Genomic DNA, 72,089 nt, shown 5'->3' with positions numbered 1-72,089 from the left:
GCTTTGTGGAAGCTTTAAGAAACAGACATTTTTAGTTTTTCACCTGCATTTTTTTATTATAGGACTTTTACCCAAGGATCAAGATACAAATTTGTAAGGGCTGGATGGAGAACAACTTGAATGACAAGCATGGCGCTGTATTCAAATTTGCCCTCTAGCAGAAATCTACTGCTTTTGAACCAGACTAGTGCACTTTCCCTTTTTCTTCTTGTAGAGTATAAGGTTTCTTGGTTTTCATATAAATAAGGTCGCTGGTTGGCCAACCTACAAGAATGCCAGACATATCCAAGTATTCTTCATTGCTAGGCTGAACACAGAAGAAATTCAAATAGGGATCTTTGATAAATGACACTAAAATAATTGCTACTGTTTACCACATGTCATATCAGACCAGTTTGGGGCAAAGCCTGGAATGATCAACTTTTTTTAGAGTACTTGATATGTGGAATAAAAAAATGAATATATAAACAAATTCAAAGTGTTCCTTATTTAGATTAGTAGCCAAGGTTCTGTTTGTGATTATCTAATATTGGAAAATAAAAAGGAGGGAAATAAGTTATTTTTCTGAGAAATATTGTTTTGATTTTTCTCCCTTTTGTAAAGCAGAACTGACAGTCCCACTAATGTCAGAATTCCAGTAGGATATTTTACCTCAAATATAAATCATGAATTGATGATAAAATTGTACTTGTCAGTATAATCTAGGCCAAAAAAAAAAAAAACACCCACATCTATTTAATAACGACGCTTTGAAAGCACATCAAAATCAGATTTTTTTTTTTCTTCTGCTTGTCTGCCCGGGTCTTAGGAGGAAAACACCCAATGGGAAACAATCCTCCCACAAGTAAAGGGACAGCCTTGGGAAATAGGAACTAAGAAGACTCTGGATCTGTGATTAACAGAAAAGGACTTGGGTGGGGATGGGATAGTACTGCCAGATTAGAGACTTGGAAACAGACAAGGACTGCTACGTTTGATCGTTTAGCCATCATGAAAAAATAACTGACCAGTTCCTGCTCTAGCAGCCTCCCCTTTTAGGCAAGAGCTAGCCACAAAAATTGAGTGGTATTCTAGGAAGAGGCATTATTAGCACAATGCTCGCCAAAGGCTACATACCTCTTTATGCTAAAAATATCTACAAATTAAAAGTGTCTGTTTCCCATGACATAAGTGGGAGAATGAGCAGAAAGGATAGTAGGTGTGGCATTCCTTCTGTCTTTGGCTATAGTAATAATAATAATTAATAATAATAAAAACAGACCTCATTTTTTGTGTTTGCCGTTGTTTGTTTAAGACACCAGATAAGGGGCGCCTGGGTGGCACAGTCGGTTAAGCGTCCGACTTCAGCCAGGTCACGATCTCGCGGTCGGTGAGTTTGAGCCCCGCGTCGGGCTCTGGGCTGATGGCTCAGAGACTGGAGCCTGTTTCCGATTCTGTGTTTCCCTCTCTCTCTGCCCCTCCCCCATTCATGCTCTGTCTCTCTCTGTCCCAAAAATAAATCAACGTTGAAAAAAAAAATAAAAACTTTACACCAGATAAGGTATGAATTAGCAGAAATGGAAAGTCTTTCCATGAAATTTCAAGGTAGTCCAGAACACAATCAGCAAAACCACCTCTTTCCAAGTCTTCCCAAAGTCCTAACGATTCCCTCAAACATTCCATAGCTAGTAACCATGTTTGTAAAGAAATATTAACAGTAATAGTTTTTTAATGTTTCTCTCCTTTAAGAACATTTGTCTACAAATACAAAGGGTATTGATTTAAATTTCCCAAAAGAGATTTTTTAGATATATATATTTTTAATGTTTATTTATTTTTTGAAAGAGAGGGGAAGAGAGAGAACACACACATGAGTGAGGGGAGGGGCAGAGAGAGGGAGACCCAGAATCCAAAGCAGGCTCCAGGCTCTGAGCTGTCAGCACAGAGCCCAACACAGGGCTCGAACCCATGAACTGCAAGATCATGACCTGAGCTGAAATCGGACACTAACGGACTGACTGAGCCACCCAGGCGCCCCCAACAGAGCTTTTATAAATGACCCAAATCATCTATAGCATCCCCAAGAGCTACAGTATTCTAAAGTAAGTGGTGTTTTTAGTTAAATGTTTAATGTTTGTTGTAATTAGCATATCAGTTAATGGTATTAATTTATGATACAGTACAGTAGATGTTTATATGCCATGTGCACATTTCATAGCATGTTGGGGCCTACTGTACGAATCAATAAGTATAAAATATTTCATTTCAGAGGTTTTTTAATGAGATGTTTGTGCCATTGTTTTAAGGTCTAAAGGTTAGAGTTCTGGTCCCAAATTTGCTCCCTCAACATGACCTACCCTTAGCAACTCACTTAACCTTTGGAGCCTCAGATTTGCCATCTATAAAGTAAGGAGTTACATGAGAGAGTCACTTCGAATTTGAAATTTTTGTCTGGGTTAGATCATAATTTTTATTTAAAAATTTACATTACAACTAGGGGCACCTGGGTGGCTCTGTCAGTTAAGCCTCCAACTTCGGCTCAGGTCATGATCTCATGGTTTGTTCAAGCCCCGCTTTGGGCTCTGTGCTGACAGCTCAGAGCCTGGAGCCTGCTTCGGATTCCGTGTCTCCCTCTCTCTCTGCCCCTCCCCTACTTACGTTCTCTCTCTCTCTCTCTCAAAAATAAATAAACATTAAAAAAAATTAAAAAAAATAAAAATTTACATTATAAATTGAAATCTTATAGTCATTTTCTGCTTCTTTGTGCCTATTAGAGAAGTAAATTGACAACCATTGTGCCAGGAAGTGTCCTGGGGGGTCTCTCTTTATAAAAAGGTACCTTGGCCTCACAACCTCCCCAAGCGTTGTAAGCATCTCCCATCCTAAATGATTCGCAAACAGGCTCTCAGGGAGCCATAGACTTCCTCAACTTTATATTGCAGAGCCCAGATTTGAAAACAGCACCACTTACCTTCTAAATCCTTGCTGCTTCTACTAAAACGGTCTTTCATTAATCATATCTCTGCTGTATTTGTGTCCAAATACTAAACCTGAATGCAATCCTCAATTGCATCATTGTTACTATGTAAAGATAGTAAAACTTTATGAGCATACACTTCACAATGCAGCCCCAGAGAAAGCACTGGAAAGAAAGCCGCAAGTATGTATTAGAGCAAACATCCAGGGTGATCTGTCAATTCAACAAAATAATGTAAACAGAAAGCCAATGCTGTGCACAGTAATAGAAGACATATATTTTTATAGCTAACTGGCAATCTACATTGAGAGAAAATTTTGAAATATTAATCTGTATGTTTTCTTTCTGTCTTCTTTATATATCTTGAGCCTGCCTTGAAGCAGTGAGCAGCATTTACACAGAATTGAGGAGAAAGAGAATTATTAGACGAAGAGAGAGAACTCATTGGTACTCAGCGTTTTAATGTATAAACTAAGCTTTTTAGAATCAGAAAGGAATGTCTTGTAGATAACAGAACATAGGGACTCTGGGAAGCATCTCTGTTGACTATCCTTACCCTGCAGAGACTTGGTATCCTTTTCCCTTTCAGCTAGTGTGCAAGGGGGGATTACAGAAAGGAGAGATCTAGAGAAAGGAATCCTTCAAAATCTGTCTGTGAAGCTTAGACTCATCCTCAGGTGGCCCATCAGAAAACCAACCAAAGTCAAAACAGCTAAAGCTCTGAAAGCAGAGCTGTGGCATAGAATACCACCCAGGCTTCACACCGGTCTCTCTACAGTACACAAGCAGGTCAAACCAAAACAGTGCTACAAAACCTTTGTAATCTAAATTGCCATTTGAAGCACAATTCACAAAAGAGGGATGGGATATACGTTCTGAGCCTAAATACTATCAGCTCCAGTGGGAGATTTAAACGGGCAAGCAGAGGCATCCAGTATAATATTCAAAATACTCAGTCCCACATTACTCAGCATCCCAAGAACCAAGAAAAATCTCAAGTCAAATGAGAAAAGACTAGAGATACAAATGCTAAGACAAGACAGGTATTAGAAATATCTGCCAAGAATTTTAAAGCAGACATAAAAATGCTCTAGTAAGCCATTATTAATACTCTTGAAATCATTGGAAAAAAATAGTCTCAGCCAAAAAAAAAAAATAGGAGAAGGTAAACCAAATGGAGATTTTAGAAGTGAAAATTATAATAACTGAAAATTTAAAAACTCATTAGATGGGCTACAGTAGCCCATATATCCAGGATATATAACAGATTCTCAAAACTGAAGAGTAAGGATACAACCTAGTTAAAAAACTGGGAAAGGGGCGCCTGGGTGGCGCAGTCGGTTAAGCGTCCGACTTCAGCCAGGTCACGATCTCGCGGTCCGTGAGTTCGAGCCCCGCGTCAGGCTCTGGGCTGATGGCTCGGAGCCTGGAGCCTGTTTCCGATTCTGTGTCTCCCTCTCTCTCTGCCCCTCCCCCGTTCATGCTCTGTCTCTCTCTGTCCCAAAAATAAATAAACGTTGAAAAAAAAATTGAAAAAAAAAAAACAGGGAAACGTTAAGAAATAAAAATAAATGGGCAAAGAAAAGAGTGAGAGTGAGAGTGAAACAAAAAACCAAGAAACAGACTCTTAACTATAGAGAACAAATGAATGGTTCCCAGAAGGGAGGTAAGTGGGAAGACAAGTGATATAGGTGAAGGGGATTCAGAGCACACTTATCATGATAAGCACTTAGTAATGTACAGAATTATTGAGTCACTATATTATATATCTGAAGCTAATATAGCACTGTATGTTAACCATACTGGAATTAAAATTTAAAAGCTTAAATTAAACAAAATCAGACACTTCCCCAAACAGCATATACAGATAGGATAAGAACATGAAAAGATGTATAATATCAGTAACCATTAATTAGACACAACTGAAAACCATAACTTGATGTCACTTTATAGCTATTAGAATTGTTAAAGACATAAAATGTTGACTCTCACAAGTGCTGTTGAGGATGCAGAACAATCAGATCTCTCAAACAATACTTCAAAATGTAAGATGGTACATTCTGGAAAACATTTTGGCAATCTCTTAAAAAGTTAAACAAACACTTATCATATGACCCAGTAATCCCACTCCTGAGTTTTTAACCTGGAGAAATAAGAACTTCTATTTGCAAAAATATGTGTACGTGAATACATGGGTATTGATGACAGCTTTCTGGAAACAATCCAAATATCCTTTAGTGGATAAATGGATAAACAGGCCATGCTACATTCTTTGAATTCAATATTCTGAACATTAAAATGAAGCATTCTAATTTTCACTCATATGTGGAACTTGAGAAACTTAACAGAAGACCACGGGGGAAGGAAAGGGGAAAAAATAGCTTCAAACAGAGAGGGAGGCAAACCATAAGAGACTCTTAAATACAGAAAACAAACTGAGGGTTGATGGAGGGGCACAGGGGGAGGAGGGAAATGGGTGATGGGCATTAAGGAAGAAAAGAAAAGAAATATACTACTGAGGTCTGCTACAACTTGGATGAATTCCAAGGGAATTATGCTAAATGAAAAGAGCCAAACTTGAAATAATACACATGGAATAATCCCATTTATTATAATATTCTTAAAAGAACTAAATTGTAGTGATGGACAACAGATTAGTGGTTGTTGGACATTAGGTTTCTGTGGAGAGCATGAATACAAAGGGATAGCATGAGGGAGCTCCTCTTGGGTGATGGAACATTTTTTTGAAAATTTTTTTAATGTTTATTTAATTTTGAGAGAGAGAGAGATAGCGTGCAAGCAGGGGAGGGACAGAGAGAGAGGGAGACACAGAATCCGAAGCAGGCTCCGGGCTCTGAGCTGGCAGCACAGAGCCCGACGTGAGGCCCGAACTCAGAAACTGTGAGCTCATGACCTGAGCCGAAGTCGGACACTTAACCGACCAAGCCACCCAGGTGCTCCTGATGGAATATTTTTTATTCTAATTATGGGAGTGGCTCCTTAAATATGTATGTATGATAAAATTCATAGAACTATACACACAGAAAAGACCGCATAGAAAAAAGCTGATGAAATCTGAATAAGGTCTGTAGTTTAGGTAATACTATTTTTATGCTAATATTAACTACCTGGGCCCAACTATTGAACTACTGTTTTTAAAGATATCATCAGGGGGATACAGGTGAAGAGTAAATGGGAACTTGGGAGTTTTCACAATTCCGTCTGAGCCTACAATTACTTCAAAATAAAAATTTTAAAAACATCTGATGCTTATATAAATATACAGTGAACTTGTGTCAGAATTATTTAGCTTATTAGTGGTGGAACTGGCAAAATGACAAAGCTGGTTCAAGAGGCTATCAGAGGCAGATGTTCATAAGTTGACTAAATAATGGAGGCTGAAATGGAGATTACTAAGTTACATACAAAACTGTTTGAAAGGCAATGAAGCTATAACATCTGGATATACACATATTTTTATATTAAATCTCTACTGGGCAAAAATCAATTGCAAGCTCTTGTTTTTCCAAGATAACATCTAGTTTTACAGGTCCTGGGCCCTCATCAAGATACACTAGTAAGCCAGAGCCCAAAGTCCCTAAAGAGTGAGATGGATTCTAGGTACACTTGTATATGTTGGTCTTATTTCAAACTTAAAAAAAAATTCCTTAATGCCTTCAGTCTTTTTACCTTCTGGGGGAGATATGTCAGGTGGTCTCTATTACTGTTTATAGAAGGCCTTCCAGAAATTGTTGTTTGCTTTTTACCCTTGGCTCTTTTGGAGAAAGGTGATCATCCTTGCCCTAAGAATAGCAAGTGACCATGCAAATTGGCCCCACAGTTACAACCATGTCACCTGAAAGAAGGACACTCATTAACATCCTCCCCTGAGCAGGGGTGTGTTATCGCATTCCTAAGGGAAAGGTGCTAGTGTGAAAGGAAAAGCCCCAGAGTCGGCTTTGGGAGGAAGCTGATTTTGGGAAAAGCCACTTACATTAACCGATATGGAAAATCCCAATGGCCATGAATTAATACAGTCCAATAAATGATAAAAATAGCATTTCTGAAATCAGGTTTTGTGATTAAAAAAAATGACTCTATCCAAGGGTCAATTGCATTAATAGAAAGAAGGTATAGAAATGCATAATGAGCGTCAGATTCTAAAGAGAAAATAAAAACAACCTCACAATTTTGCAACAGTGAGTGAATTTGCTTTACTGCTCTAACTTTTCCAATAAAGAACATGCAGGGCTGTTGATAGACGATTGTTGCCTACCGTTTGTTATTGATCTGGGTAAAGGTACACCTATGCAAGTGAAAGTATGCTGCAAAATCTACTTGGCTGAAAGATAACTCTGAGATAACAGGAGAATTAGGCAGCGCAAGAAGCCAGCAGTGGGTACTTCAGATGTGGTGCCTTTCTAATTAAACCAGAGAATGAACATTTCATTTTTTCCCTGCTAATTGTACAAGGTTTGATTTCTCTAGAGAAATTTAGGTCTGGTAAACAGTTTCCCCGAATGCTTTGCACGCAGGTTCTAATGTATTGACATTGAAGGAATGATCCAATTATTATGTGATTAACTGTGGACTGCTGTTGGTCTTAGACTGATTACATTGATGGTTTATGAAGCAGAATCTGTATTTGGCTCAAATGGCTTCGCCTAACCTGGCAACTTCTACCCAGGGATCAGAACTACATTGAAAAAATATTGCAAGGAGAAGCACATGTAATAATTATTCAGCTAATTCCCATTGTCACTCAGAGACATGCTGTTACTAAGCAATAGTAATTACAATTGCAGCATGTGCAGTGCTGTTGCCATGTTCAAAATTAATGAATATTTTATTGTCAACACACACAAATACAGAAATATCCTGCATTTGTTGTGCAGACAAATCTTCAGTGTTTCAGCAACAGAGACAAATAAAATTTACTCCCATGCAAATTTAATTACAATATGATACATGAGAAAATGAGTGACATTTCATAAATTAGAAAGAATGGGAAATTCAAAAATGCTAATTTTTAATAAAGCCAATTAACACACTAGAATTAAATGCAATCTTTGGCTTCGTCGAAATGATTTTTCCATTATTCTTCAGTGCAGCATTAAAATTCAAGACGCGAGGAAAGAAAACATTCTGGTAATACTAATTATGACAAGGAAAGAGGATGAATTCAGGTTTCCCTTCAGCGGTTATTTTTAAATAGGTGATTGATAACTAGAAAAAAATTTCTTCATCTGCTACTTCCGAATTGTCGTTCCACGTTTTGTCAATGTTCTCTACTAGTTTATTTGTAGTATCTTAGCTTGTCTGGATCTTCTAAATCCATCCTCTAATCCCTGTCTCATATGTTTCATTTAATCATGGTAGATATGGGGACTAATTAAAGAAAATAAATGGTCTAATACTAAGGCCACAGAATGAAGAATGCTTCTATTGCTACTTAACAAATGGCATTTTTGGTGAATCCTTCAAAAGAAATTATTGTTGAACTTTATCCACTGTTCAGGGTATAAAATAAACAGTTACCCTTTTCTAAATTTGAGGTAGAGTCTTTTGCTACCCTATTTAAGGTACTGAGATATTTGTTTGTTTTTACTTTTGAAGGTGAGTTATAAACAAATTATCAAATTTACCAAATGTATAGAATGTATAATGACTCACTTTGACCTGCAAGGAACACCTCATAAAGAGGATTTATTATTTTACAAATAGGAGGGAAAATGAGGTATCCTGCTGTGTTGAAACAAATTAAATGTTACGTTATATTTTGTTGTTGTTTTTAGTAATTTTAATCATATTTTTCACCCTCTGGAACACCGGAAACACTGGAAACAATTACTATCTGATATTTGATATTTATCAGTACCATGCATGTTTTCTATTTTAAACTGATATACATGTATGTATATAAATTGTTTTATGTGGATAACCACATGCTATACATATTTTTTTCTGCAAATTGCCTTTTTTTGACCAACCTTACCTTTGTGAGATTTATCCATAGATTGGAATACATAACTCTGATTAATTCATTTTCATTGTTGAATAGTATTTAACTACATGTGTATACCTCAACATATGCATTTTCCTATTGATGAATGTTTAGTCATTTCCATGGCTTTTTATTACAAAGAATGCGGCTACAATAATTGTGGTATAAGTATTCCTTTGTATATATACACAAGGATTTTTTTAAGGCAGTTGTCTTGAAACAGGAGTATATTTATCCTTGGTGGCATCCAAAATCCTCCCAATGATATACCCATATGGGCCATTTTAAGGTATGAAGTTCCATAGCATAAGCTTCCCTAGGAACACATTCATAGTCGTCCTCATAATTTACAAAATAATTGACATTTTTAATAATTTTTTTTCCATGTTTTTATTTATTTTTGGGACAGAGAGAGACAGAGCATGAACGGGGGAGGGGCAGAGAGAGAGGGAGACACAGAATCGGAAGCAGGCTCCAGGCTCTGAGCCATCAGCCCAGAGCCCGACGCGGGGCTCGAACTCACGGACCGCGAGATCGTGACCTGGCTGAAGTCGGACGCTTAACCGACTGCGCCACCCAGGTGCCCCAATAATTGACATTTTTATAACAGCAATTCTTCTGATCCATGAATCTGATGTATCTCTCCAATTATTTAGGTCCTCTTTAGTATGCTTCAACAGAAGTCTGTAAAATTCTTCATAAACTTCTGTCATATTTTTTGGCACATTTGGCCTCTTAAATTATAGTTTTAACTCTTTGTGCTAATATATAGGAATGTGATTCATTTCTGAATGTTCCTAGACTAATAAATGCTAAGCGTTTTTCTACGCGTCCTCTGGAGTTTCCCATGTAGGACAAACTGTCCTCAAATAATGATCACTTTGTTTTTTTCTTTTGAATCTTCAAAAGTTTTCTTTTTCTTATCTTACTTCAGTTGTTAGAATCTCCATTAAAATGTTCACATAGTGTGGGGTGCCTGGGTGGCTCAATCAGTTAAGTGTCCGACTTTGGCTTGGGTCGCAATTTCGTAGTTCCTGAGTTCGGGCCCTAGGCTGACAGCTTGGAGCCTGGAGCCTGTTTTGGATTCTCTGTCCCCCCCCCCCCCCACTCTGACCCTCCCCTGCTCTGTCTCTGTCTCTCTCTCTCTCAAATATAAAATAAAACATATATTTTTTTAAGTGTTCACATAGTGAAATATAGGCATACCTTCACTTGGTTTTTTGTATCTTTGTTTTGCTTTGGATGTGTATCTGTTCAGTTTCTTTGATGATTAGGTTATTCAGCCTTTCTACTTTCTTCCTGAGTTTTCTTTAGTAAGTTATAGTTTTCTAAAGAAAATTCCATTTTGGGGGGTGAAGGGGACCAGGAGGCACAGGCTTCCAGTTATAGAATGAATAAGTCACAGGGATGAAAAGTAGAGCATAGAGAATATAGCCAAATATTACATATATTGCAATAGCATTGTATAGTGACAGATGGTAGGTACCTACACTTGGGGTGAACATAGCATAACGCATAGACTTGTTGAATCACTATGTTGTATGCCTGAAAGTAATGTAACATTGCATGTTAACTATTGCTTCAATAAAAAAATAAAAAATAAAGACTCTTTTTTCCCGTTAACTTCTCAAAATAACTGGCATACAATTTCTTGTGACATAAGAGGTTGCCATAATAAGAGTCCTTCTGTCTCAGCTTTAGCTGAAAGCTCAAGACAAATAAAAGAGCTACTAAGTACTTCACGTCTTAGAGTGAGTTACCCTTACGAGACTGCCAGCATTTTTTCATCTCCCACTGTTATGGCGTAAAGAGTAATGGTTAACAGTGCTTGGAGGGAGCATGCCAATGTGCTTTTCATGCCCTCCTCCCTCTGTGTGAGACAGAATCAATTTCCTTCTCCCTACCCCGTGCCTTAGGAAGTTGAGTGAAGAAGACTTAAGGAGAACCATGCCGAGAAGTTTATACGTGCCTCCTGGAGCCAAGAATATGTATGGAATGGTGTTTAATTTTCATAGGGACAAACTAAACACAAGAGAGGGTCTGGAGCTGACACCCCAATGACAGATAAGGCTGCCTTTGAACCAAAGACTCTTCCTCCAAGGGAAGGGCAAAGGTGCATGTGTCCCCAGAAGGGAGTAAGCCAAGAGTCATCTTAAAAGGGATTCAGTCCAAGAGGATCATCTGGGGGAACAATGTGACCCAACTAGACACTCAGGTGCAGAGGGTGAGTTATAATTGGCCAGACAGAAGGGATATATATCCTCTATAAGGAGATCCCCAGTGGGGATGTCTGAAAAACAAACAAAAGTGTTCGTGAAATAAATACTACATAAGAGTGCATTTGCCATACCTGGAGGCAAAATGTGTTAGGCACAAATGCATTGGTCCATTTCTTTTAGTCCCCTTTACCCTTAATGTCTTCCCTGAAGGAGTAAAACTCTGCAACTAGTCAGTTGGGAAAGGTAGAGAGAGGAAAGGGAGAAGGCAACCATCCTCCCCATTCCCACCACTTACTAAAGACTGAACCAGCCCTCGCTGGAAGAGGAAGAGAATCTTTTAAGTTCAGAGCATTGACATTAAACTGGACTGGGACTCTTATTACTAAAAGTAAAGGCTATTTTATTTTCTAAGAGACCAGAAAAATTATGGGACTTGCTAGAGATTTCTTTTAATGGCAAGACAGAATATGTTTCATCATATCTTTGCAAGGCAAGTGTAAGAAAACTGAAGTTTGTTTCTGCTTGCATCCAAAGAGGTCTAGTCCGTTAAATAAACTGGTACATTCTCCAGTATTGTTTTTATTTATTTATTTATTTATTTATTTATTTATTTATTATTTTTTTTTAAAGTTTTTTTTCAACGTTTATTTATTTTTGGGACAGAGAGAGACAGAGCATGAACGGGGGAGGGGCAGAGAGAGAGGGAGACACAGAATCAGAAGCAGGCTCCAGGCTCTGAGCCATCAGCCCAGAGCCTGACGCGGGGCTCGAACTCACGGAGCGCGAGATCGTGACCTGGCTGAAGTCAGACGCTTAACCGACTGTGCCACCCAGGCGCCCCTCCAGTATTGTTTTTAAAATCTCTGCTCTGTCTGTACTTATGTCCCACTTTGCCATTCATTTCATTATTTGTGTATTCCCTTCTGATCAATATATTGTCCATTAATGTCAAAAATATATTTTTGGCTTTGTTGACCCTCTTTATCTTTGTTCCCTACTCCATTACCTGAGATGCTTTATATTGCCATTGGTTGAATTTCTTTGGATTTATTCTGTCCTCATTCTAACTTTAGTAAACTGAACTTTAAGTTCACTGACTTTCAGTATTTCTTTTCTTCTTCCTTATGGTAAGCTTACGATATTATACACTTCTGTCTCATGCTCATTCACAGTCACAGCAACAACTATTCTCTAGTTTGCAATACAATTCTAGGGGTGTCTGGGAGGTTCAGGCAATTGAGCCTCAGACTCTTGATTTTGGTTCGGGTCATAATCCCAGGAACCTGGGATAAATCCCCACATGGGGCTCTGTGCTCTCAGGATGGAGACTGCTTCAGATTCTGTCTCTTCTTCTGCCTCTCCCCCACTTTCAGCTTCCCCGTGTGCCCCCTGTGTGCGCACACTCCCTCTCAAAATAAATAAACTGAAAAAAATCTACTTGGCATATCTAATTATCTAGAAGTTCCATTTTTTAAAATCTAAATTGTTTCTTTTCCTCTTTAGTTATTTTTTAAAAATTGATTTCTAACCTAATGACACTGTGGTTAAAGAAGGTTAAGGAAGGTGGTTATGATACCAATCCTTTAAACTTGGCTGAGACTTGTTTGCTGCCTTATTATACAGTTAGTTTGCAGAAATATTCTCCATGTTCTTAGGAAAAATATGTTCTCTAACTGTTGGGCAAAGGATATTTTTTATGTCCTTCTCATTAATCATATCATTCAACGTTTTTTTTTTTTTTTTCCAGTCTAATCTCAAGTATGGGAGAACTGTAGAAGGATACATTTGTCCTTATACTTCTGTTGATTCTGTTTTCTTTTTATTCCAGTCCTTTTTTGGGGGGCTTACCTTAATAACTAACCAGCTCAAGAATCATTATAGTATCATGGGAATAGAAATTTTCACTATTAAGATTAAAGTATCAAAAACTGGAAATATAGAGTGTACTCTGTGCTCTCTGAATAATATTAACCCTGTCCAGGGAAGGCACAAAGTGAGAGAAGGGAAGAACTCTTCTTGCCCTGAGGCAACTGGGTGGCTCAGTTGGTTAAGTGTCCAACTTTGGCTCAGGTCACGATCTTGCAGTTCACAGGTTCGAACCATGCACTGGGCTCTGTGCTGACAGCTCAGAACCTGAAGCCTGCTTCAGATTTGCCCTCTCTCTCTGCCCCTCCCCACTTGTACTTGCTCTCTCTTTCTCTCTCTCTCTCGAAAATAAATAAGCTTTTTAAAAAAATAAAAACAATTAAAAAAAAGAACTCTTCTTTCCAGACATCCAAGAGGTCATGAGGAAGTCCCAAGAAATCGTACTAGAAATACTTTTCCCCAGCCCTTGACCTTTCTAAGTGCAAGATTTCAGACAGAATTCAGACTGCTCAAAAGAAGACTATCATGACTCTGAGCTTCCCACTTACAAGCTCTCTCAGACATCCTTTCATTTGCATTTTTATTTTTATTTTTTTAAATATGAAATTTATTGTCAAATTGGTTTCCATAAAACACCCAGTGCTCATGCCAACAGGTGTCCTCCTCAATGGCCATCTACCAATTTCCCCTCCCTCCCACCCCCCATCAACCCTCAGTTTATTCTCAGTTTTTAAGAGTCTCTTATTGTTTGGCTCTCTCCCTCTCTAACTTTTTACTCCCTCCACTTCCCCATGGTCTTCTGTTAAGTTTCTCAGGATCCACATAAAAGTGAAAATATATGATATCTGTCTTTCTCCGTACGACTTATTTCACTTAGCATAACACTCTCCAGTTCCATCCACGTTGCTACAAACGGCCAGATTTCATTCTTTCTCTGCCAAGTAGTATTCTTTTGTGTATATAAACAACAATTTTTTTATCCATTGATCAGTTGGTGGACATTTAGGCTCTTTGATAATTTGGCTATTGTTGAAAGTGCTGCTATAGGGTAGATCTATTTTAATTTAGTGCTGCTATAGCTGTTATAGGGTAGATCTATTTTTAATTTTTTGAGGAACTTCCACACTGTTTTCCAGAATGACTGCACCAGCTTGTATTCCCACAAACAGTGCAAGAGGGTTCCCGTTTCTCCACATCCTCGCCAACAACTATAGTCTGATTTGTTCATTTTAGCCACTCTGACTGGTGTGAGGTCATATCTGAGTGTGGTTTTGATTTTTATTTCCCTGACGGGGAGCAATGTTGAGCATCTTTTCATGTGCCTGTTGACCATCTGGATGTCTTCTTTAGAGAAGTGTCTATTCATGTGTTCTGCCCATTTCTTCATTGGATTATTTGTTTTTCGGATGTGGACTTTGATAAGCTCTTTATAGATTTTTGATACTAGCCCTTTGTCCAATATGTCATTTGCAAATATCTTTTCATATTTTGTAGGTTGCCTTTTAGTTTTGTTGATTGTTTCCTTGGCAGTGAAGAAGCTTTTTTATCTTCATGAGGTCCCAATAGTTCATTTTTGCTTTTAATTCCCTTGCCTTTGGGGATGTGTCAAATAAAATTGCTGCGGCTGAGGTCAGAGAGGTTTTTTCCTGCTTTTTTCCTGCTTTCTCTTCTGGGTTTTGATGGTTTCCTGTCTCACGTTCAGGTCCTATATCCGTTTTGAGTTTGTTTTTGTGAACGGTGTAAGAAAGTGGTCTAGTTTAATCCTTCTGCATGTTGCTGTCCAGTTCTCCCAGCACCATTTATTAAGAGACTGTTTTTTTCCATTGGCTATTCTTTCCTGCCTTGTCAAAGATGAGTTTACCATACTTTTGTGGGTCTAATTCTGGGGTTTCTATTCTATTCCATTGGTCTGTGTGTCTGTTTTTGTGCCAATACCATGCTGTCTTCATGATTACAGCTTTGTAGTAGAGGGTAAAGTCGGGGATTGTGATGCCTCCCACTTTGGTTTTCTTCTTCAAAATTACTTTTGCTGTTCAGGGTTTTTTGTGGTTCCATACAAATTTTAGGATTGCTTGTTTTGGCTTCGAAAAGAATGCTGGTGCAATTTTGATTGGGATTGCATTGAATGTGTAGATAGCTTTGGGTAGCATTGACACTTTAACAATATTTATTCTTCCAATCCATGAGCACGGAATGTTTTTCCATTTCTTTCTATCTTCTTCAATTTCTTTCATAAGCTTTCTATAGCTTTCAGCATACAGATCTTTTACATCTTTGGTTAGGTTTATTCCTAGGTATTTTATGATTCTTGGTGCAATTGTCAATGGGATCAGTTTCGTTATTTGTCTTTCTGTTGCTTCATTATGTTGTATAAGAATGCAACTGATTTCTGTACATTGATTTTGTATCCTGCGACTTTGCTGAATTCATGTATCAGTTGTAGCAGACGTTTGGTGGAGTCTATTGGGTTTTCCATGTATAATATCACGTCATCCACAAAAAGTGAAAGCTTAACTTCATCTTTGCCAATTTTGATGCTTTTGATTTCCTTTTGTTGTCTGATTGCTATGCTACGACTTCCAACACTATGTTAAACAACAGCGGTGAGAGTGGACATCCCTGTCATGCTCCTGATCTCAGGGGGAAAGCTCTCAGTTTTTCCCCATTGAGGATGATATTAGCTGCGGGATTTTCATAAATGGTTTTTATGATGTTTAAGTATGTGCCTTCTATCCGACTTTCTCGAGGGTTTTTATTAAGAAAGGATGCTGAATTTTGTCAAATGCTTTTTCTGCATCGATTGACAGGATCATATGGTTCTTATCTTTTCTTTTATTAATGTGATGTATCACATTGATTGATTTGAGAATGTTGAATCAGCCCTGCAGCCCAGGAATGAATCCCAATTGATCATGGTGAATAATTCCTTTTATATGCTGTTGAATTCGATTTGCTAGTATCTTTTTGGGAATTTTTGCATCCATATTCATCAGGGATATTGGCCTGTAGTTCTCTTTTTTTACTGGGTCTCTGTCTGGTTTAGGAATCAAAGTAATGCTGGCTTCATAGAATGAGTCTGGAAGTTTTCCTTCCCTTTCTATTTTTTGGAACAGCTTGAGAAGGATAGGTATTATCTCTGCTTTAACTGTCTGGTAGAATTCCCCTGGGAAGCCATCTGGTCCTGGACTCTTATTTGTTGGGAAATTTTTGATAACTGATTCAATTTCTTTGCTGGTTATGGGTCTTCTCAAGTTTTCTATTTCTTCCTGTTTGAGTTTTGGAAGTGTGTGGGTGCTTAGGAATTTGTCAGTTTCTTCCAGGTTGTCCAGTTTGTTGGCATAAAATTTTTCTTAGTATTCCCTGATAATTGCTTGTATTTCTGAGGGATTGGTTGTAATAATTCCATTTTCATTCATGATTTTATCTATTTGGGTCCTCTCCCTTTTCTTGTTGAGAAGCCTGGCTATAGGTTTATCAATTTTGTTTATTTTTTCAAAAAACCAACTCTTGGTTTCATTGATCTGCTCTACAGTTTTTTTTAGATTCTATATTGTTTATTTCTGCTCTGATCTTTATTCTTTCTCTTCTTCTTCTGCGTTTGGGGTGACTTTGCTGTTCTGTTTCTATTTCCTTTAGGTGTGCCATTAGATTTTGTATTTGGGATTTTTCTGGTTTCTTGAGATAGGCCTGGATTGCAATGTATTTTCCTCTCAGGACTGCCTTCGCTGCATCCCAAAGCATTTGGATTGTTGTATTTTCATTTTCATTTTCATTTGTTTCCATATATTTTTAAATTTCTTCTCTAATTGCCTGGTTGACCCATTCATTGTTTAGTAGGGTGTTCTTTAAACTCCATGCTTTTGGAGGTTTTCCAGACTTCTTCCTGTGGTTGATATCAAGTTTCATAGCATTGTGGTCTGAAAGTGTGCATGGTATGATCTAATTCTTTTATACTTATGAAGGGCTGACCCAGTATGTGATCTATCTTGGAGAATGGTCCATGTGCACTCGAGAAGAAAGTATATTCTGTTGCTTTGGGATGCAGAGTTCTAAATATACCTGTCAAGTCCATCTAATCCAATGTATCATTCAGGGCCCTTGTTTCTTTACTGATCCTGTGTTTAGATGATCTATCCTTTGTTGTAAGTGGGGTATTAAAGTCCCATGCAATTACCACATTCTTATGAATAAGGTTGCTTATGTTGATTAATTGTTTTATATATTTGGGGGCTTCTGTATTCGGTGCATAGACATTTATAATTGTTAGCTTCCTGATGGATAGACCACATAATTATTATATAATGCCCTTCTTCATCTCTTGTTACAGCCTTTAATTTAAAGTCTAGTTTGTCTGATATAAGTCTGGCTACTCCAGATTTCTTTTGAGGTCCAGGAGCATGATAGACAGTTTTCCATCCCCTCACTTTCAATCTGAATGTGTCCTCGGGTCTAAAATGAGTCTCTTGTAGACAGCAAATATATGGGTCTTATTTTTTTTATCCATTCTGATACCCTATGTCTTTTGGTTGGAGCATTTAGTCCATTTACATTCAGTGTTATTATAGAAAGATATGGGTTTAGAGTCATTGTGATGTCTGTAGGTTTCATACTTGTAGTGATGTCTCTGGTACTTTGTGGTCCTTGCAACATTTCACTCACAGAGTCCCCCTTAGGATCTCTTGTAAGGCTGGTTTAGTGGTGATGAATTCCTTCAGCTTTTGTTTGTTTGGGAAAACCTTTATCTCTCCTTCTACCCTGAATGGCAGACTTGCTGGATAAAGGATTCTCGGCTGCATACTTTTTCTGTTCATCACATTGAAGATTTCCTGCCATCGCTTTCTGGCCTGCCAAGTTTCAGTAGATAGGTCTGCTACTACCCTTATATGTTTACCTTTGTATGTTAGGGCCTGTTTATCCCTAGCTGCTTTCAGAAGTCTCTCTTTACCCTTGTATTTTGCCAGTTTCACTATGATATGTCATGCAGAAGATTGATTCAAGTTACTTCTGAAGGGAGGTCTCTGTGCCTCTTGGATTTCAATGCTTTTTTCCTTCCCCAGATCAGGGAAATTCTCAGCTATGATTTGTTCAAGTACACCTTCTGCCCTTTTCTCTCACTCTTCTTCTCGAATTCCTATGATACGGATATTGTTCTGTTTGATTGCATCACTTAGTTCTCTAATTCTCCCCTCATATTCCTGGATTTTTTTTAATCTTTTTCTCAGCTTCCTCTTTTTCCATAATTTTTATCTTCTAATTCACCTACTCTCTCCTCTGCCTCTTCAATCCGAGCTGTGGTCACCTCCATTTTATTTATAGCATTTTTTAGCTCCTCATGACTATTTCTTAGTCCCTTGATCTCTGTAGCAAGAGATTCTCTGCTGTCCTGTATGCTGTTTTCAAGCCCAGCAATTAATTTTATGACTATTATTCTAAATTCTTGTTCTGTTATATTGCTTAAATTGCTTTTGATCAATTCGTTAGCTGTTGCTACTTCCTGGAGTTTCTTTTGAAGAGAATTCTTCCATTTCATCATTTTGGTTAGTCCCTGAGGTGGCGCAGAACTGCAGGGCACTTCCCCTGTGCTGTCTGGAGTAACTTGTGTTGGTGGGCGGGGCCACAGTCAGACCTGATGTCTGTCCCCAGCCCACTGCTGGGGCCACAGTCAGACTGGAGTGTACCTTATCTTCCCCTCTCCCAGGGACAGGACTCACTGTGGAGTGGTGTGGCCATTGTCTGGGCTACTTGCACGCTGCCAGGCTTGTGATGCTGCTTCTATGGGATCTTGCATATTAGCAGGGGTTGATCCTCAAGGTGCACAGGGGTGGGAGGGGGAGGCTTAGCTCACTTTGCCCTATGAGAGGGGCCCTGCAGCACCAGGAGGGAGGCAGACCCGCTGGAGGGATGGATCCACAGAAGCACAGCATTGGGTGTTGCGCGGTGTAAGCAAGTTCGGGAACAGGAACTGGTTCCCTTTGGAATTTCGGCTGGGGGATGGGAGAGGGAGATAGCGCTGGCCAGAGCCTTTGTTCTCCCATTGAGCTGAGCTCTGTCTTCTGGGGCTCAGCAACTCTCCCTTCTGATGTCCTCTCACCCTCCCCGCTCTCTGAGAGCAGAGCTGTTGACTTTTAACATTCCAGATGTTAAGTCCTGCTGGCTGTCAGAACTCATGCAGTCCGGCCCCTCTGCTTTTGCAAGCCAGATTTGGGGATTCTGCCTTGCCAGGCGGGCTGCCCCTCCACCACCCTGGCTCCCTCCCGCCAGTCTGTGTAGTGTGCACCGCCTCTCTGCCCTTCCTACCCTCTTCTGTGGGCTCCTTGTGTATGCTTGCCTCCAGAGAGTCCATTCTGCTAATCTTCTGCTGGTTTTCTGGGTTATTTGGGCAGATGTGGGTAGAATCTAAGTGATCAGCAGGACGAGGTGAGCCCAGCATCCTCCTATGCCGCCATCTTCTCCCATTGGTTCATTTTTATTTCCTAGAACTCACAGCATAGACTCCATGACCTCTCTTGAGACTACTAGGTATAGTCTCATTGGGTACATGAGTGTACCCATATGGTAATGCTGTGTTTAACATTTTGGGAAACTGAAGACTGATTTCAATATTCCACTGTAGTATGATATCTTATTTGTTTTCTTACTTGGAATGTTCTCACTCTACATTTTATTCAAGATGTGTTAGTAATCAGATGAAGTATATAGTCAAGGTACAAACAGTATTCGTAAAAAGTGTTTTATTTTCTATTTTGCCTTATATTAACTATATTACTATTGGAAATGATGACTGTTAACATTAGAAAAAAATAGAAATTTGGGAACTGAGAGTATGGAACAGAGGGATTATTCAGAAATAAATATGATCCAAAACAGGAAAACAAAGTAAAAACAAACAAATCACCAGGATCTTAAAATACAGATAATCAAAATAAAGAGGCAAAAAAAAAAAAAAAAAAACCCTGAAAAAATCCTCATATATTGAACAATGGGTTAATTTTCTTAATATAAATATTTTGCAACTCACTGAAAAAATAGATACACATCCCATAAATATTAAGATTGGAGATTGGCAAGGATTTCATTGTAAGATATACATATAGGTAAAAAAAAATTTTTTCAACATTCAAATTTACTTCAAATTATTAAAATGCAAATTAAAGCAGCAACCAAATGAAGTTTTTAGTCAATAACTGGAAAAATTTGATCATACCCAGTTCTGGTGTGGAAAGAAAGCCAGCTCTCACTGCTCACTGGTAATGCCTACTGCACAGGGTACAGTTCCAAATTAAAAAATTATATACCTTGTCAATCTGTTTATCTGTGTAAACACATACATACCTGTCTTGGAATACATATACATACTGATTTTTACTAACCCTGGGAATATAAAGTCTTTATAATCAGAACACTAAAATGAGCTCCCTTATAAGCTATTCATAGATACTAATGTCATAAAATTTAATTATAATATTTCAACATAGTCAGGAACTTGTCAATCCAATCCAATAATTTAGGAAGGGTGTGAGAATGCTAATGGAGCCTAATTGGTGGCCTGCTGGGTTCAGCTTCGCTTTGGTAGGTGGCACTAAAGCATTGGTATCTATTTTGGTTGTATTGCATTTTTTTAAATAGAATTTATTGTCAAGTCAGCTAACATACAGTGTATACAATGTGCTCCTGGCTTCAGGAGTAGATTCCCGAGGTTCATCGCTCACATACAACACCCAGTGCTCATCCCAACAAGTGCCCTCTTCAATGCCCATCACCCATTTCCCCCCCTCCTCCCTCCCATCAACCCTGTTTGTCAGTTCTCTGTATTTAAGAGTCTCTTATGGTATTGCATTTTTGGAGGAACCTTGTGAGTGCATCTTTCTGCACTCAGTGATTTTAGTTAGCATACCAATGGAGTCAGAAGCTTTTGTTTACCAAAAACATCTAAGTTTCTCTTTTTTTCCTGGTCTGGCTACTCTCTGAGCTGGAATTACAATTGTATATATAGTTTATAGTTTTCATAGCTCTTTCAATGCATTATCTCATTTAATCCTCCTAACAACTTTGGGAGGCAGTTCTCACACTCTGTTACTATCTAGGGAATGAAATTTAATTAGTTTTAGAAAGCACAATTGGTTCGTCAAGGCTAATTTGTCCAATGTCACAATTACTAAAGGGCAGTATTAAATTCAAATTAGTTTCTCCTGACTCCACCTTCATGCCTCCTTTCCACTATCCATTTCATCTTGTTCAGCTTTTTGAGGCCGTGAGTACAGGAATGTCTCCATTTTATGGAAGAGAGGTGTTTTTAGGTGTTTTTTTTTTTTTTGGTTTTGGTTTTTGTTTTTTGTAATTAAATGATTTACAAATGAGCCATTATAAGAGTGAGTGGAGATTGCACTATTCCTAACAACACCTAGAAACCAGGATTCCTAACTCTACTCTGCTTTGTCCTCATGCTGCCTCTGGGGATAAACTGACAGCCCCTAGAGATACCACTCAAGTTTTTGAGGTTCTTTGGGACACTCCCACCCCTTCCAAAAGGCTTAATAAAACACGTGCTGCCAGCACAATCCTCAGTACTCAGGCAAAGCCAACACCCTTAATTTAAAAAAAAAAAAAAACAAAAAACTATAATGATAAATATGTGTAGCAGTCGACTTGGACTTCTTGCCTAACCAGGTAGGGATTAAAAAAATAATAATTTCAGCAAAAAGTGAGAAAGCATTTTCCTTGTTCACTTCATAAGAGTTTAATCTGAAATGATCTCTAAAAAACCCCAAAAATTGCTTAAAATAAAATCCCATTTTCAAGTAAACAAAAGATGTTTGTGTTTGTACATAAACTACTTTTGTACAGAAAGAATACAAGGTATCTTACAATGATATATAAATTAAATAAGAGAACACAGATTAATTTAGAAGGAAAATAATAAGGTGTAAAATTAGCCAGAGAATAGGGAGTGAATATTTTTTTGACGCATACACTGCAAATTTGGTCAAAGTTTTTAAAAAATTTTTTTAACGTTTGTTTATTTTTGAGAGAGAGATTGAGAATGCACAAGTGGGTGAGAGGAAGAGAGAGAAGAAGACACAGAATCTGAAGCAGTCTCCAGGCTCTGAGCTCAGCACCGAACCCAATGTGGGGCTTGAATGCACAAACTGTGAGATCATGACCTGAGCTGAAGTTGGTCGTTTAACTGACTGAGCCACCCAGGCGCCCCTAGGTCAAAGTTTTAATTGGAGAGATGGTTATCAAAAACCTTTTTTTTTTTTTTTTTAATGTGTGGTCCAACTTTGTCTAGTGTGATAAATCAGCAAAGGAAATTGCACTTTGGGGGATACACAATAAAACCTACAGTGAGGAGATGCCTTTTATTCATGACTAAAAATATTATTCTGCAACTTTGATTTTGTTTAGTATAGCTGCTGAAGTTGGAAAGGGTTAAACTGTTAAGGATAAGCCCCGACTCTGAACTGCACACAAGAGATTTGCTCAAGCACCAGCCAGAATACAAAATATAAAAACAACAAAAAATATAGAAGTAATTACATCATTCTGGGCACCTCGGTGGCTTAGTTAAGTGCCTGACTTTGGCCGAGATCATGATCTCATGGTTGGGGAGGTCACACCCTGCATCAGGCTTGGTGCTGACAGCTTCAGTCTTCCATCCCTTCTCTCTGCCTCTCCCCCACTCACACCCTCTCTCAAAAATAAACATTAAGTTTCTTTTTAAAAGAAGTACTTATGTCATCCAAATATGCTGACAGCCTGTTCCTCTAAGTAGGGTTAAGTCCTCTGCAGCTCCCAGGAGAATAATTGTGGTAAATAATCGAATCTCAAAGGAAGGTGGGCAGACATTGGGGACAGTGAGTTCTTTTTTTTTTTTTTTTTTAAATTTTTTTTTTTCAACGTTTATTTATTTTTGGGACAGAGAGAGACAGAGCATGAACGGGGGAGGGGCAGAGAGAGAGGGAGACACAGAATCTGAAACAGGCTCCAGGCTCCGAGCCATCAGCCCAGAGCCTGACGCGGGGCTCGAACTCACGGACCGCGAGATCGTGACCTGGCTGAAGTCGGACGCTTAACCGACTGCGCCACCCAGGCGCCCCCTTTTTTTTTTTTTAATGTTTATTTATTTTTGAGAGAGACAGAGACAGAATGCAGGTGGGTTAGGGGCAGAGAGAGAGGGAGACATGGAATCCGAAGCAGGTTCCAGGCTCTGAGCCACCAGCAAAGAGCCTTACGTGGGGCTTGAACCCACCAGCCATGAGATCACAACCTGAGCTGAAGTTGGATGCTCAACTGACTGAGCCACCCAGACGCCCCCAGGACAATGAGTTCTTAACAGCTGACTTGGATGATCCTTCTAGTGGCATTTTCTTGCTGAGTGTGTTTTCATAAACCACTGAATTTCTAAGTAATCTAGAGCATCAGGTGTTCTCCGTTTGTTGTCCACTGGGCCCCACCACTACGGCATTCACTACTGTAAGGGTTCTGCTTATATGAAATTTGGAAAGGAGAAGAGAAAGGAGACCCTGTTAATATCCTCTGGAGGCAACTGCAGGTAGATACCTGGGCAGAAGATAAGGTTTTGAGAATCATCTATATCTGCTTTGGGTGTCAGCAAAGACTGGAAACTGCAGAGATGATGGAGGCTTACCAAGCCTTCCAGGTGAGTACCTGCATGTTACCGGCCTCTAACAGCTTTGTGCCCATGCCTGCCAGCAGCCTTGCAAGCCATTAATTCTCTGTATTAAAATCCTTACTGTTCGGAATATCTGGAACAGTTTTTGTTTCCTGGGTCAATCTAACATTCACCATATGTGCTTATGAGAATACTTCCTAGAAAACTACTACATAATTCTCAGTGTCCATGAAATAAAAGAGAACGATGGACTCAAGAGACAAACAACTATTTGTCGTGCAAGACACTTTTCCCTCAACAGTGTTCTTCAAACAAACAAAAGTTTCAGAGTGCTACTTTTCTAAACGTCTTACAATAGAGGCTTGGGTTCATGGGAAGGTGGCATGGAAGGAAACAGGCATCATAATGCTATCATGACACTCTGCTCTGTTGACACAGCCTGTCCCAAGAACACATTTTGGGATATCTAACTGAATGGAATAGTCTAGTCTTCAAGAGGGGCTTTGCTTGGCTCAGCCTTGATAAATATCTGTTGATATTTACAGATTAGATTATACTGGAGAGCATGTTAACCTAGAATGCATTTTGAATTACCAGTTAAATATAGGTTCATGGGCTTTAAAGACAACCAACCTAGATGTAATCCTACCTATATCTGAAGAAGACTGAAGAGCCTGACAGGATTGAACTCATGGTTAGAAATTCTCTCCCTTTTCTTGGAAGTTGCAAAAGTAAGACCTGCATGAAAAATCATGACTCTCCTGAGAAACTTGTTTTACACCCTTTCCAGCACAAGAATACTTGGGCAATCAAGGCCTATTGACAACACTGCTTTAAATGAAAGTTCTAATGAATTTACTTATGCAGCTTTCTTTGGAAGACATGAATACTCTTTTTTTTTTTTAATTTTTTTTTTCAACGTTTATTTATTTTTGGGACAGAGAGAGACAGAGCATGAACGGGGGAGGGGCAGAGAGAGAGGGAGACACAGAATCGGAAACAGGCTCCAGGCTCCGAGCCATCAGCCCAGAGCCTGACGCGGGGCTCGAACTCACGGACCGCGAGATCGTGACCTGGCCGAAGTCGGACGCTTAACCGACTGCGCCACCCAGGCGCCCCTGGAAGATATGAATACTCTTAAGAAGCATGGCTCATATTACAGTATTTTGTATCAAAAATTATTTATTACCTAAATTTTAAAAGTAGACATTCGTCGTGGATTGCCTCCATAAATAATATAAAAAAGACACCTCTATAGAAATTAGAACACTATCAACCAGTGTTCTTCCTGCATATAGACACAATCTCATTGGTGGGAATTTAGATTGTTGCCATTTAAAGCTTCTAGGGGCACCTGGGTGGCTCAATCAGTTAAGCCTCTGACTAGAGATTTCAGCTCAGGTCATGATCTTACAGTTCATGAGATGGAGCCCGCATTGGGCTCTGTGCTGACAGCGTGGAGCCTGGTTGGGATTCTCACTCTCCCCCTCTCTCTGCCCCTCCCCTCTCAGACTCTCTCCTTCTCTCTCTCAAAATAAATAAACATCAAAAAAAAATTTTTTTTAATGCTTCTAAAGACAAAAGAGGCTTGGTTTCATTTCTCAAAGTAACAGGGTCAATTTACTCAATCATTCAGAAATATTTCTTGCATACCTACTATGTGTCAGACATTGTATTTACATTCCAGGACACAGCAATGAGCAAAACAGACAAAACTATCTGCTCTCCCATTCTAGTGGCAGAGGTACAAAATAAGTTGAAGTAAGTTACATGTTAGAGGATAGTGGGAGGCACTGAAAAAACTTGGGAGGAAAATGGAATGGGGAATGGCAGGGACAGGAGCGGCAACTTTAAACAGGATTATGAATGGAAGCCTCAATGATATGAGCTTTTAAAAAGCCATGTGGATCTATGTGGAAGGAACATGTCACAAAGAGGAAACAGCTGGTGCAAGAGCCCAGCAGTGGGAACGTACATGTATGTTTGACAAGCAACAAGGTCAGTGACTATGGTATGGGATATGATGGTCAAGTATGAAGAGGTGGGATCTGAGAGGTTATCAGAAGCCAGATGATGATGGGTCTTATAGACCCCCAATTTTAAGGATGTTGGAATTTATTCTCAACTTACTCTGACTTGGGTGGCCACTGGAAAACTTAGAGCAGCCAAGTGATACTATCTGATTCACATTTTAACTAGATCTCTCTGATTGCTGGGTTGAGAACTGGAAGCAAGCATTTCTAGGCACATCACTTCACATTTGTCTCATCGAAATTCTCTCACTTTTTCTTCCTGGCATCTGTTTGACGCCCGCTACTATATAATGTCTGCTTGAAAAAAGAGCTCTATCAACTAGCTTTATATTTCACATTGTATTCCTTCCTCCAGCTTCATTATGAAGTGTTAAATACGATTGGACTCAGCAACCAGAAGCCCCCACTATTAACACGTTTACATACTAGTGTGTAACAAATGTGTTAAACATTTATGCTATGATTTTAGGTGATAAATGAGGATAGCCGATCATATAGACATGCACATATCCACTCTAATCTCAAATATATGAACATAATGTACAAAGGAAGAAAGATCAAATAGGAATATCCCAAATGTCCAAAAAGGTATTTTCTTTTTCCCCCTCCAACTTTCAGTATATTGGAATTCATGTGAGGAAACAAAAATTGTTAGAGGGTGCAAGAAGTCATACTCTACACATATACTATTATATGTTGAGTTCTCTGAAAGCAGACACTGAGAAGTTTGGGGTACAAGACATTTATCAGGGATCAACACCTATGAAAGGAAAGTGGGGGGTGGAGAAGCAAGACTGAGAAGAGGGGTAAGTCACACCACAATGCAGGTCTGACAATCTCAGCCAAGCTGGTAAGAAATTCTGAACCAAAAATTACCTGTAAGACTTGTCCTACTGCTTATCCACCAAAATGGGCTGGTCTTTCCGTCCTCACCTCAGTCAGCCACTGGCTGAAGGTATGGCCTCAGATGAGACCGTTTTCTGGAGTAAGGTATACCCTGAGCAGCTAAGAGTGCTGACTGAGTCCTTTCTTGAAGGGTGGCACATTTTTGTGTTTCCCATGCACAGATGTCTTGTGACAAAACATGCTTTACACAAGCCAGGTGACAGCACTGTCTCCCTAGCCTCTCATTTCACAGCCATTCTCTGAGTAGAAAAAAATAATTAAAACTGAGCAAAAAGATTCCTGCATCAAAAGCAAATAGAAGAAAAGGACTCTAATCTCTTAGGCATCTCTAGGTGGAGAGGGGAGGGAGAGAAGGGATCTTTTCACATATTGTAATGACTCATGCAGGAAGCAAGAGTGGTGTGAGGAACTAAGGTACTGGGAAGTTATTAGAAGCAGAAGAGGTAAGTAGTCTGACACCCGCTTTCTTCATTTATCTTCTATAATGGCTTGTGACCCTATAAATCTCTTGTAACAGATCTGGCCAAAGACAAAGACAATCCCTGCAAACCTAAAACCACATTTTCAGGGCTTAGTTTTGCTAAGTCTCTCTTTAGCATTTGATACATTTTATTACACATTTTCTTTTCTTAGTTACACGCCAACACACTCTCCTACTTTGCTGCTCTCTCTTTGTGAGCTCCTTCTCAGCTTTTTTGTTCATTCCTCATTCTCCTTCTAAGACCAAAGTTTACTCAGAGCTATTTCCTACATCTCTTCCCTTCTCTCTCTGTATTAAACCCCACAGGATACCATTATTTTGTATTGAGTTGCACGGCACCTCCATAAAATGACTCCAGCCAGTCTTTTGAGTCCCAAACTTGTATATGAAAGTTGTCTTTGAAATTTTCACATACTTAACATGTGCAAAACTGAACATTTACTCCTTAATCCCCACTTCAATACACAATAGGTCTTCTCACATCTTCCCCAATATTCTTGTAACCAGAACACCCAATTCTTAAAGCCAGAAATCCAATAGTTGGCGTATGAATTCCTTTTCCCTCTATGGTCACGACAACCACTGTAGGACACATCATCATCAGATCTTATCCAGACTCCTATAATCTTCCTACTCTTTTCCGACCAAAACCCATTCTCTAAAGAGTAGCCGGAATCATATTTTTAATTTGCAAATACGATCAAATTCAAAACCTTCTAAGGAGTCCCCATTGCATTTTATATAAAAATTCAAATTTTTTACCATGACTTACAAGTACCTGCATAATCTGGCTCTAGTTTGATGCTTCATCTTTATTTCTTACTCTTCTTCCTTGAATTCACTCTGTCCACACACACTGACTTTCTCTTTCTCTAACACACTGAGTTCTTTCCCATTTTTTAACTTTGGCAAATTCTATTTCTTTTATAGACTGCTCCTTCTCACTTTACATGTTTACAGCCATATTATTTCTTTAAATAGGCCTCTGTTGAGAATTTATTCTTAAATAGGCTCCTTATGTTACCTTATCTGTTCCCTTCCTGTAGATCACTTACAAAAATTACAGATTTTACATTTATTAGTTTGTTTAATCACCTAATATCTGTCTCCCCTAGTAGAGTGTAAGCCCCATGAGGCCCAGGAAAGTATCTTTCTATTTTCCCTACCTGTATTCTCCACAATTAGCACCATTAACTCACACCCGGTAAGTCCCCAGTAAGTATCTGTTAGATGAATTAATAAAGTCTTTAAACTATATAAACATGAAGAAATAACATCTTAATCCTTTCAATTTAGAAAGATAAAATGTTTTGCAAATTTTTGTAAGTGGTGACAATGCAATACAGAAAGTTTGAGGACCTCTTTGGGCCAGGACAAGTCTCTATCATATCTCATCCAGATGACTTCAAAAGCCTCCTTAGCGATCTCTTCACTTTCTCCCCGTCCTTACTAAAATTCACTCTCCACAGAATAGCCACATCTGAGACTCATACGTAATTTGAATCTAGTCTTTTGCCATGTTCAAAGGAAAGGGAAAAAGGCAATGCAAAAATAAAGTATAACTTAAAAGAAAGTCTTCAGTGACTACTTATACCCATTTAGTTGTTTCCCTTCAAACCCCTTGAGTTTCTTAGTCCCTGAGAGAAAGATTACTGTGGACAGACTTTCTAAAGTCAGTACTGGTGGCTTCCTTGAAAATCAGTTAAAGTCAATACTGAAATGGCAGTGAGAAGCAGCACAGATACAGTCTCCGAAGGGAACTCATCAGTGTATTTCCCTTAGTGTCAAAGACACGCAGACAAGCTCAATTGACTTTAATTAAGGTCTCCCTAGGCTCCCCAACAGGTAAAGCCTTCCCAGCATCCGTAGCACCATAGCACCATAGGTAAGTAATTTGCCAACCAGGGTAAGTGTTAAGACACTGCAGCCCCAGGGTAGCTATATAATCCTTAGAAGTAATTAGTAAGAGATTATAACCTATTATTCTGCATTCACAGCAAAAACATCTTGTTATCATAGCAATGGCCTAGATATGTGTTAATTTGACATCTACTGAACAAAAATCAACACATCAAAAAACATAGAACCAGACTTGTGTTTTAATGTCATAGTGTCTCCTATGATGGATAATGATATTTAAATGTAGCACTCCTTAATGTATTGTTCGATCATCATGTGCCATAATTAGTAAAAAGCAAGCAGCACTTTCTTTGAAAAGAAACAAAGATTAAAAAAAAAAAGCCAAAACCATATGGACTACAGCAATACTAGGCAAAGAACAAGAAAGTTTATTAAGAGTCTGGAGTTTTAATTTTTTTTAATATTTATTTTGGAGAGAAAGAGAGAGACAGAGTGTGAGAGGGCAAGGGGCAGAGAGAGGAGACACAGAATCCAAAGCAGGCTCCAGGCTCTGAGCTATCAACACAGAGCAAGACACGGTGCTCAAACCCATGAACTGCGAGATCATGACCTGAGCCGAAATTGGAGGCTTAACTGACTGAGCCACCCAGGCGCCCCAAGAGTCTGGAGTTTTAAATTTATGTTGGATGCCAAATTTGCAAATATCTTTCAAGAATTGTCATCCATTACCCTTTATAACAATCCTGTAAGGAAGTTTGGTGCTTATTAACATCACAATTTTACAGACGAAGAAGAAAATAGAGATTCAGAGAGGGTAAGTGAGCTGCGTAGGGTCTCTTAGGATGTCAGTATTGGCAGGGAATGGATTAAAGCCCAGAACCCTTCTCCTTTTCAGAATAGCAAGGCTTACTGGCTCTCTGGGGTTCCTTTCTTAAGCAGAATATGCATGGCAAGCATCTATGAACATTTACAATGTATAAGAACTTTTAGAAAGTAGTTTTCTCAGTGCAAAAAGTTCTTCAAAAAGAATGATTTTCTAGATAGGTATAACAGAAGTCTCAGGGAATTTCGGCATAAAAATTTCTCATTAATTCTATAATCTGCCACTTATTAAATTATTTGTCCTTGGGCAAAACAACTTCTCTGTGACTTCGTTTCTTCACTTCTAAAATTGATACAGCAACAGAAGCTACTTTCCAGGATTGTGGGAAAACAAAAGAAATAATTCACTGAAAGGTCAACAAATAACTCTTTGAGACACGCTTTGAGTGTCTGTTACGCGGCAAGCACTCCAAATACTAAGATTCAGGGACCTGGTCTCCATCCAAGAATGTAGCACTACTGAAAAGTTTAAGTTTCTGACTTTGACATTTTTTTATTTTTAAAAGTTTTTTTTAACGTTTATTTGTTTTTGAGACAGAGAGAGAGACAGAGCATGAACGGGGGAGGAGCAGAGAGAGAGAGAGACACAGAATCGGAAACAGGCTCCAGGCTCTGAGCCATCAGCCCAGAGCCCGACGCGGGGCTCGAACTCACGGACCGCGAGATCGCGAGATGGTGACCTGAGCTGAAGTCGGACGCTTAACCGACTGAGCCACCCAGGCGCCCCTGACTTTGACATTTGAGCAACCACTTGTCCTAAGGAAATGTACAAATGGAGCGGCCTAAATTGTCTCATCTCAAGCACATATTTCCTCAGTAAATCAACCCTTAGTTCTGAATGAGGGGTTAAGACAAATATAGAGTACAAGGCAGCTTTGAAGGTAATTCAAAGTTTGAAAACTATTTAATTTTCTAAGAAAAGAGACATGTAAATAACAGTAAGCAAGCAGCTCCAAATAGAATATTCCAGGAAAACCCATGCAGGTGAGTATAAAGGCTAAAAATAACAAATCAAGCTAGACAACTTCTATTTAGATTACTATGAATGAATGCACAAAATCTTTATCTAGAAATGTGTGACTGATAAAATAGAAAACATCAACTCATTCTTTTTAACAACAACAAAAAAATGCAAAACCCTCACAGAAACAAAAGCATACTAGAATTTGCTTCAAAATTCCTTTCCTCTATAAGTAATTTTTGAAAGAAACTTTTTTGATCAAGTAAGATTTATTATTCCTCTTTCTGCAAAATATACTCCTGAATTTTAGCATCTAATTTATCCATCTAATTTATTCATTTAGCATCTAACTTATTCATTATAAATTTTGTACCTCAAAAATGCCAAGTGATTTTAAAAATACTTTTTTCATAAGTACTGTACTAGTTATCTTTGCAGCAATTGATTCCAAAACTTAGTGGCTGAAAACCATAAACATTCAGTAGTTCAGAGTTTCAGGTATTCAAGAACAGATTAGCAGGGCATGTGCCATTAAACTGCAGTCAGGATGTTGGTAGGGGCTTCAGTCACCCGAAAGATTTATGTGTGCTATAGAAATTGCATGCAAGATGATGTATTCACATGTCTGCTGGCAGGAGGTCCCAGGTGGCCCCACACACGAGCCTCACCAGAGCCTGCCTGAATGTCCTCAAAGCATGTCATCTGGCTCTGTGATCCAAGAGTGATCTAAGGGAAAGGAAGGCAGAAGCTACAATGTCTCTAATGGCCAGTCTCTGAAGTCTCACGTGGTCCCCTCCTCTTTTTGTATCTATTCATAAGTGAATCACTAAACCCAGCCCACACCCTGGAGGATGTGATTTGGTGCCACTTCGAAAAAAGGAGGAGCATCAAAAAATTTGTGGACATATTTTAAACTATCAGGTTTTTAAAAATTATTTTAGAGCTATTTCTAGCATTTGACCATTAGAAGGAGTCGAGTAGATGTTGATAACACCCAATTCTCTCTTATCAGTTATCTATTAGACCATGCAGGGGATTGGGGCGCCTCCATGGCTCAGTCGGTTAAGTGTCCGACTTTGGCTCAGGTCATGATCTCACAGTCCGTGAGTTTGAGCCCTGCGTCGGGCTCTGTGCTGACAGCTCAGAGCCTGGAGCCTGTTTCGGATTCTGTGTCTCCCTTTCTCTCTGACCCTCCCCCGTTCATGCTCTGTCTCTCTCTGTCTCAAAAATAAATAAATGTTAAAAACAAATTAAAAAAAAAAAAAAAGGCCATGCAGGGGATTGACTCGGAGCCCCAATTCTGGAGCCTGACTGCCCTGGTCAAAACCTTGGCTCTACTACATATGTACTAGCTGTATAATCCTGGGTAAACCACTTAACTAACCAGTGCCTCAGTGTTTTCTCTTCAACCAGGAGCTAATTATAGGTCTTACCTTTTAGTCTTTTTGGGAGGACACAATGAGTGAATGGGAATAAAGCACTTAGAATACTGCTGGCCACATTGTGAACACTCAATAAGTTTTAAGGAGTGTTCTTGAGTTAGTTGGTGTTAATAATAATAGCTCAACTTGTGTAGTAATAAGTTTACTTCCAGAGTCAGAAATATATTTTTCTTTATCAAAAATAGAAGATTTTGAATTGAACTATTAGGCAACAAACAAGGGTTACCCAAACAGCACAACTGATTACTCAGTGTTTAAAAAATCACCTTGGGGGCCCTTGGGTGGCTTAGTGCTTTAAGTGTCTGACTCTTGATCTTAGCTCAGGTCATGATCTCACAAGCTTGGGTTTTCTCTGAGTATGGCGCCTGCTTGGGATTCACTATTTCCCTATCCTTCTGCCCCTCCCCTGCTCATGCGTTTGTGTGCACACATACACACTCTCCTAAACAAATAAACAAACAAACAAACATCATTTTGAGAATATTTCATCACTTACTATTCCACCAGGATTTGCTGTCTTTGCTGGGACTGATTTTCTTTAGGGTATTTTGTTTCCTATAAGTGGTTTTATATTTACCCCTCCAGGATAAGGATATTTATTCATCTCAAATAGTTGAATCAAGTGAAAACAATGCTGTCTGAAATTAGTTTGGTTAATTTGTTTTTCTCTTTCCAAAAGCTTGTATCTCAGCTCTACCTGAATGTACTTGGTTTTTATTCTTTTGACAAGCTTATCCCCTACTAAGCTGTGTTTCTTTACAGCTTGATTGCAGTGTGTCAAAACTGCTGGGCTCTAATCATGAACCTCTTTTCAAAGATTCAGTTCCTTCCCAGTAGCTGAATACTTACATCCATCCACTGACTGTTACTGTCAGCCTCCTGCTGCCTCCTCATGTGAGGGGTTCCCAAACTCTTTTTACTTTAGCAGCTTAATGAGCACTTTGAGTTGTGAAGAGTATTTTCTCTTGTGAAGTCAGGGCCATAAATCCCTCCAAGTCTCCCCTCCACCCATATTAGGGCAGAGGAAGCTTCCTTTCACCCCCGCCCTCCCACCATTCTTTCCCCTGGCAGATCAACCAAATTCTCTCAGCTCTTCTGAACTAGCCATTACCAATCCTGCAATCTCAATCTCTCTCTCTGCTTCCTGTTCAGAACCAAATGTAATTTTTCTAGGAGCAATTTCTGACAGCAGATCTGTCATACACCAAGATGATCAGATTGGGGAAGCCCTTCCAAGACTGTAGAGTAGAAAAATATGCTGTGCAAAAGAAAGGGTTTACCTGAAAACTTCTATCTTTGAGCTCTCCGTTCACTTCTTCCTGAGAGTATCTGGGGGTTTTTCCTAAGGCAAAAGAAGATATGAAATCATATTTCTATCCTACAATTTGCAAAGCTTTTGGTATTGCTAGGTATGTACTACTTAGTAACTTTAGTTTTCATCTCCATTTCTGCCTCCTGTGCTATATCTACTTCCGCCTTTTAAACATACACACACTTTTTCCCAAAGTGGCATCACAATACAGAATATTCCTTAATTTGCTGCTTTCTAAAACTAATATGTGGTGCTATATCTATCCCATTAGTACCAGCAACGCACATGGGATTTGTAATTGTGCTGGTATGCATACAGATCATCTCCTCTATGCAGCACAGTGTTAAATTGAGCAAATTACTTCATCTTTTTAACCCTTGCCTAACTGTAAGATGGGGATAGCATCTACCTCATAGGGTGGGATTAAATATAATAAAGTAAGCACTTATCACACTGCCTAGCAATTGGAAAGAGATCAGTGTATTTCAGCTATTAATTTAATTGTCACTGTTATATCACTATTATTAAACAAATTTGTGTCATTTTTTCAAAACGAATAAAAATAGTATTCTATATTATAAACTGAAGAATCTTAGGGTATCCAACCAATTTCCATTTTTTTAAAAATTTTATTTAAATCCAAGTTAGTGAACATATAGCGTAATAATGGTTTCGGGAGTAGAATTTAGTGATTCATCACTTATATACAACACCCAGTGCTCATCCCAACAAGTGCCTTCCTTAATGCCCATCACCCCACCCAACACCCATCCAGCAATTCTCAGGTTGTTCTCTGTACTTAAGAGTCTCTTGTGGTTGGCCTCCCTCTCTGTTTTTATCTGATGTTTTCTTCCCCTCCACTATGTTCATCTGTTTTGTTTCTTAAATTCCACATATGAGTGAGATCATATGGTATTTATCTTTCTCTGACATTTCTTATTTCTCATAGCATAATACACTCTAGTTCCATCCACGTTGTTGCAAATGGCAAAATTTCATTCTTTATGATTGTTGAGTAATAATCCATTGTGTGTGTGTGGTGTGTATATATATATACATCTTCTTTATAGATTTTGGTTACTAACCCTTTATCTGATATGCCATTTGCAAATATCTTCTCCCATTCCATCAGTTGCCTTTGGTTTTGTTGATCATTTCCTTAACTGTGCAGAAGCTTTTTATCTTGATGAGGTCCCAATAGTTAATTTTTGCTTTTGTTTCCCTTGCCTCTGTAGACATGTCTAGTAAGAAGTTGCTGTGGCTGAGGTCAAAGAGGTTACTGCCTGTTTTTTCCTGTAGGATTTTGGTAGTTTTCTGTCCTACACTTGAGGTCTTTCATCCATTTTGAGTTTATTCCTGTGTATGGTATCAGAAAGTGGTCCAGGTTTCTTCTTCTGCATGTTGCTGTCCGGTTTTCCCAACACCATTTTTTAAGAGACTGTCTTTTTTCCATTGGATATTCTTTCCTGCTTTGTTGAAGATTAGTTGGCCATACGTTTGTGGGTCCATTTCTGGGTTCTCTATTCTGTTCCATTGATCTGAGTGTCTTTTTTTTGTGCCAGTACCATACTGTTTTGGTGATTACAGCTTTGTAATAAACTTGAAGTCTGGAATTGTGATGCATTCAGCTTTGATTTTCTTATTTTCAAGATTACTTTAGCATTTGGGATCTTTTCTTGTTCCATACAAATTTTAGTATTGTTTGTTCTAGCTCTGTGAAGGATGCTGGTGTTATTTTGATAAGGATCACAAGGAATACATAGATTTCTTTGGGTAGTATCAACATTTTAACGATATTTGTTCTTGTGATCCATGAGAATGGAATGTTTTCCCATTTATTTGTGTCTTCTTCAATTTATTTCATAAAATTTCTATAGTTTTCAGCATACAGATCTTCAATCAATTTCCCATTTATGGCTCTTTAGATGGTTTCTAATTTTTCAATATTAGAAAATGTGATGATGGACAGTCTCACATGGTCCTCTCTGTACACTTATGGCTATTTTTCTGTTTTCAATATCACTCCAAATTCTCTGTAACCCTGGAGACTGTGCACAGAGATTAAGAATTTTTTTTCTTCTTACTAAAATGTTCCTCTTGCATACCCTATGGCTGGCCTGGGCATGAGAGTAAAGTTGTAACCACACCCAACTATTGAACATTGCTCCCAGCTCTGCCCCAACAAGAAGACTGGCCAGAGAACCCAGAGAGCCATGAAGCCCATTCTACAGCACTGCTCATGCAAGGAGCCAAGCCAGCAGCCCTGCCAAACTGTTGAGCAGTGTTCTGTCCCCACATAACCAGAGAGTCTGAAGAGAGACCTTGGGCAGCCTCTAAGCCTGACCAATGGAACTGCCCACCATAGAGGCCAGCCTACAACCCTGCCCAGTGGTGGAACCCAGCCAGTGATTCCACCCAATGGTGAAACATAGCCTGCAGTCCCGCTTATACAGAGAGCTCAGATGGAAACCCCAAAGGACCACAGAGCACAGTCTTCAACCTCACTCAACTCTACAGCTAGAGGCCTAGCTTGACCAGAGAGCCCAGCCAGCAGCCTAATCCAAATGAAGCACAGCCAATGGCCTAACCTGATGGTGAATCCCAGTCTGAGGCCCCATTCAACTTTGGCACATAGCCTCAGGCCCCATATGATGGCAAAGCCCTGCCTGTGGCTCTGCCTGAACAGGGAGTCAGCCTGGGGCTGTGCCTGAGTGGAAAGAGAATCAGTGGTGCCATCAGGGTCACAGAGCACAGCCTGAGGTCACACCTGACCAGAAGGGATTGAAGAGGCCAGCTAACAGCCCCACCTGATGATGGAGGATAGCCAGCAGCCCTGCCTGATCAGTGGCCCAAAGATACTTGAGTGTGTATCTTTTCCAGCAGGCCCACCCAACCACAGAGCCCAGCCAGCAACATCCCATTCCCATCTCAGAACACTGGCAATGGACTTGCCCAAGATTCTGATAGAAAATCCAGCCTTCCCATGGACACTATTAACTAACCCAACCAACTCAAGCTGAGCTGATTGTACCCCTCTGCCAAAGTGAACCTATAAAGTCTGGAAGAGGAGACTACTTATCCAAATGTGTAGATACCAACACAAAGACATAAGGATCACAAAAAGGTAAACATGACACTACCCAAGGGAACTAATAAAGTTCCAATAAGTGACCCTAAAGAAATGGTGATTTATGAACTCCCTGAGAAAGAATTCAGAATAATCTTCTTAAAGAAGTTCAGTGGACTGTAAGAACACACCGACAACTAAACAAAATTAGGAAAAAAAATGGATAAGAAAGCTGAGGAGATCAACAAATTAAGAAAAACCACACAACAAAAACAGAAGCCATAGAACTGAAGAATACAGTGAGTGAAATTAAAAATTCAATGGAGAGCTTCAATAGCAGCTTTGACCAAGCAAAAAGAAGAATCAATATTCAGGTATTAGAAGAATTAATACTGTTAAAATGTCCATATTGCCCAAAGCCATCTACATATTCAGTGCAATCCTTATCAAAAATCCAATGATATTTTTTTACAGATATAGAAAACAAAACCCTATAATTCATGTGGAACTACAAAAATCCCAAATAGCGAAAGAAGTCTTCAGAAAAAACAAAACTGGACATGCATTTGACCCTTGAACAACACAGGTTTGAATTGTGTGGGTCTACTTACAAATAGATTTTTTACAGCACAGTACTGCAAATTTAATTTCTCTTCATTATTTTTTAATAGCATTGCATTTTATCCAGCTTACTTTATTGTGAGAATACAGTATATAATACATATAACATACAAATACATGTTAACATAAACATGACTGTTTATGTAAGACTTCTGTCAATAGTCAACTCTTAAGTTTTGGGGGAGTCAAAAATTATACATAGATTTTTGACTGCATGGGGGGTCAGTGCCCCTATCCTCCACATTGTTCCAAGGATCAATTGTGTATGTCTTAGCTATATATAAAAAGGGTAATGATTACCTAATTTTCCCATTTGGGGCAACAAAAACATAATTTTTAAAAAGTATTGGGTAGCACAAAATATTGAACAATACAATGAAAATATAAAATGAGAAAAAATAATAAGTCTAATCATTAAAAAAATAGCTGATGTTAATATTTTTATGTATTTATTTTAATGTACTTTTTTTTCCTTTTAGTATTACAAAAGAACTTAGAATTCGGCACAGAATTAATGGTCAATAAATATTACGTGTACTGTTCATAGCTGTGGACATCTGAGTTCTGAATCGCACAATGAAAGGGTGTATCTAAACCAGGGACTTGTCCAGAGCATTATTTGATACATACATACATACATACATTATTTATTTATTACAGCAGTTTTAGGTTGAGAGGAAAGTACAGAGATTTCCTATAGCCTCCTGCTGCCAGATATGAACGGCCCCCCTCACTATAAAAAACCGGCACCGATGTGGTACATGTTACAATTTTGATATTTATTTTTTATTTTATTTTTATTTTAAATTTAATATTATTTTTTATGGTTACATCATAATCGCCCAAAGTCTAGAGTTTATGTTAGCATTCACTCTTGGCGTATATCTGAGTTTTGGCAAATGTATAATGACATTATAGTACCATAGAGAATAACTTCACTGCCCCCCAAATCCTCTGTGGTCTACTTATCACCTTATCCCCTACTCCTACCCCCTGACAATAAATTACTCTTTTACTGGCTGTATAGTTTTACCTTTTTCAGAATGTCATAATAGTTGGAATCATAAAGCATGTAGCCTTTTCAGATTGGTTTCTTTCACATTGTAATATGTATTTAAGTATATGCATAAGTAATATACATGTATTTTTTATGGCTTGCTAGCTTACTTCTTTTTAATAGTGAACAATAATCCATTGTCTGGATGAACCATAGTTTGTATATCTATTAACCTACTGGAGAACATCGTATTTTATTGCAAGACTGGGCAATTGTGAATAAAGTTGCTGTAAACATTCATGTGCAGGTTTTTGTGTGGACATGTTTTCAACTTTTCTGAGTAAATTCTGAGGAGGGCAATGGCTGGATTGTATGGGAAGAGTATATTTAATCTTGTAAAAAACTACCTAACTGTTTTCCAGAGTGATTATACTTTTGCATTTCTCCAAGTGAAGAATAAAAGTTGCCGTTGCTCCACATCCTTGCCAGTATTTTGTGGTGTTTTCGATTTTGGCCAATAGAAGTGTGTAGGGGCATCTCACTGTTGTTTTAATTTGCAATTCCTTAATGACGTATGAAGTTGAACATAATTTCATATGCTTATTTGCCACTTGCACAGCTTCTTTGGTGAAGTGTCTGTTCAAGACATTTTCCCTTTTTTTAGTTGGGTAGTTAATTTTCTTATTGTTGAATTTCAGAAGTTTTTGTATATTTTATATAACATTTCCCTCAGTCTATAGCTTGTATTATATTTATCTTGCAAGTGTCTTTTGTAGGAAAAATGTGTTTAATTTTAATGAAATTCAGCTTATCAATTATTTTTCATATTGTGGCTTTGATGTTGTATCTAAACAAGCATCCCCATATCCAAGGTCATCTAGATTTTCTTCTATGTTATTTTCTAAAAGTTTTGCAGTTTTATCATTAACATTCAGATGTATGATCAATTTTGAGTTAAATTTTGTTAAGGATGTAATGTCTGTGTCTAGATTCATTTTTTGCAAGTGGATGTCCAGTTGTTCCAGAACCATTTGTTGAACAGACTATCTTTACTCCACTGTATCTAGATGCTGCTCTTTTGTCAAAGATTAGTTAACTATATTTATGGGGGTCTGTTTCTGGGCTCTCTGTACTGTCCCATTGACTTGTTTGTCTATTCTTTCACTAATCCAACACTATCTTGATTACATTAGCTTTATAATGTATCTTGAGGTCGAGTCCTGTCAGCTCTCCAGCTTTGTTTTTCTCCTTTGATACTGTGTTGATTATTCTGGGTCGTTGCCTCTCCATATAAACTTTAGAATCTGTCAATATCCACAAAATAATTTGGGGAGATTTATATTGAGATTATATTAAACCTATAGACCAATTTGGGAAGAATGGACATCTTGACAATATCAAGTCCACGAATTTCATGAGCATGAAATACATCTCCATTTATTTAGTTCTTTGATTTTGTTTATTGGAGTTTTGTGGCCTTTATATATATATAGATGTATATATATATATATATATATATATACACACACACAATGTATATATATACAATGTATATATCCTATATATGTCCTATATATATCCTGTGTGTGTGTGTGTGTGTGTGTGTATATATATATATATATATATATATATATATATATATATATATACTTTTTAGATTTATATCTAAATATTTGGAGGGTCTAATGTAAATGGAATTTTGTTTTCAATTTCAAATTCTACCTGTTCATTGTTGGGATATAGGAAAGCTATGACTACTTTTGTATATTAACTTTGTATCCTGCAACCTTGTTAAAATTGCTTATTAGTTCCAAGAGTATTTTTGTCAATTGTCTCAGGTTTTCTATGTAAACAGTCATGTCATCTGTAAACAAAGATGGTTTTATTTATTCCTTTTCAATTAGTAAGACATTTATTTCTTTTTCTTGTCTTAATGCATTATCCAGGACTTTCCAGTACAATGTTGAAAAAGAGTTGTCAGAGGGGACATCCATACCTTGTTCCTGATATTAGTGGGAATGCTTCTAGTTCCTCCCATTAAGTATAATGTTCACAGGTTTTTAGTGGATGTTTTTTCAAGTGAAGAAGTTCCTCTCTATTCCTAATGTACTGACAGCTTTTAAGAATGGGTGTTGGGTTTTGTCAAATGCTTTTTCTTCATCTACTGATATGATCAAATATTTTTTTTCTTTTTTTAGCCGGATGTGGTGGATTATATGAATTGATTTTCAAATGTTAATGTTGAACCAGACTTGCAAACTTGGGATAAATTACACTTGGGTGTGATGTACAGTTATTTTTTTATATTGTGTTGAATTCAATTTGCTAATATTTTCTTGTGGGTTTTGCACCTACATTCATGAGAAATACTGATTTGCAAGGTTTTTTTTTTTCTGGTAATGTCTTTAGTTTTGCCATTAGGGTAATGCTGGCCTCATAGAATGATTTAGAAAGTATTCCCTCTGCTTTTATCTTCTGGAAGAGATTATGGAGGATTGGTATAATTTTTTTGTTAAATGTTTGATAGAATTACCCACTGAACCATCTGGGTCTGGTGCTTTCTGTTTTGGAAAATTATTGTTTATTGATTCAATTTCTTTAGTTGATATGTACCTATTCAAATAGCCTATTTCTTTCATGTGTGTGTTTGGCAGATTGTGTCTTTCAAAGAATTGTTCCATTTCATCTTTTTGTTTAATGTATGGGCATGGAATTGTTAATAATATTCCTTTTTTATCCTTTAATGGCCATGGGATCAGTAATGATGTTCCCCTTTTTATTTCTGGTATTAGTGATTTGTGTCTTCTTTCTTAGGTAGTCTGACTAGAGGCTTATTCATTTCATTGATGCTTTCAAATAACCAGCTTTTGGTTTTACTGATTTTCTGTATTGTTTTTTTCGATTTCACTGAATTCTGTTCTAATATATATAATTTCTTTCTTGTTTACTTTGCAATTAATTTTTCCTTTTTCAAGTTTTATACATGAAAGTTTAGATTATTGACTTTAGGTCTGTCTTCTTTCCAATATATCATTCCATGCTATAAATTTCCCTCTAAGTACTACTTTTACTACATCTCCCCAATTTTGATAAGTTGATTTTCATTTTTACTAAGTTCAAAATATTTTAAAATTATCTTTAGATTTATTCTTTGACATATGTGTTATTTATAAGTGTTTTGTTTAATCTGCAATTTTGGATTTTTCTAGCTATCTCTCTACTATTGATTTCTAGTTTAATTCCATTGTGGTCTAAGATCCGACATTATATCACTTCTATTCTTTTAAATTTGTTAAGGTATGGGAGTTCCTGACTAGCTCAGTTAAGCATCTGACTCTTGACTTTAGCTTTTGTCATGATCTTGTGATTCATGGGTTCCAGCTCCACATCAGGCTCTGCACTGACAGCATGGAGACTGCTTGGGATTCTCTTTCTCCCTCTCTGCCTCTCCCCTGCTCTCGCTGTCTCAAAATAAATTTAAAAATTTTAAAAGATTAAAAAATTAAATTTGTCAAGGAATGTTTTGTGGCCCAGAGTATCTCTTATCTCAGTGACTGGTCCATGTGAGCTTCAGAAGAATGTGAATCCTGCTGTTGTTAGACAAAGTAGCCAATAAATGTAAATTATATCCAGTTGATTGATGGCACTGTTGAGTTCAATTATGTCCTTACTGGTTTTTTTATTATTATATCTGCCAATTTACAAAAGAGAAATGTTGAAATCTCCAACTATAGTAGTGGATTCATCTATTTCTACTTCCAGTTTTATCAGTTTTTGCTTCACATATTTTGACACTCTTTTTTAAGAGTATACACATTAGGTATTATTATACCTTTTGGAGAACTGAACCCCTTATCATTATGTAATGTCTCCTTTTACCCCTAATAACTTTCCTTGCTTTGAGGTCTATTTTCTCTGAAATTAATATAGTCACTCCTGCTTTCTTTTAATTATTATTAGCATGGTATATTTTTCTCTACCCATTTACTTTTAATCAACAAGTATCTTTATATTTAAAATGGGTTTCTTGAACATAACATACAGTTGCATCTTGTTTTCTTAATCCACTCTCTCAAGTCATGTTTTTTACTTGGTGCACTTACACTACTGATGTTTAAAGTTATTGACATATTTGAATTAATATCTAACACACTTGTTATTCCTTTCTAACCATTGCATTTGTTCTTGGTACATATTTTTTTCTTCCACTTGTTTTCCCTTTGTGGTGTTAACTGAACATTGTATATAATTCCATTTTTTTCACTCCTTTCTTAGCATATCATTTATTTATTATTTACTGTACTTTTTTAGTAGTTACCTTAGAGTTTGCAACATACATAATGGAAGGACTTTATAATACCAAAATAATCATAATACTCCCTTCTGTCTCTTATATTATTGCTATCATTCACTACACTTATATATGAGCATATATATATATATATATACACACACACACACACACACACACACACATACGTACCCAAATACATACATCTATATACACACATAATAAACATATTGTTGCTATTATTATTTTAAGCTAATTGTTATCTTACATGTTAATTAAGAATAAGAAAAATAAAAGTTTTGTTTTACTTTCTCTTATTCCTTCTCCAGTATTCTTCCTTCCTTTAGGTAGATCCAAGTTTCTGACCTATATCTTTTCCTTCTCTCAGAAGAACTTCTTTAAATATTTCTTGGAAAGCAGGTCCACTGTCAATAAATTCCCTCGATATTGTTTGAGAAAGTTTTTATGTCTTCTTTGCTTTTGAAGGATAGTTTTGCAGGGTACATAATCCTGGGTTGGTGGTCTTTTTCCTCTCAATACTTTAAATACTTCACTGTGTTCTCTTCTTGCTTTTATAGTTTCTGAAGAGAATTTGGATGTAATTCTTTTTTTTTTTAATTTTTTTTTAATTTTTTTTAACGTTTATTTATTTTTGAGACAGAGAGAGACAGAGCATGAACAGGGGAGGGTCAGAGAGAGGGAGACACAGAATCTGAAACAGGCTCCAGGCTCTGAGCTGTCAGCACAGAGCCCGACGCGGGGCTCGAACTCACAGACTGCGAGATCATGACCTGAGCCGAAGTCGGCCGCTTAACCGACTGAGCCACCCAGGCACCCCTGGATGTAATTCTTATCCTTGCTCCTTTACAGATAAGGTATTTTTTTTCTTTTTGGCTTCTTTCAAGACTTTTTCTTTATCTTTAATTTTTTGTAGCTTGAAAATGATATGCCTAGATGTAGTTTTTTTGTTTTGTTTTTTGCATATGTCCTGCTTGTTGCTCTATGAGCTTCCCGAATCTGTGGTTTGGTGTTTGGCATCAATTTAATAAAATTATAAGTCAGTAATGCTTCAAATATTTTGTCTGTTACCTTTTCCCTTTCTTTTCTTTCTGGCATTCTCATTGTTTATGAATTATGCACTTTAAAGTTGTCTCACAGTTCTTGGACATTCTGTTTTGTCCATGTTCTCTTTCTGCTTTACTATTTTAAAAGTTTCTGTTGACGTGTCTTCAAGCTCAGAAATTCTTTCCTTTGTACCCAGTCTACCAATAAGCCAATCAAGGGCATTCTTCATTTGTTTCAGTGTACACCAGTATGAAGAAAAGCTTTGCAACAGGCACAGGTTTCAAGTTCTGCCATCTCTGTCTGAACTTGCATAGGTTACTTACTCGCTGTGAGCATCAAATGTTTCCTTTAAAAACTGGATGAAGGATTTTAAATAATGTTTACAAACTATCCAGTAAGGGGTCTTAAATATAATGAGTGCTAGGTAAATGGTAAATGTGTCATTACTATCATATTTTGTAGTAGTAGCACCATATTGTAACCTCTCTTTGGTAGTCAATACTGACAGAGGAACTGCCAATGCTAAAATTGGAGAAGTATTCAGGCTTTCTTACCACTCTAATTACAAGCACAATTAGACCATCCATAGGTAATTATTATGCACCTGCCATATGCTGAATCTTGAGGAAAACAAGAAGTAAGAGACATATAAGCCCTTCCAACGTGGCCTGAACTCAACATTTTCAAACTTGAATTTGTATTTTTTTACTCCAAGGTTCTTTATCTCAGTGAATCACACCACTACACAAGCCAGAAATCTAAAGTCATCCATGATTCTATCCTCTTTCTCACCCCCAATATCTAATCCATCAACAAGTCTTGCTGATTGAATTCTAAATATCTCTCTAGTGTCCCCCCAAAATTCATATTCACCCAGAACCTGTAAATATAACTTTATTTGGAAATAGGTATTTACAAATATAATAAAACTAAGATGAGTTCATATTAAATTAAGATTGTCCATAATGCAATGATTCACATTCTTATAAGAGGGAAATTTGGATACAGATGCATGAGGAAGAAAGCCATATGGAGACAGAGGAAGAGATTGGAGGGATACATCTACAAACCAAGAAATTAAGGATTTTATGTAACCACCAGAAGCAAATAGAGACAAGGTACGATTCTTTCCTCAAGAGCATGACACTACCAACACTTTTATTTCAGACTTCCAGAATCTAAAACTGTTTTAAGCCACTCAATCTGTGGCATTTTGTTATAGCAGACCTAAGAAACTAATACACTATCCATCACGTACTTCAAACTACTATCATCTCACATGTACTGCTGCAGAAGCTCTCTGCCTTAACCTATCAAAATCTGAGGCAAACATTAAGTAATGATGTTTGATTTTTGAGGTGACATCCCAGGGCAGGGAGATTGAGGATATAGCAAAGTGAGAGTGAGAAGGATAGGAAGTAATGTAAGGTGATGCATTATCATGTTGTCTTCATCATGGTAAGTCACAAAGCAGACATACCTAGTTGCTCAACCACATGAATTATCTCTAGGCATAATATTCAAAGAAAATGTGTCAAGGTATAGTCCATAAGAAAGAGGAAAGAGAGACAATTCATTTGGCTTCTTCCTATCTTCTGTTTGCCAATGATCAAAGTGACATCACAAAGAGCTAACTCTCAAACACTTTGGAGTACCATTATCTGTCCTCTGTGGTTCACATACTCTGAAGTAGACCTCCTACAAATACAGACTTAGCTGGAAAAGCTGGAAACTCAGAGCATGAGGCTAACTGATTTGGTTTTTCAGCAGTTACCAAAAGGAAAGACTGGGCCTTCTACTTAGCAGACCCCAGGGATTACAACCACAAAGGGCCCAAGACACTGAAGTTAGAGTGAAGCAACTAGCTGAAGGTGTGAGAGAGGATGGTACAGAGGGAGGTGTATAAGAGGTATCTGATATACATCCTAACAGTACTTTCTACAACTACTGATATCCAACAATTCCATTATCTACACTGTGGCCATTATAACCTTTACAGGATATAATATGCTTTACTTAGAATCCTTCAATGATTTTCCATTGCTCTTAGGATGATCTCTTAGTCTGTTGGGCTGCCATAATGGATATCATAGACTATGTGACTTAACAGAAATTTATTTTTTTGTAGTTCTGGAGGCTGGAAGTACAGTGGGCTTTGGTGAGGACTCTTCCTGGTTTGCAGATGACCATCCTTTGGGTGTGTCCTCACATGGCAGAGAGGGAGGGGCAAAGAAGAGAAAGGGGAGGGTGGTGGGAAGGAAGGACAGAAAGAGATCGAAAACAAGCTTCTGGTATCTCTTAAAGAGCACTAAACCCATCAAGAGGATCCTCTCTTATGATGTCATCCAAACCTGCTTTCCTCCTATGGTTCCACCTCCCAACATCATTACATTAGGGTTTAGGGCTTTAACATATGGATTTTGGAGGACATAGCATTCAGTCTATCACAGACAAAGACCGAAGTCTTTTCTATGACCTACATGGTTTGGATTCTATTGCCTCAAGTCACCGTGGCCCTCTGCTCTCTGCACTACAGCCATGATGCTACGCTTTCATTTCCCTGCACTTGCCACTCTATCTTCCACCATAGGAGCTTTGCATATACTGCCTGGGTCTGGAATGTTCTTTCCCATCTTCCAACCTCACTTTTCCTAGTTAACTCCTACTATTCCTTCAGATTCATAGCCAATCTTAATTTCTTTAGGGAAAACTTTTCTTACCCACCTGGTCTCCTAAGTTTTCCCTATCACATGGTCTCATATCCACGTACCTCATCTTTCTTGTACTTACCACGGATAGGTTTTAATGTATTCGTGCACTCTGTGATTAACTTCTGAATCTCCCAATATAATATGAGCTCCACAAGGACATAAAACTGTTTTCTTGTGGAGCTGTTTTACCATCACCATCATAAACCTAGAATGTAGCACTGACGGTGTCTGCTGCATGGTAGACTAGACATTCAAAAAATGTTCATTGAATAAATTCCTTCAAGGGTTTAAGAACTAGTTTTTCAGACAAGTGATATCCATAAAAGATAATATATACAAATTTGATTTGATATTTAAGTGTTAAAATAAAAACTCATGCCAAGATCTACAATAGTGTAGAAGAAAGCATACTCCTGAAGGATAAGGCAACTTGAAGCTACCAAAGAGGATCTGAGAGTGGAACTAGGAAGTGAAGAAACAATGTTTAGATAATCAGAAAGGAGGGAGTAGGGCCTTCTCTGATGAAATATGCTAGTGTTAGTTATTATTTTTTTTTAATTTTTTTCTCTTTGGCCATGAACCATAAACCTGTGCTTTTCCTATGAGTGATGTTATTTTAGTATAATATTTCTTTCTGGTAATTCTCAACCTACCACTGTGATATAATTTATTTACTTGGTTAGAGTGGAAAAAATTAGGCATTTGTAATAAATATGCCATAAACCCATTGTAAATAATAACTTTATGTACCACTACTACCTCATATTTCACATAATTCCATTTGCATAGCAGTCTTTATGTTAGTTATATAATCATAGAAATACCAGACAGTAAGAATACAATTCAAAAATCATGCTATTAAAAGAAACTTATACTGAAGGATACAGCTAAAACACTATTATACTTAGACGATCATATGTGTCTGTTATTTTTATGATTGTTGGTATTTTAAGAAGTGATATATTTCAAATAAAATTTGGGAAGAATCATTTTGTTATGATACAATCAATTATTCAGACTAAAATTCACCAATACACCATGACACATATTTGAAAGATATATTTCAAATTGAATTTTGGTATTTCAAATTGTAATTTCCTAGAAAATTAAAATGTAGCACATGTTTTATAACAAGGGCCTATCAAGCATGTTGACACCATGAATTCCTCTGCTTGTTCTGCACCACATTCTCTCTCTTCAATGCTAAACATCTGAGCTTTCCCACAGTCTTAGTTTTCCCAATTTACCCCTTCTCCAATCTCACCTTCACCTTATTCTTTTGAGTGAACATAAATCTTCATGTTCCCAAATATAAGAGTGATTCCTCTGTCAGTGATTCTTTTCTGATCTGGTATTGAACCAGTGACTTGAGAAGTCCCAAAGACCCTCCTACCAGGATATTATTTTCACAGGTGTCACACACACCTGCAGAAACCTAAGATATGGGATTGCCTTTGGAACTGGGTGACAGGCAAAGGTTATAAAAGAGCTGAGGAAATTGTTATCAAAATCTATGTTGAAAAAAACACACACAAAAAGCAACTGTTTGTAGAGTCCAGAAGTTGAAATGAATCTAGAAAAATGGTAAGCCATGCCTATAGTAATGAAAAAATTAACAAAAAGGTTATCTATGATATAGATAATATACGTAATTGTGAATCTGCTAAGGTTATGACTAGGCAAAATGTTTGAAATTTCAGTTGTCTTCTTTTAATGGTATGTAATGAAATGCAGGAAAAAAGAGATGAGCTAAGAAGAGAACTGCTAAGTTTTCAAGCAAAAATAGAAGAAATACAGAGAAGCCAAGATCTCTGAGTTGGAAAATAAAAACTATTTCACATCTCCATTGCTTATAGACAAAAAAAAAAAAAGATTCTCAGAGAAAGAAATTGTTCCAGAGTAAACATCCCATCAAGGTTATATGACCTTTGAAATAATCAAGACAATGTCTATTAGACCCTCTCATTTTGACAGAAGACCTCTTAGAATCGTAAAGTTGTAATTTCAGGAAAGCCTAATTCCAAAATACTTCCTTTTTTAAAAAATATTTTTTTAATGTTTATTTATTTTTGAGACAGAGAGAGACAGAGCATGAACAGGGGAGGGTCAGAGAGAGGGAGACACAGAATCCAAAGCAGGCTCCAGGCTCTGAGCTGTCAGCACAGAGCCCAATGCGGGGCTTGAACTCATGGACCATGAGATCTTGACCTGAGCCAAAGTCGGATGTTTAACCAACTGAGCCACCTAGGCGCCCCTCCAAAATACTTCTAAAGATGACTAGGAAAGGAGATCTCAAAAAGAAAAGAATTGTGTATGTGGCTTTTGTCTAATGGAGTAGAATATAATCTAATTCATAGAAAACCTATGGCATGTTAAAAAAAAGAATATATCAGGAACAGAGACAGCTCACAAGCAGAATTAGATTCTGGGCTCTACCTCTATAGGCAGGAAGCTAGATGAGAAACCTACTCAGCTATTTTTTATGAGAGAGAAAAGATTTCTCAGAGGGCGGAGTCAAGAGTTGTGAAGCACAGTGGACTAGAGAACCACTCAGGAAGCAAAGTTGAATCTAATAAAGGAACAGTCCTTGAGATAGCTATAGGCATAGGGAGATCTGGCTATATTTCAGAATTGCTATGATCCAGTGACTCTATGCCTCCTGCTCTCTGAATGGGACTGTCTATTGCCGATGTAGAGAGGTGCCAGTCCTTTCCAACACAAATTAAGCCCAATGTATACATGAACACAGCTGACACCACCTAAAGTAGCATCGAGTCATCCCAGATGAGCTCAGCTCCTCTTACAAGCAAATAGATGATCATGTGTTAAGCAACTGAGTTTTAGGGGCAGTCTGTTATGGAGCAACAGATAATAGAAATACCTGCTATCTCAAACTCCTAGGCATACCCTATTGTGTATTGTTTTCTGTGTCTTTCAAAAATGAAGATTTCTCAGCCATTTTGCAGTTTAACCTATAATGCCAATGATAACTCTATTGTATCTCTCCATAAAAGATGGTAAGCACTTGGGGCGCCTGGGTGACTCAGTCCTTTGTCTCCAACTTCAGCTCACATCGTGATCTCACGGTTAGTGAGTTTGAGCCCCGCATCGGACTCTGTGATGACAGCTCAGAACCTGGAGCCTGCTTCAGATTCTGTACCAACCTCTCTCTTTGCCCCTCCCTCACTTGCCCTCTCCCCACTCTCTCTGCAAAATAAATATAAATTTTTAAAAAGATGGTAAGCACTTAATGCAAAACTTAGATCTTATTTTATTTTCTATTCTTAGCACCCAATATAGTATTGGCATAGAGTAGGAATGTTATGAATTTGAATGTGAATGAATGGCAGTAACTTTTTCATATGCCCAATACTAGATTTTGATTTGTTATTAAGCATTAATGATAATAATTAAAATAATTTATCTCAGGAGGACAACCAGTTTTTTCATTACATTAATACAATTTATATTAAAAGATTTAATTATGCATAGGATCTTACTAATATTTTAATATTTGAATGCAGTCTGTGGAAAATTCAGGTCTAGAGATATTTTGTTCTAAATCCCAGATCTTATCTAGTGATATCCTTGTTTTAGAACAAGGGTATCTTTGGTTCTAAAACCCAAGATAAAAGTTGTGTCTAAGGGATACTTCACAATTAAAAATATTTTGTAATAAGCAAAAAGTGCCCTTATTAAAGCCCTCCACAATAAAGGACACATGTAACAGTAAGAAATTCACTCGTGTTAGGTTCCCAGAACCTAAGAGTCTTTCCAGATCCCATGTCTTTAATTCCCCACCCCTGGCTCCAAATCCTCCCAGTTTCCATCATGAGGTTCATTACTGAAAGTTAAATAGTGCAGTAGTTAAGCCCCTTGCCTCTCAAATCCAAATGTGCAAGTTTAACACATGGCTCTGACACTTTCTAGCTGCAGTGTCAACATTTCACTTCTCTCCTCCGCTAAATGGGTACAGAAATTGCACTTACCTAAGTATTTGAAGATTATATTTACAAATGGTGAAAAGCACTTAGCAGAGAAACTGGCACTTGGCCAACATTCCACAAATGTTACCTCTTACTATTGCAAAGAGTAGGCTTTTTGAGTCCACTTTCCAGTAAGTACTTTGGTTGACCATTTGTTCCTCATTGATTTTGGATTCAGTCTCATAATTCCATGGAAGATTTAATATTTGGAAAGGAAGTTTGGATAACATATATCTTATTTTAATCCCTTCAAATACCAGGAAAAATTATGTTGATTTTTTATTTTATTTTTTTAGAAGGGAGACAGTATGTTGGCAATGGCTGCCAGGCTATTATTGGCCATTTGTTATGGTTGAGAGTCTTTCCACCACATATCAGTGAAGAGAGAATCTAGAACAGAAAGCTGCCTCTCTTCTGGCATTATTTTATTTCATTTCTGGCATTATGTTTGTGGCATATCAATGTGGATATATTTGTCTGTGCTCCAAACAGAGATGCCTGAGAGATGGTTTCCAAGATAGTGTCATGATTATTTGAAACTAACATGTGCTCATTATAATCAGTCATACCAACCTAGTCTTCCCAGTCTTATTTTGATTTTTGCATTATTTTTCTTTTGTTTTTAATTTTTATGTCATAGTAGCACTGTTAGTTGTCTACTGAACATTTACTCTTATCTTCCTAATAGAGTCTTGATTTTGTTCATAGGACTGTGCTTAATGTACGTTGAAACTGTGTCTAAACATAGAAACAACTATATTCAACTGTGATTTGTTGAAGCCAATCATGGGGTGCCACTTCTCTTCTTAGTGATTGGTTTTGGCATGGATGCAATATAATTCCAGCCAATAAAATATGAGGGAATTCTATTCAGGTTCTTTTGTGAAAGACAATGCTAGAAATAAAAAAGTGAAACATAGGAGGAAGTACCCCTTCCACTGAATGTTGCATTATCTGATTATTGTGACCAAAACTGGGATAATTGTATTGAGTTCTTGAAAGATCAATGACACAGTGAGTGTGGCAGGGTAGGAAGTTAACAAACTGGGACCTTGATGACATTATTCAGGAGATGAATTTATCAATCCTGGAGGTACTTGCCTCTGAGGTCTTTTGACTATATAGATTAGTATACAGTTGATCCTTGAACAACATAAGTTTGAACTGCATGGATCCATTTACATGTGGATTTTTTTCCAGTAAATATAATATAGTACTATAAATGTATTTTCTCTTCCTTATGGTTTTCGTAATAACATTTTCTTTTCTCTAGCTTACTTTATTATAAGAATACAGTGTAGGGGCGCCTGGGTGGCGCAGTCGGTTAAGCGTCCGACTTCAGCCAGGTCACGATCTCGCGGTCCGTGAGTTCGAGCCCCGCGTCGGGCTCTGGGCTGATGGCTCAGAGCCTGGAGCCTGTTTCCGATTCTGTGTCTCCCTCTCTCTCTGCACCTCCCCCGTTCATGCTCTGTCTCTCTCTGTCGCAAAAATAAATAAACGTTGAAAAAATATATATATATAAATAAAAAAAAAAGAATACAGTGTAAAATACATATAAGATACAAATATGTGTTGACTATTTTATCCATAAGGCTTCTGGTCAACAGTATGCTATTATGGTTAAATTTGGGGGCAGCCAAAAGTTATATGCAGATTTTTTTACTGTGTGGGTAGTTGTTCAAGGGTCAACTGTATTTATTTTCATCATTCTTTAAATATGAGTGGAAATTTTCTGCTCTTGGAAGTTTAAAAATTCCTGAAGGACAGTTTTTTAAAAACCTATACTAAATATTATCTCAAAAACTTTTTACTATTACTTCTATGGAGAATATGAGACTATTTATGTAATTTTATTAACAAATAAATTTTATTAACAAATAATTCCAAGAAAACTGGCTCATGGAGCAAACAGGAAAGGGGTCTTTATGAACATGCTATAGCATCCTGTTCTATTGAATATTTTTGTCCATTTTTGTCAAGAAGAAAAGCAGATTTATACTACCTGGAGACTGAAATCTAAACTTTGTTCATTTTTCAAGGCCATTGGTGATATTTGCTTATTGTTCCTGTCATATTTCTCATTATATAATATATGTTGTATATATATGTATTATGATATATGTATATTTATATATTATGCATTATCTTATATTATATACATCATATATGCTAACAGAATCCCAAATGTGGCCTGTTGTTACACACATTCATGTCTCCCACATACTGTTTTTTTAGTCTCAAATATGCTTCCTGTTTTTATTGAAATAGTCGATGTTTCTGATGTTCTGTCCAGATCCTTTCTTAATGAGTGGGTGGACGGAACCCTCAACTTCTGTGCTATTGGCTCACAGCTGTCCTCTTCTCTGGAGAATTGTCCTTGGCTGAACAGGAGCTGCCTTGGCTAGGAAGTTAACTCCACTTCCTGAAGTGGCAACCTGAACTACTGAGGTGATAACCAATTAGTGACTGTCATCGGGGTACAAAAAAATGGCACTTTTGCTTCAAGATAGAAGCAAATAGTGCAATTCATGCTTCAGAATGCCCCATGGACTAGACTGATGCTAATCTCTAATAGAATCTGAATCCTTATTTAGTTTTCTTCTACACTATCCTGTTTCCTTCTTTCCCCTGCTCCTGAGAACCCTCCTCAATAAATCAATTTCATAGGAATCTTCATCTGACAACCTGCTTCTAAGAAAACAGACCTAAGGTAGTACCCTTGGATAAATTCTGAGTATCCTTAAAGATTCAGTCTAGGGTCATTTAATGTATATAAATTATTAAAATTGTTCTAAGAAAGCAGCAGGCACTCTCTCCCCTATGTTCACATAATTAATATATCAGCACTTAAAGCACTGTTTTAAACAAATTAAAATCCCTTGCTAATCTTCCCTTCACACTATTGTTTCTGAGAAGGAAAGAATTGAATCTACTAAATATGTGCATTCTCCATAACACAATGTATGACCAAAAAAGCGGCTTAAGAAAAATTTGAATAAAGAAAAAAATGATTTACATTTCCTGAAAATAAGGGTTAAACAATGGATAATAGAACAAAGATTTAAAACTTTCAATAAATATTTACCCAAACCAGCAAAATGAATTTACAAAGCACAAATGTAAAATCTTTATAAAGTTTAAAGAATTATTCATAATAATAATTTAAAACTTGTCAGTACTAGGTTGGTTTTGATTCTTAAATTTTTCTCATCATTATGGATCATATTTTCCTGCTTCTTTGCATGCCTAGAAGTTTTTAGTTTATATTAGAAATTTTATTGCAAAAACACCTAACAGCCAATGGACAAACAACAAAATATGTTTACTTCTTATTAATGTTTCTAGGAAAAAATCCATAGTTCCATTTCTGATAAGCTATTGTGTTTTAAAAATTTCTAAATGTATATTTCTGGCTCCAGATTCTCCTTTTTAAAAAAAAAAAATTTAATGTTTATTTCTGAGACAGAGAGAGACAGAGCATGAGTGGGGGAGGGGCAGAGAGAGAGGGAGACACAGAATCCGAAACAGGCTCCAGGCTCTGAGCTGTCAGCACAGAGCCCAATGTGGGGCTCAAAACCACAAGCTGCAAGATCACTGCCTGAGCCAAAGTTGAAGTTGGATGCTTAACTGACTGAGTCACCCAGGTGCCCCAATATGTCACCTTTTCTATAGCTTCAGAAGATGGAATTTGCCCCCTCACTCCTGTTCGATAGTTTTTGTGGCTTTGTTTTAGAGTTTTAAAGTCAGTCGCTCAACCAACTGAGCCACCCAGGCACCCCAGATTCTCCTTTGAGCTACTAACTCACATATCCAATTGCATATTTGTCAACTCCACCTGTATTGACTAAAGTTTGCCCCAACTTTGCTCTACCCACATCATTCCTGTCTCCCCATTTCAGTCAAGGGCACCACTGTACACATTGTTGCTTGAATATTCAGAGTCATTATTGACCCTGCCATTTAAGTGCCTCACCTCTTCTTACTACACCTAGTCCATTAGCAAGGATGCCTGGAATTTTTTTATTAAATGATACACAGAATCACTTTTACTTCTTTTAGTGCTGGATCATTTTGTTTTCTTCTAGGTTATAGTTAAATGATTTGAAAAGAGTTTAATCCTTTCCGATCTTGCTCTTCAGATTGGATAGGCAGGAGGGAAGTAGTGTTCAATGAAGGTCTGAATATTCTTCAATACCAAGGCACAGCCCGTCTGTGTACTGGTAAGTAATGGATCTGTAATTTGAACATGTACACCAAATCCTGAGCTCCTGATTCTGAAGCCTACCTTCTTTTCATTACACCATACTGCTTCCTCCCTTTTTCTCTCAACTTTCACCACCCTTGAAAGTCTGGAGTACAATTCAGTAGATGATCTTCATCACACTTTTGCACTTGACCTCGAAGATGAACATTTCCCCATCCTGGATTTGCAGAAGACTATGCTTAATTTGTTTCCTTTGCTTTCTACAGATCATCAAAACTTTACATTTATCCTAACTGAATTTTATCATGTTAGATTCAATACATTGAATGGCTGTAGCTTGTCCAAACATTTTGAAACCCACATTCCGATTTCTAATTCACAGTTCCTTTGAACTTTATACCATCAGCAATTAAAAAAAATTTTTTAACATTTATTTATTTTTGAGACAGAGAGAGACAAAGCATGAACGGGGGAGGGTCAGAGAGAGGGAGACACAGAATCTGAAACAGGCTCCAGGCTCTGAGCTGTCAGCACAGAGCCTGACGCGGGGCTCGAACCCACAGACCGCGAGATCATGACCTGAGCCGAAGTCGGACGCTTAACCTACTGAGCCACCCAGGCACCCCTCATCAGCAATTTTTATAAGTTACCCTTTTATATTTGCTTCCTAGTTATTGACAAAAGTATGGAATAGGACAGGATTAAGAAAAGTGTAAAAAAGCTTCTTTTGAGTTATCTAATCCACCAAATTATACAACCATCCCATTTTTTCTCTGACTAAAATAAAAAGTCTCTGCTGGATATTTTACTGGAATATAGTCTCATTATATACACTCTATTTGACTTATCCTCCCATCTAGAAACTAATTTCAAGTCACTTGCCATGGCCAAACTGAAAGTATGCCATAAATCTCACCTGGTTTTACAAGTGGACTACTTTACTATCTTTCTTAAATGTCAGTGAGAAATATTTTTCACTGATATATTTTAAAATCATTAAAAGTGATATTAAACATAAACTTAGTTAAATCACAGCATTAGCTCAGCCATCTGTTTTATATATGGTGTAATCTTAAAGAGTCCACTGATTGTTTCATGAACTTGCATGCATATCTGTCTTCTTTAAGAACATGAGCCTGTGGTCAAGAGTGAGAGGCAAAAGAGCTGGATTCTACTCCCAATTCTGCCAATAACTATCTTAGTGATGGTATTATATCATCACTAATGGAGTTTCATTTGATTCATTTATAAAGTGAAAACAATTTACCGTATTAGTATTTCCCAAAGTGTCCCTACAATTTCAATTCCAGAGTTTAATAGAAATTGCTGAAAATATGATGCCTATGGTAAAATAGTTTTGGGCAATGTGAATAGATTTCTTCACTATAGGATTATCCGAGTCTTAGAATTAAAATGATTCGTTGAACAAAGAACTATGCCAGTGTTTTCCAAGCTTACTAAAACACACAACACTTCTACACAGATTATTTGTTGGGTACAGTATATGCTAGGAAATGTAAAAGATCTTAAGTATTAAAGATCCAAGTATTATTTCTGCTTCAAAGGATTCTACAATTACCATATATTCTGAACCCACTCAATCAAAGTACAAGATCCAAAATTTTTATCAGAAAGACAAAACCCAGGCACACTGAACAAAAAAGGGTGGCACCAGTAGACTTAAACAAAATTAAAATTTAGATTTTGAAGTATTTAATGGTGTATGGATTATGAGTGTACTAATGGCAAAAAGCTGTCCCATAAGTAGAAGCAAACTCAATTATTGCCACCAAAAAGTTGCTGTGATGTGTTCTGAGTGATTTTGTGTTATTGTTGTGAGGTTAAAATAGCATTCAAATAGGAAAGGAAGACATAAATTTATGATAGGCTTGATGAAAAATGTATATAAAATAACTTATCGAAAACATATGATTAAAAAGAAAGAAAATTGGCAACGTACAATGTTTTAGTTAAATATTGTGACAGATGGCATTGGCCTGCTTAAACAGTATGCTAACAGAGTTCTTAAAATTTCCATGTTTTTCTGTAGACTTCTCACCTTCCTCTTAAGTTTCTATCGAATACAGATTATTAAGAGAAGAAAAGTAAAAGCTAGAAGGCACATAGATGAACATGATTTCTTACAAGACATATTGTACTTGTTAAACTCTAATATATGTTTGTGACATAGTTCAAACTATCTTCCTATGGGCATCTGTTCTCAGTTTAAAAATGGAGCTCTGTGATGGGTGATGAGATGAGATTGCAACTTTAAGGATTACTGTAAATATTAAAATAATAAAAGAATGCCAAGTTTCTCTGTAAGTAAAGTAAAAACCCAAACCATATGCTGCTATAGTTATTCATATAATGATAGTTTTTTTTTCAGTGACAAGTAGGTATGGATAAATCAGGTAATCAGATGGATTTTTTGATAACTAAAATGGTATGTAGCATGAAAACCACAAATATAAAGAATTTCATAGCCACTCTTTCTTTCACTTGTTTCAACAATTATCTGACTCTAATATTGATTCTCTATATAATGTCCTCGTGTCATATTCTGACTTTTGAGTTGTCTCCTTATTATGGTGTCCTTTGTAAAGTGAATGACACTTGAGAACAATTTATCTTTATGAACTTCTCACCTAAATTCAAGGAACATATCGTTGCAAAAGGTCAACTATAAATGTCTACTTTCCTCAGAAATAAAGAAACATTCTGAACTCAATACACTATAAAATTTTAAATTGCATATTAACACACTAAACCATTCCATTCCAAAAAATGCTTTCCGTACAATTTAAGGGAGCAGCATTCAAAGCTTTCAGAACCTCCTCTTAATCTGTTTTCTAATCCCATAATTTACTCTTCTATAATTTACAGGACACTCTTGTTTTGAACCTCTCTCAAAACACATGCCTAGGATCTTGTATATCTAGTCAAGTAATGTGTGAAATACTTCTAATGGTAAGGTTTTTTTTTACTGACATCTGTATCAAAAGTGATACCAAGGTAAGCTTTATCATGAAAACTGGGACAAGAAATTCACTAGAGCGCAAACTTACCTTTATATGCCATTGTTCATGATCTGCTTTCCTTCAGTAACATAGAGTCATTGTAGTATTGTATCAATGACTTTCTACTTAGTCTCCTTACATAAACTTTCATTTTTAATTTTTTATGTAAATTTTCTTAAAGAAGCAAATATGTAGGTTAAAAGTCTAGTTAAATAACTATTTAAATTAAAATTTTGATGTTTTATTCTTTTTTAATGGCTGTACCATAATTTGACTTTTAAAAAATTCTATTCAGTTTTCTTATTTTAATTCCAGTATAGTTAACCCTGTATAGTGTTGTATTATTTTCAGGTGTACAATATAGTGATTCAACAATTCTATACATTACTCATTGCTCATCATGATAAGTGTACTCTTTAATCCTTATCACCTCCCCTCCCACCTCCCTTCTGGTATCCATCAGTTTGCTCTCTATAGTTAAGAGTCTGTTTCTTGATATGTCTCTTTTTTTCCCTTTGTTCATTTTTTTTCTTAAATTCCACATATGAGTAAAATCATATGGTATTTATCTTTCTCTGACTTATTTCATTTACCATTATTCTCTCTAGTTCCACCCATATTGCTGCAAATGGCAAGATTTCACTCTTTTTATGGTTGAATACTGTTTCATCGAATACACACACACACACACACACACACACACACATACACACACACACACACCACTTCTTTATCCATTCATCTACCAGTAGAAATATGGGCTGCTTCCAAAAAAATGGCTGTTGTAAACAATGTTGCAATTAACATAGGGCTGTATATATTCTTTTCAATTACTGTTTTTATATTCTCTGCATAAATACCAGTAGTGTGATTACTGGATTGTAGCATAGTTTTAACTTTTTAAAAAATCTCCACTGTTTTTCACAGTGGCTGTATCAGTTTGCATTCCCATCAGCAGTGTAAAAGGGTTCCTTTTTCTCCACATCTTCACCAATACTTGTTGTTTCTTTTTTTTATTTTTATTTTATCCATTCTGACAGGTGTGAGGTAATATCTCATTATGGTATTGATTTGCATCTCCCTAATGATGAGTGGTGTTGAGCATCTTTTCATGTGTCTGTTGGCCATCTGGATGTCTTCATTGAAGAAATGTCTGTTCATGTCTTCTGCCTATTTTTAATTGGATTATTTTTTTTTAGTATTGAATTGTATAAGTTTTTTATATATTTTGGATACTAAATCTTTATTGGCTGTGTCATTTGCAAATATCTTTTCCCATTCATCAGGTTAACTTTTTAGCTTTGTTGCTTGTTTCCTTCACTGTGTAGAAGCTTTTTATTTTGATATAGTCCCAATAGTTTCTTGTTTTTATTTCCTTTGCTTAAGGAGACATTTCTAGAAAAATTTTGCCACAGCCAATGTCAGAGAAATTACTGCCTTTGCTTCTTCTTGGAATTTTATGGTTTCAGGTCTCACATTTAGGCCTTTAATCCATTATGAGTTTATTTTTGTGTATGATGTAAAACAGTGGTCCAGTTTAATTCTTTTACATGCAGCTGTCAAGTTTTACCAACACCATTTGTTGAAGAGACTTTCTTTGTCCCATTGCATATTCTCTCCTCATTTGTTAAAGATTAATTGACCATATAATCATGCATTTGTTTCTGGGTTTTCTTTCCTGTTCTACTGATATGTGTCTACTTTTGTGACAGTACTATACTATTTTGATTACTATAGTGTTGTATTATAACTTGAAATATACCTCCAGTTTGTTTTCCTTTTTCAAGACTGCTTTGGCCATTCATGTTTGTGTGTGTGTGCTTATAGAAATTTTAGAATTATTTGTTCTAATTCTGTGAAGAATGCTATTGGTATTTTGATAGGGATTGTATTAAATCTGTAGATTGCTCTGGGTAGTACAATATTTTAACAATATTTGTTCTTCCAATCCATGAGCATAGAATATCTTTCCATTTCTTTGTGTTGTCTTCAATTTCCTTCATAAGTGGTTTATAGTTTTCAGAGTACAGGTCTTTCACCACCTTGGTTAAGTTTATTACTATGCATTTTTTTTTATTTTTGGTACAGTTGTAAATGGAATTGTTCTCTTAATTTCTCTTTTTGTTGTTTCATTATTAGTGTATAGAAATTCAACAGATTTCTGTACATTGACTTTGTATCCTGTGAAATTACTGAATTCCCTTATCAGTTCTAGTAGTTTTTTTGGTGGAGTCTTTAGAGTTTTCTATATATAGTATTATGACATCTGCAAATAATGAAAATTTTACTTATCCTTACCATTTTGGATGCATTGTATTCCTTTTTCTTGTCTGATTCCTGTGGCTAGGACTTCTGGTACCATGTTGAATAAAAATGGTGACAGTGGACTTCCTTTTCTTGTTCCTCATCTTAGGGGGAAAGCTTTAGGTTTTCACCATTATGATGGTAGATGTGGGTTTTTCATATGCCCTTTATTATGTTGAGGTATAGTCCCTCTAAACTTACTCCGTTGAGGGTTTTTATCATGAATGGATATTATACTTCATCAAATTCTTTTTCTGCATCTATTGAAATGATCATATGTTTTTTACTCTTTCTCTTGTTAATGTGATGTATCCCTTTGATTGTTTTGCAAATATTGAACCACCCTTGAATCCTAGGAATAAATCCTCCTTGAGTGTGATGAATGATATTTTTACTTGTTTGTTTGCTTTTTAGAAAGAGGGCGCCAGTAGGGAAGAAAGGCAGAGGGAGAGAGAGAGAATGCAATCAGGGAGGAGGGGCAGAGGAAGAGGGAGAAAGAGTGAGAGAGAAAGAGAGAGAGAATGTTAACCAGGCTCCATGCTGAGCGCAGAGCATAACACAGGGCTTGATCAGAAAAGCCTGAGCAGAAAAGAAGAGTTGGACATTCAACCAACGGAGTCATCCAGGTGCCTCAATGAATGATATTTTCAATGTATTGTTGGATTCAGTTTGCTAGCATTTTGTTGAGGACTTTTGCATCTATATTCATCAGAGATATTGGCCTGTATTTATCTTTAAAAAAATTTTTTTTGTATGTCTTCATCTGCTTTTGGTATCAGGGTAATGCAGGCTTCATAGAATGAATGTGGAAGATTTCATTCCTCTTCCATGTTTTGGAATAGTTTGGGAATAGGTATTAACTCACATTAAATGTTTGGTAGAATTCATCAGTGAAGCTATCTGGCCCTGGACTTTTTTTTGTTGGGAGTTTTTTGATTACGGATTCAATTTCATTGCTGGTAATCCATCTGTTGAAATGTTCTATTTCTTTCTGATTCAATTTTGTGAGGTTATGTGTTTCTAGAAATTTATCCATTTCTACTAGGTTGTCCAAATTGTTGGCATATTACTTTTCATAACATCCCTCTTATAATTCTTTGTATTTCTGTAGTGTAAGCTGTTATTTCTCCTCTTTCATTTCTGATTTTGAGTCTTCTCATATTTTTTTGATGAATCTGGCTAAAAGTTTATCAATTTTGTTGATCTTTTCAAAGAACCAGCTCCTGGTTTCATTGATCTGTTCTTTTGGTGTTTTCAGTTTTGATTTCATTTATTTCTGATTTAATATTTATAATTTCCTTTCTTCTGCCTGTTTTGGGTTTTGTTTGTTGTTCTTTTTCTATTTCCTTTGAGGGAGACCTGTATTGCCAGAAACTTCCCTCTTAGAACAGCTTTGGCTGCATTCCAAAGATTTTTGAACCATTGTGTTTTCATTTTCATTTGTCTCCATGCATTTTTTTAAATTTCCTCTTCAATTTCGTCATTGATCCATTCATTCTTTAGTTACATGTTATTTAACCTCCAAGTATTTGTGTTCTTCCCAGGCTTTTTTCTTGTGGTTGATTTCTAGTGTCATACCATTATGGTCAGAAAAGATGCATGGAAAAACTTTGATCTTTTTGAATTTATTGATACTTATTTTGTGACTTAATATGTGACCAATTCTGGAGAATGTTCCATGTGCACTTGAAAGAGTGTGTATTATATTGTTTTAGTATGGACTGTTCTGAATATATGTGTTAAAACCATCTAGTCCATGAGTTATTCAAAACCACTGTTTCCTTGTTGATTTTCTTTTGGGTGATCTGTCCATGGATATAAGTGGGGTGTCCATGGATATAAGAGTCTCCTACTGTTACTGTAATAATATCTGTTATTTTATATTAACTGCTTTAAGTATTTGGGTGTTTCCAGTTTAGGTGTATAAATATTTACAATTGTTATATCTTCCTGTTGGATTGTCCCTTGAATAATTATATAGTGGGTTTCTTTGTCTCTTGTTACAATCCCTGTTTAAGGGTTGTTTTGTCCAATATAAATATTGCTACCCTGGCTTTTTTCCACAACTATTTGCATAATAAATGTTTCTCCATTCCCTCACTTTCAAGCTGCATGTATCTTAGGTCTGAAATGAGTCTCTTGTAGGCAGCATATATATGGGTCTTATGTTTTTTTTAATCCATTACATCACCCTATGTCATTTTATTGAAGTGTTTAGCCCATTTGCTTTCAAAGTAATTATTGCTGGGTATTTATTTATTGCCATCTTGCTACTTGTTTTATGGTTGTTTCTGTAGTTTTTCTCTGTTCCTTTCTTCTTGTACTCTCTTCTGTCATGTTTATTTGGTTTTCTTTAGTGATATACTTGGATTCCTTTCTCTATATTTTACTTATCTATTACTGGTTGTTGAATGGTGGTTAACATTTGGTTTGTATATTACATCTTCTGCATATAGCAGTCTATACTAAGTTGATGGTTGTTTATGTTTGAAATCATTTACTCCTCTCCTCCTCCTACTTTAGGTATATGGTGTCATACTTTACACCCTTTTATTTTGTGAGTCCTTGACTTATTTTTACAGATACACTTATTTTTACTGCTTTTGTGTTTCCTACTTAATTTACTCTTGCTTATGAGTCTTTTCTTTCCACTCAAAGTGTCCCTTTACCATTTCTTATAGGGCTGTTTTAGTGATCATGAATTTCTTTAACTTTTGTTTGTCTGGGAAACTCTTTATCTCTCCTTCTATTCGAAATGATAGCCTTGATGGATAAAGTTTTCTTGGCTACGGATTTTCTCCTTTCAGCACTTTGAATATATAATTCCATTCCCTCTGGCCTTCAGAGTTTCTGCTGAAAAATCAGCTGATAGCCTTACGGGGGGTTTCCCTACTATGTAGTGCTTTCTTTTCTCTTGATGCTTTTAAAATTCTCTTTCTCACTATTTTTTTACCATCTTAATTACTATGTGTCTTGATGTGAACCTCCTTGGTTGATTTTGTTGGGGACTCTCTGTGCATCCTGCATCTGGATTTGTTTCCTTCCTCAGATTTGTAAAGTATTCAACTATTATTTCTTCAAATTAAAATTTCTGCCTCTTTTTCTTTCTCTTCTTCTGGGATTCCTTTAATGCAAATGCTATTATGCTCAGTGGTGTCATTGAGTTCCCTAAGCCTATTCCTGTTTTACATATTTTTTTCTCTCACCTGCTCAGCTTGGTTACTTTCCATTAGTCTGTCCTTCTGGTTGCTGATTCCTCTTTCTGTTTCATCTAGTATACTATTTATTCCATCTAGTATATTTTTAATTTCATTTATTGTGTTCATCTCTGATTAGTTCTTTTTTGTGTTATTGCTAAGGGTCTCACTGATGTCCTCCACTCTTTTCTCAAGTCCAGTAAATACCTTCATTATCATTACTTTAAATTCTCTATCAGGCATATTACTTATTATCTGTTTCATTTTGGTCTCTCACTGTGATTTTTGTCCTATTCTTTCATTTGGGACATATTCCCCTGTCTCCTTATTTTGTCTAATTCTCTGTGTCTGTTTCTGTGTGTTAGGATAGAGAACTATGTTTCCTGCACTTGAAAGTAAGAGTTTATGAAGAAGAGGTCCTATAGTGCCCTGCCATGCAGGGTCCACTGTTCACCAGATCATGGTACTTCAAGGGTGTCTCCTCTATGTGATTCCCTGCTGTTGTGGCTGAGCTGCTTTTTTCTTCAGTCCAGTCTGCAATGGCTCTCTTTGCCTCTTATGGGCAATGTTTGGTTTTATGGTGTTAGTGGAACAGTCTGGGAACACTTTGGGCTTTGGTTGAGTCAGACCAGGCATTTGCCAGAGATGTAGTAGCACCAAACTGCAGGGTGATTTCCCTGTGTTGTCTCCTGAGAAGCTCTCAAGGGTGGGCAGGGCCTGCAGTCAGACCTATTGTCTGCCTCCAGTCCATTGCTAGGTCCTGTATCTAACTGATGTGTGTGGTTCTTTCCCTCTCTCTGAGGCAGGAGTCACTTAGAGTGGTGCTGGCCACTGTCATGGCTGCTTGCACACTGTCAGGCCTGTGGTGCCACCCTGTATGGGCTCTGGCTAAGACAGTATTGGAAAGGGCAGATCCACCGAAGCACAGCACATGGGTATTGCAGCATGGAACAGTGCTAGCCAGCTTTATGTGCCCCCTAGTCCTCTGGGGAAGGGGCTCTGCAGCACTGGGACTGAAGGAGATTGCTGGAAGCACAGGGTGGGTGGGCAAGGTGACAGTATTAGCAAGTTAGAATGGGAATCTGGGAGGTGGCAGTGTGTTTACACTGCTGTGCAGGGGATGGAAATGGCACCTTCCAGTTCCTTTGCTCCTGGGGGAGTTCCCAGTAAATTTGTTTTCTTGGTAGGATTCACTCTGAGGTTAGTAAATAACTCCCTCTCCCATATGATCTCTCTAGGCACCTTTCATACTGATGTTTCTGTCTTGTATCTCCATGGGCTATTTGTTGTGCTGTCTCTTTAACAGAGAGAACTCAGTTTCTTGTAGCCCATCAGCTCTTCCACAGCTTTCTCTGCTGATTTTTTTTTTTAATTCCAGGTTTAAAATCCCACTTGTTGTTAGAACTCATGAAATCTAGCCCCTCTGGTTTTCAAAGCCAAACATTATGGGAATCTGTCTTCCTTGAATTGTGGGGGGTTTGTTTCTAGTATGGGGGCCTATTTCTTTTACCTCCCTGTACTGTGGTGTGCCTTTCTCCTATAGACAGTCGTGCAACTCTGTTTAGTTTCCAACCACATCTTCATCCTTCCTACCCTCTTCAATGTGACCTTTTCTCTATATTTAATTGTGGAGTTAATCCTGCCAGTCTTTGGGTCATTTTCTGGTTATTTACACAGATGTGAGTGTTACCTAGTTGTATCTGTGGAACAAGGTAAGCCTAAGGTCCTCCTACCCTGCCATCTTCCCCCAGAAGTCTTCTGATATGTTTTATCCTTACTGCATAGTAAAATTTAAATGGATGACTTTATGTTTCAGACCTTAGGATGTGTTATGATATTTACAGAAGGGTCCTTATTCACCTAACTCTTTTGTCAATGAATATTTATGAGTACCAGTTATATACCCAAAGTAGATGCAACCCATGCACTCATGGAACTCAGATCTAGAGGAATTCCAAGTGTGGAGTTTCCTCAAGAATTTTAAAATGGAAATATACAATCCAGTAATTCCACTTCTGAGTATTTATCAGAAATACTAATTCAAAAAGATATATGCACCCCCATGTTTATTGCAGCATTATTTATAATAGTGAAGATATGGAAACAACTTAAGTGTCCATCAATAGATGAATGGATAAAGAAGGTGTGGTATATATATATAATGGATTATTACTCAGCCATAAAAAAAGAATGAAATCTTGCCATTTGAAACAACATGGATGGACCTAGAGGGTATTATGCTAGGTGAAATAAGTCACACAGAAATACAAATATACGTGGAACCTAAAAACCAAAACAAATGAACAAATAGACAAAAAAGAAAAAGAAAAAAAATTCTCAAACACAGAAAACAAACTGGTTGGTTGCCAAAGGGAAGGGGGAAGGGAAATGGGTGAAATAGGTGAAGGGGATTAGGGCAGCAAACTTCCTGTTATGAAATAAATGTTACAGAGATAAAATGTATAGCATAGGGAATATAGTTAGTAATACTGTAATAACTTTGTATGGTAACAGATGGTAACTACACATATGCTGAGCATTTTACAATGTACATAAATGTCAAATCACTATGTTGTATACCTGAAACTAATATAATATTGTACATCAACAATATTTCATTGGAAATTTATGTTTTAATGAAATGAAAGTTACTCCCTCCCAAGTTAGATCATGTATCCAAGGGTAAATATTTTTTTACCAGAATGAGAAAGATTTTAACACCAACCTATTACTAATTTTTAGAAAAAAAAATTCATCGCTGAGAAACATTGTTCACATAAATAACTAGATGGGATTGGAAAGAGTTTCATAATAGCAATATAACATGACTCTTTAAACTCCTTTTGAGTTATATGCCAAAAATTTCAGTAATAAATTATAAAAAATTATGTTTAATGATCTATAAGCTGACGACTCAATTGGTTCTCTGTTAATTTTGTTGAAAGGAAACAATTAGAAGCCACTGTGCTTGCAGAGAGATTTATTTTCTAATCATTAGTGGCATTTACCTTCTCAACATCAACATCAATATTTAAAATTATCCCTGTATTTGGCACCCTGGAGGATTTACATTTTGGAGTCGCTGTACCATTGTTAGATTCACAGTGCATAAGGGCTGCTTTTGTGACCTAGACAACCTAGTGTAAGAAGGGATGTGATCAAAAGAAAACCAGAATAATTCAAGCAGCTTAGCTTTAGGAACAGCACTTGTGAAAATTGGGAATTTGGAAATTGATTCTCTGAGAACTACATGAGCCCCCCCCACCTCTTTGTAAAATCTTCATGTGCCCCCAGAGATATGTATACCTTTTGCAGAAAGCTGATAATCTAGTATAGTTACTGAAAATTAAGATGTTTAAAACCTAGCCTCAGGGACCTATTCCATAGGTCTCTTATGGGGCCAGCCAGGAATCTTTTTTTTTTTTTTTTTTTTTAATAAACTCACACCAGATGATTCTGATACAGGTTATTCATAGACTGCTTTGCAAAAACAAAAACAAAAGCAAAACAAAAACCACAAACATTTGTGTGGAGAAAGTATATGCTTAAATAATAACACTAGATAACAGTTATTGATTGCTTTGCCCATAGGGCTGCTATATGCTACATGTTTTAATATTTGTTTATTAAATCCTTACAACTCTATAAAGTAGGTACTACTATTACCTATTACATTTTACATTTGAATATACTGAGTTGCTGAGAAGTTAAATCATGTGTGTAAGATATACAATAAAGAGAAATGGGAGGTTATGTGAGAAAACATGAGGTTGGAAGAGAGTCAAGGTATAGATAATCTAGAATTCCAGGTTGAGAAGTCTATGGGAATCTATAGAAGGGTTTTATATAGGAAAATCATATACTTATACTAATCATACTAAATGAAGAAATAGATTCTGCATTTCTAGCAAGTTCTCAGATGATGCTGATACTGCCAGTCTATGGATCACAGTTTAAGTGACATGGGGTCAAAATCATGTGGTTCAATATGGCAGCCACTAGCCACTGAAATAATTAAAGTTAAATAAAATTGAAACTTAGTTCTTCAGAAACATCAGCCACATTCCAAGAGCACAATAGCCGAAGCAAAGATATATATATATTTATAATATATATATAATATATATTATATTTATATAATAATATATAATATTTCCTTCATAGCGGAAAGTGATAATGTTGAGTTTAAAGAATATTGAAATATTTCATGGAGAAAACAGTGATATTTCATTTTTAAAAAAATTTTAATGTTTATTTATCTTTGAGAGGGAGAGAGATGGAGAGCAAGTGGGGGAGGGGCAGAGAGAGAGGGAGACACAGAATTCGAGGCAGGGTCCAGGCTCTGAGCTGTCAGCACAGAGCCCAACGTGGGGGCTTGAACCCATAAACTGAGAGATTGTGACATGAGCTGAAGTTGGATCCCTTAACTAACTATGCCACCCAGGTGCCCCTAAAAACAGTGATACTTTCATCAAATAGAACATAACAGATCTCAAGCCTGACTGGATATGGGAAAAAGTGGGAAAAATGGAGGAGGTAAGGCTGACTCTTAGATTTTTGAACTGCATAGAAAAATGAGAAACAAAATATCAGGCATAATTTGGGAGATGATAAATTCTATTTTAAATATATTGAGATATAGGTATCTGTGAAATATCCAGATTGAGATATACATTAGAGTTACTTGTGTATATAGGTATGGAATTTAGGAGAAATTTGGGATTTAAAATATAAAGGTTTGAGGGGCACCTGGATGGCTCAGTCAGTTGAGTGCCTGATTCCTGATTCCAGCTCAGGTCATGATCTCATTATTCATGAGATCAAGCCCTGAATCAGGCTCCCTGCTGACAGTGCTGAGCCTGTTTGGGATTCTCTCTCCATGTTTCTCTCTATTCCTCCTCTGCTTTCAGTCTTTCTCCATCGAAGTAAATTAAAAAAACTTAAAAAAAAATTTTAAAGTTTGAAAGTAATCATTTCAACAATGGGTAGATCATCCAGACAACTGGGACTTAAACTATACATTAGATCAGATGAACCTAATAGATATTTATAGAACATGCCATCCAAAATCAGTAGAAAACCCATTCTTCTCAAGTGTACATGGAACATTCTCTAGAACAGATGTTATGAGAGCACAAAACAAGCCTTAATAAATTTGATTGAAACCATATTAAGCCTCTTTGGCAACCACCACAATGTCATGAAACTACAGATCAATTATTAATAGAAGACTGGAAAATTCACAAACATGTGGATATGAAACAACATGGTACTGAAATCAAAAGAAAAATTAAAGGGGCGCCTGGCGGGTCAGTCAGTTAAGCATCCAACTTCAGTTCAGGTCATAATCTCGTGATTCATGACTTCGAGCCCGGTGTGGGCTCTGTGCTGACAGCTCAGAGCCTGGAGCCTCTTTCAGAATCTGTGACCTCCTCTTTCTCTGCCCCTCCCCCACTCATATTCTGTCTCTGTCTCCCTCTCAAAAAATAAATAAATGTTAAAAAAAATTAAAAGAGACTGATAGGAAGATGGTGGTGTAGGAGGACCCTGGGCTCACCGCGCGTCCTGCTGATCACTTAGATTCCACCTACACCAGCCTAAATAACCCAGAAAACCGCCAGAAGATTAGCAGAACGGAGTCTCCGGAGCCAAGTGCAGATGAGAGGCCCACGGAAGAGGGTAGGAAGGGCAGAGAGGCGGTGCGCGCTCCACGGACTGGCGGGAGGGAGCCGGGGCAGAGGGGCGGCCTGCCGGCCAAGCAGAGCCCCCGAGTCTGGCTTGCAAAAGCGGAGGGGCTGGACGGAGTGTGTTCGGACAGCAAGCGGGACTTAACATCTGGAATGTTATAAGCTAACAGCTCTGCTCGGAGAGTGAGAGGGCTGGAGGAAAACGGGAGGGAGAGTTGTTGAGCCCCGGACGACAGAGCGCAGCGTGGCGAGGAACAAAGGGGCTTGCCAACGCCATCTCCCTTGCCCATTCCCCAGCCAAAATCCCAAAGGGAACCAGTTCCTGCCAGGGAACTTGCTTGCACCATGCAAACACCCAACGCTGTGCTTCTGCGGATCCATCCCTCCGGCGGTGGGTCTGACTCCCTCCCGGTGCTGCAGGGCCCCTCCCAAAGTGGATCACAGAAGGAAAAGCGAGCTGAGCCTGCCCCTACTGCCCCCATGCACCTTGCTGATCCACCCCAGCTAATACGCCAGATCCCCAGCACCACAAGCCTGGCAGTGTGCAAGTAGCCCAGATGGGCCACGCCACCCCACAGGGAATCCTGCCCCTAGGAGAGGGAAAGAGGAGGCACACACCAGTCTGACTGTGGCCCCAGCGATGGGCTGGGGGCAGACATCAGGTCTGACTGGGGCCATCTTGCGTATTCAAGACAGCACAGGGGAAGTGCCCCACAGTTCCGCACCACTCCAGGGACTATCCAAAATGACAAAACGTAAGATTTCCCCTCAAAAAAATGTCCCGGAAATAATGACAGCTAATGAACTGATCAAAAACGATTTAAACAATATAACAGAAAGTGAATTTAGAATAATAGTCATAAAATTAATCGCTGGGCTTGAAAACAGTATACAGGACAGCAGAGAATCTATTGCTACAGAGATCAAGGGACTAAGGAACAGCCAGGAGGAGCTAAAAAATGCTATCAACGAGTTGCAAAATAAAATGGAGATGACCATGGCTCAGTTGAAGAGGCAGAGGAGAGAATAGGTGAACTGGAAGATAAAATTATGGAAAAAGAAGAACCTGAGAAAAAAGAGATAAAAAAAATCCAGGAGTATGAGGGGAAAATTAGAGAACTAAGTGATACACTAAAGAGAAATAATCTACGCCTAATTGGTATTCCAGAGGAGGAAGAGAGAGGGAAATATGCTGAAGGTGTACTTGAAGAAATAATAGCTGAGAACTTCCCTGATCTGGGGAAGGAAAAAGGCATTGGAATCCAAGAGGCACAGAGAACTCCCTTCAGATGTAACTTGAATCGATCTTATGCACAACATACCATAGTGAAACTGGCAAAATACAAGGATAAAGAGAAAATTCTGAAAGCAGCTAGGGATAAACGTGCTCTAACATATAAAGGGAGACCGATAACACTCATGACGGATCTCTCTACTGAAACTCGGCAGGCCAACAAGGAATGGCAGGAAATCTTCAATGTGATGAACAGAAAAAATATGCAGCCAAGAATCCTCTATCCAGCAAGTCTGTCATTTAGAATAGAAGGAGCGATAAAAGTCTTCCCAAACAAACAAAAACTGAAGGAATTCATCACCACTAAACCAGCCCTACAAGAGATCCTAAGGGGGACCCTGTGAGACAAAGTACCAGAGACATCGCTACAAGCATGAAACCTACAGACATCACAATGACTCTAAACTCTTATCTTTCTATAATAACACTGAACGTAAATGGACTAAATGCGCCAACCAAAAGACATAAGGTATCAGAATGGATAAAAAAAAAAAAAAAAAAAGACCCATCTATTTGCTGTCTATAAGAGACTCATTTTAGACCTGAGGATACTTTCAGATTTAAAGTGAGGGGATGGAGAAATATTTATCGTGCTACTGGAAGTCAAAAGAAAGCTGGAGTAGCCATATTTATATCAGACAAACTAGACTTTAAATTAAAGGATGTAACAAGAGATGATGAAGCGCATTATATAATCATTACAGGGTCTATCCATCAAGAAGAACTAACAATTATAAATGTCTATGCGCCGAATACGGGAGCCCACAAATATATAAAACAATCACAAACATAAGCAACCTTATTGACAAGAATGTGGTAATTGCAGGGGACTTTAATACCCCACTTACAACAATGGATAGATCATCTAGACACATGGTCAATAAAGAAACAAGGGCCCTGAATGATACATTGGATCAGAAGGACTTGACTGATATATTTAGAACTCTGCATCTCAAAGCAACAGAATATACTTTCTTCTCAAGTACACATGGAACATTCTCCAAGATAGATCACATACTGGGTCACAACACAGCCCTTCATAAGTTTACAAGAATTGAAATTATACCATGCATACTTTCAGACCACAATGCTATGAAGCTGGAAATCAACGACAGGAAAAAGTCTGGAAAACCTCCAAAAGCATGGAGGTTAAAGAACACCCTACCAAAGAATGAGTGGGTCAACCAGGCAATTAGAGAAGAAATTTAAAAATATATGAAAACAAACGAAAATGAAAATACAACAATCCAAACGTTTTGGGATGCAGCGAAGGCAGTCCTGAGAGGAAAATACATTGCAATCCAGGCCTATCTCAAGAAACAAGAAAAATTCCAAGTACAAAATCCAACAGCACACCTAAAGGAAATAGAAGCAGAGCAGCAAAGAAACCCCAAACCCAGCAGAAGAAGAGAAATAATAAAGATCAGAGCAGAAATAAACAATATAGAATCTAAAAAAACTGTAGAGCAGATCAACGAAATCAAGAGTTGGTTTTTTGAAAAAATAAACAAAATTGATAAACCTCTAGCAGGACATCTCAAAAAGAAAAGGGAGATGACCCAAACAGATAAAATCATGAATGAAAATGGAATTATGACAACCAATCCCTCAGAAATACAAGCAACTTTCAGGGAATACTGTGAAAAATTATATGCCAACAAACTGGACAACCTGGAAGAAATGGACAAATTCCTAAACACCCACACACTTCCAAAATTCAAACTGGAGGAAATAGAAAGCTTGAACAGTCCAGGACCAGATGGCTTCCCTGGGGAATTCTACCAGACATTTAAAGCAGAGATAATACCTATCCTTCTCAAGCTATTCCAAAAAATAGAAAAGGAAGGAAAACTTCCAGACTCATTCTATGAAGCCAGTATTACTTTGATTCCTAAACCAGACAGAGACCCAGTAAAAAAAAAGAGAACTACAGGCCAATATCCCTGATGAATATGGATGCCAAAATTCTCAATAAGATACTAGCAAATCGAATTCAACAGCATATAAAAGGAATTATTTAGCATGATCAATTGGGATTCATTCCTGGGATGCAGGGCTGGTTCAACATTTGCAAATCAATCAACGTGATA

General features: G+C 37.4%; 1 long non-coding RNA gene across 1 annotated transcript; it reads right to left on the bottom strand.

Annotated features, from left to right (window-relative positions):
- Positions 1-45,180: 45,180 nt before the first annotated feature.
- On the bottom strand, positions 45,181-62,630 carry LOC115518540. Its single transcript, XR_003970296.1, has 3 exons — positions 62,447-62,630; positions 57,139-57,145; positions 45,181-45,191 (listed from the first exon to the last, which is right to left on the bottom strand). It is a non-coding gene; the product is annotated as an uncharacterized LOC115518540 (long non-coding RNA).
- Positions 62,631-72,089: the final 9,459 nt, after the last annotated feature.

The sequence above is a fragment of the Lynx canadensis genome, chromosome B4 (assembly GCF_007474595.2).
Source record: "Lynx canadensis isolate LIC74 chromosome B4, mLynCan4.pri.v2, whole genome shotgun sequence".
NCBI classification, from domain to species: domain Eukaryota; kingdom Metazoa; phylum Chordata; class Mammalia; order Carnivora; family Felidae; genus Lynx; species Lynx canadensis.
The sequence above is the reverse complement of the archived record's forward strand: the minus strand, read 5'-3'. Positions and strand labels throughout refer to the sequence as shown.